The 72,089-nt window shown below is 42.6% G+C and overlaps 1 protein-coding gene and 1 long non-coding RNA gene across 2 annotated transcripts; both read right to left on the bottom strand.

Annotated features, from left to right (window-relative positions):
- Positions 1 to 2,077: 2,077 nt before the first annotated feature.
- Positions 2,078 to 9,986, bottom strand: LOC130679813 (uncharacterized). The gene is made up of 3 exons (XR_008992757.1): positions 6,896 to 9,986; positions 4,006 to 4,198; positions 2,078 to 3,416 (listed from the first exon to the last, which is right to left on the bottom strand). It is a non-coding gene; the product is annotated as an uncharacterized LOC130679813 (long non-coding RNA).
- A 31,451-nt stretch (positions 9,987 to 41,437) lies between these two features.
- On the bottom strand, positions 41,438 to 66,567 carry ALDH8A1 (aldehyde dehydrogenase 8 family member A1). Its single transcript, XM_036903733.2, has 7 exons — positions 66,055 to 66,567; positions 61,836 to 61,983; positions 60,311 to 60,466; positions 58,659 to 58,808; positions 54,553 to 54,809; positions 50,484 to 50,645; positions 41,438 to 42,625 (listed from the first exon to the last, which is right to left on the bottom strand). Exons 1-7 carry the CDS (start codon positions 66,190 to 66,192, stop codon positions 42,173 to 42,175), a joined length of 1,464 nt encoding a protein of 487 aa, XP_036759628.2. The 5' UTR covers positions 66,193 to 66,567; the 3' UTR covers positions 41,438 to 42,172.
- Positions 66,568 to 72,089: the final 5,522 nt, after the last annotated feature.

The raw sequence follows: 72,089 nt of genomic DNA, 5'->3' as shown, positions 1-72,089 counted from the left end.
TTCAGGCTGGCCCCCCAAATTACCTGCTGAAAAGGCACCACCCCTTTCCCTTCCCTCCTGCAGGCATGGACATAAAGGGAATGCATTTTAAGATCATGAAGTTGTTACAATGTCCTAGCCTAAGAACACTCAGTAAGTTTATAACAGCAACAAACTCAGGCCCAGACTCATAACAAGTGACATAATAAGTGACCCTTCCGCTTCCGCTCATGCTTTCAGTTACTGTGAGTGTGTTAGGGCTGCTTTAACAAAATACCACAGACCAGGTGGCTTAAACAGCAGAAGTCAGTTTCCTCACAGTTCTGGAGGGTTGAAGTCCAAGGTCAAGTGTCAGCGGGGTCGGTTTCCTCTGCGGCCTCTCCCTGGTTTGCAGGTGCCTCCTTCCCCGTGTCCTCACACATCATCCCTCTGTGGTCATCTGGGTCCTCATCTCCTCTTCCTAAAAGGTCACCAGCCATATTGGATTATGGCCACTCTGATGTCCTCATTTTTTGCCTCTTAAAAGACCCTGTCTTTAAATACCATCATTGTCTGAGGTACTGTGGGGTAGGACTTCCATATGTAAATCTGCAGGGGGACACAACTCAGCCCCTGACAGTTAATGTTTACTGCTTTTCGCCCACATTACTCATGCCATAGCTTCCTCCAGGGAGAGTATTTCTGGCCTGGTCATCCTTACTTCACCCACTCAAAATGCATGATTCCACAGTCCCCGTCTTGAAGTCCATGCTTTCCAACTTCAAGTATTACAGGCAAATTATCTGACAAATTAAAAATCATCAGTGTTGATTCCTTCAATTTGTTAAGTATATCATCTCTCAGGTAACAGGAATCTTTGGGAGATAATGCCTGAAAAACAGGACTAGAATGGCAAGAATTTCAGGACTCTTTAAAGCTGGAATATGACTGTTTGAAGGAGAGTGGAGATTTGCACTTGGCTTCATTTAAAGAGCTGGAAGGTCCTAGCGCAGGACCTGGTACACAGTGGGGTCTGAATCCTTATGCGTTCTCTTTTGTGCCGAGGCAGATGTCCTTAGATCCAAGAGCCACCTTCATCCAGCCCACCCTGGTCCTTCTGGACCACCGCTCCAGCCTAATATGCCTCTCCATGTTCACTCATGGCCACCTATAACCACTCTCCAAATATACTCCAAAGTAGTCCTGGAATGAAACATTGCCATAAACACCTCCCCACACCCCTTTAAACCCTCAACAAATTCCTATTGCTTGGAGGAAAAACTTGACTTCTCATCACGATATTCAAGCAGGGATCAACAAACGAAAGCCCACAGGCCAGAGCTGGCTCACCGCCTGTTTCCACACAGCCCGTGACACGAGATGAATTTTCCATTTTTGAGTGGTTGGAAAAACTCAAAAGATTTCATGACCAAGAAAATTAAATGAAATTCGAATTACAGAGCTGAGAACCAAAGTTTATTGAAACAAAACCACACTCGTTTATTTACATATTGTCTGTGGCTGCTTCTTATATGTACAATGGCAGAGTTGAATAGTTACCATGAGATCATCTGGCCTGCAAAGCCTAAAATGTTAGTATCTTGCCCTTCACAGAAAAATTTTGCTGACCCCATCTTAGAAAAAAGATGATCTGACATCTTCTGCTTTCCCTCCTCATCTCTGATGCTCCTCCAGGACTCACTGTGTTTCAGCCACAGGAACCACCTGCCTGATTCTCAGACAAGCCGAGCACATTTTCAACTCCAGAGCCTTTGAACTCCTAGTTTCCTTTGCCTGGAATCTTCTGGCTCAGCTCTTTATTGACTGGTTTCTCTTTCTGTAGGACTTGGTAAAAAAATATCATTTCTTCCTAGAGGTTTTCCCTGAAGACACTATCTAAAGTAACTCCTCAAACCATCTTCCATGTTCTATTTGAAATTAAATAATTTACCTCCTTTTATACCAAGGCATTAAAGTAAGTTTTAACTTTTCAGAGGTTGAAATATACAATAGCATATTGGCTCTAAGTTTTAAACAAAAATTCAAGGAAAATTAAAGTCAGAGCATCATAATGGTTTGTTATTTTCTCAAAGTGATAAGTGCCTATTGAGATGATTTGGGAAACTAGAAAAGTGTAAAGAAGGAAATTAAAAAAATCACTCCAGAATACCAGATTATTACCTTTATTATTTGATACATATCCTTTGATTTCACCATGTAGTTTTGTTATTTAAACTAAGGCAACATAACTACCCTGGGATTAGATTTGCCTAAGTCTAGAATATGCATGTTTATTTGGTGCTGTAGTACATATTAGAGAATAACGTTTTATCAATACAGGAATTAAGATAGTTTATGTGTATTGTAAGTAAGGATTATGACTAGACACATATAAAGCATCTGAACTTGATTCTGTATTATGAAATGCTTCTACTACATGCTTAGGGATTCCAAAGTGGGAAGGAGGGAGGAAAGGAAGGAAAGATGGAAGGGACGGGGAGAGGGAAAGGAGAAAAAGAAAAAAGAATAGAGGAAGAGGGAGTTATTTTTCCTGAGTTTAATTTTATCTCTACAGGAAATTACATGCATTCTCATTTCTGTGTATTCTCTTTAAGATTTGTACTAATTAGCCTTTGAACAAACATTGTGGAACACACAAATTGCAAGTGCCCTTGACCTGGCGTTTGCAGCAGCCTCGCATTATACTTCCCCTCCCGCACCAGCACTATTGGTTTTTGCCTGGCGTGGCCCCTGCAGGAGGCGTCTGCTGGGAGGCGTGGCCACCTGCCTTGCCGTCACTCTGAGCAGGCTCATGACGGCTCCAACCAACAACGCTGGGCAGAAACCTACTATATGATTTCTGAGGCAAGGCCAGAAAAGGCCAGGAAGCTTCCTTCTAGTGCTCAGGGTGTGTGCTGGGCAGGGATGTAGTCAACCACATGTGGAAAGTGCAGCTACTCCCAGGCCACCACATGAGGCACTCGGGTCAACAATTCAGCTGATACCGCCAGCCATGTGAGTGAGCCATCCTACACATTCAGCCTTGACTAGCTATTTATGTGTTGAAGCTTGTCCCCCAGAAAGATATGTTCAAGTCCTAACTTCTGGAACCTGTGAATCTGACTTTACCTGGAAATCGGGTCTTTGTGGATATAATCAAATTAAGGTGAAGTCATCCTAGATTAGAGTGGTCCTTAATCTAATGACTGGAGTCTTTGTAAAAAGAGGACAGTTTGGACGCAATGACACACAAAGCAAGAAGATGATCCTGTGAAGAGGCAGACAGGGAAGAAAGCCACGTGACAACAAAGGCAGAGACTGATGGAGTCCATCTGAGAGCCAAGGATTGCAGGCAACCCCCAGAAGCTGGACGGATGCAAAGAGTGATTCTCCCCTAGACTCTTCAGAGAGAGCATGGCCTTCATGACACCTTGATTTTAGATTTCTCCTTGCCAGATCTGTGACAAAATAAAGGTCTGTTGTTTTAAACCACTCAGTTTGTGGTACTTTGTGATGGCAGCCCTAGAAAACACACACACACACACACATAGACACACTGGCCCTCAGGAGACAGCAGTCCATCACCATCTGGCTGCCAACATGAGAGACCCCAAATGCGAACTGCCCAGCCAAGGGCCTCTTAGTTTCCTGGTCCCCCAGATTGTGAGCAAAATGAAGTGGTTGTTCTAAGACTCTAAGCTTTGGGTAATTTGTTACAGAGCAATAATATCTGCAATACCCGGATAAGTTGCATTCATTCTTCTTCAGGTTTCTACTTAGCTGTCATTTCTAGGAGGACTTCCCTGATGTACTCAAACCCTCTCTGTCTCTTCAATGTCCGTAGAACCCATATGTCAGCTGTCCGCCCAGGACAGCTTTTCCTTTTGCCATATCCCAACAGCTCTTCACACACACCCCAACACACTGATCTACCCTCTTTACCTCAAAGCATGTGAGAGCATAGTTGATTTTACTACTGCTTTTGCAGAGGAGTAGAAGAGAAAGATTATAATACACACTCACAAAGCAGATAGCTGAAATACTCACCAGTAGACATTTTTTGGTTTAGCCTGAAGTCCTCCAAGGGGTTCTTTACTGCAGAAATTCTGAGGACCCTTCAGATATCAATGATGCTCCATAAAGAGAGGAAACTAAAGGTTTCTCCATGAAGAGAGCTTCCCAAGCTGATTAAATCACTGAATTCATTTTCATGGAATAGCTTCAAAGGCATGGGAATTTCCTAAATTTGATGCAATCATAAATGCCAATCAGTATTATTAATTCCTTCTAACTAATATATTGCATTATTTCCCCCAAAGCTATGGACTCTCTGAAGAAGGGGCAGGACCCCGGGCATTTTACCTTGGCCTCTCTATTATCATTAATAAGTTCTGCAGTGCATTTCCAGAGAGACCCTTGAAGAGTCTTATTCTGACTCACATTTGATGCTTCCCATACTGAGAGCATTAGAGAAAAGCCAGAAAACTCCCACAGTCCCTCTCCACCACCTAGAGCAAGTATTCAGTTTTCCTGCCCACTATTTTTTTTTAGATTGAGGCATAATTCTAGTAGACTATTAGAAAGTTGATGGCTCCTAGACACATTGCACAGGGAAGGCTAAATCAAAACAGAAGGAGTTTCTGCTGGTGCACCAGCATTTTTAAGCACAGTTCTGTCACCTCCCGAATGACCATCAGCACTGAGGAAATGTTTGGCCAGGAATGCTGCAGGGTCTTGCAAATAAGTTTTGTTTGTAGCTAATAAAGCAAGTGATGCCATTTTCTAGCCCCTGGAAAGCTTGTACCATGTGGGCACCTCAACAACCCATTTGTGAGCCCTGGCCCTGCACTGGCTGATGCCCACGGCGACGAAGCCTCCCACAGGACCTGTCTCAGGGTTCCTGTTACTCTGTGGGCTCTGTGTGGGCTAGTTGTCCTCAGTCCCAGTATGTGCGGTTTTCCTTAATTATAAGAGCTTGAAATGCAAAAACCGTGCATATTTGGCCTCCTATAGGATGAAGAGAAAACCAAGCATGGCCTTTTAATAATTGAAATCTTATGACTATGATAAAGATTGCGATGTGTACCATATTCCTGGTTGCTAACAGTGAGAGCTCTTGAGGCTTTCCTTTCTTCAGGCTCAAAGTCATTAATTCCCTGTACTGAAAATATACCATCCCCAGTTCCCAACGCACTCACAGTTTCTCATACACACACACACACTTTTGTGTTCCCCCTATAACTAAACTCCCTGGTACTCTTCATTCCACCTGCCTGGTTTCCAAAAGAAAACAGAAGCCACCCTTGGTTCTTTTCTTTCCCTGTCATCGGCAGTAGTCAGCTCCTACTTGCTGCACTCTGCCTCTTTAGGGACCCTGAAGTCTATCCCCCTTCTCTCCACCTGCAGCACCCTGAACAATACATTATAATCACCAGAACTCTTGCCTGTCTTTTTCTTAAAGGCACAGACCCACCTTCACATAGTATTTGAGCCTTAGGCCCTGACAACACAGTGCCTGGCAGTAGCAGGTCCTCAATCATATTTGCTACACGAATGATTTTCTCATGCCACCTCTTCACACATTTGCCAGAACATAGGGGCTGCCCAAGTGGTGTGACCGGCAGGCAACCAAATGGAAGTGCAATAGCAATTCAAACCCAGCTCCCTCCCAACAAGATGTAATGCCAGAAATCGCCACTGGCCAAATAGATGTTAACTCCTAGGCTAGAGCCATGTGGTTCCAAGAGGTCTGTGTTAGAAAATCAAACACGTCCTCCAAGATAAGAATGACCCCTTCAGGTCAATGAATTTGGCCAGTTAGCAAGGTTCTGAATGAGATACAGGACGGGTGAATTCTGGTAGGTGACTAAGTCAAATCTGATCCATGGTGTGAGACTTTGCCCCATGGAGGGACAGGGTCTGAAGGGAAATCACAGAACTAAAACTCAGGGCACTTGGGCTTGCCTCTAGAAAAAAAAAGCCAGTAATTCACGTTTGAGTCAGAAATAGGGGAGTGGTACTTCCTGTCTTGGGCCACAGCCTCTATGCTTGGCTTCCACTTAGAGCGATTATTCTCACTCTAGACATGAATCTAATAAAACCAGGTGTTTGGATATCCCAGAAATTTTCCGACTCTGCATATGGACTTGTTGCCCAAACTTCCATGTTCTGTCTGCCTCAGGAGTGGGCGCTTTCCACGATGACACACAGGCAGCTGCCTGATGCCTGATGGCTGCTGCCAGACTTGACACAAGTGGCAGGTCAAGATTTATCTTCACAGAGATAAACTAGCTGCTGAATTCACCTTTTTATTTATTGCATGTGCCAAAACAGGATGAAATGAGAGCTAATAAAAAAGCAGAAAGTGGTGTACATCTTATTTCTACAGTGCTCCAAACTAGGTTGAATCATCTCACGATCTACCAGATGTCACTGGTGATTAGAGCTGTGATGAGCTCATAGGCTTCCTCCTTCCTTCTCTCCTCCCCTGCTCCTCCTCCATGTTTTCTTTCCCTTCCTTCCCTTCTGTTCCTCCTTCCCTCGATTCCTTCTTTCCTTCCTTCCTCTCTCCCTATCCTTCCATCCTTCGTTCATACTTGCTGATGGCTTACCTCAAGCCAGATGCTACAAAGAGGAATGAGACAGATACATGTACAAATCCCTATTACACACACACACACACACACACACACACACACACACACACACACACTCCTGCTTTGGGACTCCCCAGGACATCTTCTCATTCTGAGACAGACACTGGCTTTTGTCCCACCGCAGTTAGTCGCACAGCACATCTGATGCTAACAGGCACGCCGAAGGCCAACACGGGATGAGACAATGCAGGCGACTGACAGGAGATTGGAGTTTGACTCCTGGCTCTGCCTTTGATTTCATGAATGACCTTAACCAGGGATCTTGGCTCTAAGATCCTCACCTGAAGGAAGGAAGGGTGGGCCTCGATTCCTACTCAGGTTCTCTCGGTCCCAGCTGACTGTAAGATCTGAAAAAGCCTCTCAATGTGTGAAGGGCTCAGGGATGACAGAGATGAACCTGGTCTTCTAAAGTCAGAAATGTGAAAATGAAAGGCATAAAGAAAGAAAAAATAAAAACCTGACTCTATAAAAACCTTGTCTGTCAAGGAATATATATAATAATTATAAGCACCTCTTATTTCCACTAATGTAAGATACTCAGATTGCTCTTCAGCGTCTGGCCTTTGTAGAAGCAATGGGAAGGAGAGTCAGGGTGGCTGCAGAGCAGAGCAAGAACAATTTCTTCGAGAAGCAGCGCCACCTGCTGGAATGCAGTAGTGCTACATGTTGTAAATATAAACCGTGATGAATCGCCAGTCTGGGGTTTCACTGAATACCCATTAAGGAGCATTAGTCTCAAGAAGACGCTGAGCCTTTAAATTTTGACAAGACCATTAAACTGTGGAAAGATTTCTCCACAGGTTAATTTTAGCCACGCTTTAGATTTATTTTTGCATCAAATTGCTCATCCATGCTATGCATCTTTCTTTATAAATCAACTTCAATAATAAGTACTAATAAAAACCACTTAGTCAAAATCTGTTATTTCGAGTACATAGCTAGACACAAAGTTCTCAGTAGTCTTTTGGTTCAGCTTCTATTAATCAATCAACCAGCTCTCCAGATCTCCAATCTCCTTTCAGGTCTAGAACTCGGCCATCTGGAGAATACATATATTTGTTGAGTTCTGTTAAACACGAGGCATTTTATATACTGAGGGGTAGAGACAGAGAAGATGCATTCTTGATCTCTCATTGTGGAGAACTAGCATGAAATCATACAAACATAAATTGTATTTATAAAGAGTAATCTTGCCGATCAACAAATAGAATACATCCCAGGGTGGAATGGACCATACCTGCTTTGAGAACCAGTGCTTCAGGCAGGGGGCCAGAAGGGGCTTTATAAAAGGAAGGGCTTCTTGAGCTGCACTGGGCAAGATTATTAGGATTTCAACATCCTTCAGGGATGATGGACACAATGGAGGAAGCACCAAAAATGAATGCAGAAAACATGTTGAAAGTTTTTGACTTAAAAAAAAAGAAATGAAATGTGCTTGAGAAACACCAGGAAAATCAACTTAACTTGAGTCAGACTTTTTAAGAGAATGGAATGAGATAAGGCAGGAAAAGGAAATTGAGACACGATTAGGTGATTCTGTAAATCTGAGGATAAGGAGTTTGAGCTTGTTCCCGTAAGCAATTGAAAAGTATTAGAGATTTCTGGGAAAGAAAATCAAACAGTCAGAACTGTGTTTTAAGAAGACTCACCTGGCAAGCAGATATGGGGTGAAATGATTCTCAGATGTAAAAAATGCCCTATGTAAAAGACACAGAGGTAAAAAAAAAAAAAAGAGGGCTTTCATGGTCACAAATGTGTAGGTAAAAGCAGAAAAGGAATCTGACTCCATGATGCTTTTCTGTATCAAGGAACATGTAACTTAAATTATTCGGGATGTTAACTCACAATACAGGAAAGAAAAAGGAAAGAAGCCACACAAACGCACACACACAGCAAGTCAAAAAGGAGCTACTATAAAGGGAAAAGGATCCTGACCAAAGGCTGAGAGAGGTCATAACAGTATTAAGGCCCCAGAGATGAGTAAAAATAGGAACTGGGAATTGAAATAGAGATGGTTACACATTGCAGCTATTGCATAAATAATGAATAACTAACGGATTGGTTAACTGTTAATATTTTTTCATGATAAGAGGTTTGGACAGGAAAGGGAATTTAGAAATCATCTCCCTCTCAATGCAAAAACAGGTCATGCAACATCCTTATAAGCAGCCTTCCAGTATCAGGGTTGTACCCAATGACATGAGCTCACTCCTGTTCTAGGTGGACCATCAAGAAATCTGCGAGCTCTCAGAGGCAGACATCAGACCTCACCCCCACATTTCCCAACACCTGTTCTTTTCCCTAAGGCTAGATAGATCATGACAGTCATTCCAGATAGCCTCTTTTGCCAATGTCCTTCTAAAAATGACAGGCCAGCCTTGAGCACATTGCTCTAGAAATGTCCTAAAAATCAGAGTGTTGGACAGAACATCTTCCTGCTTTGGTTCACAGAGCAGAGCCTGTGATTATACTCAGTGTGGGTCTGTACTGGGCTCAAAATGGCTGGGACTCTTTTTATTAGGTACTTGAATGAGCCAGGTCATATCAGTCCTATCCTTCTATACTTGGTTGTGTTGAACCTTGTGGAGTATTTTTTGTTACTCTCTATACAGTTTTATTTTTCTGACAGCATTTCAACCCAGACCTGGCACTGGATCTGGTAAATATGTAGTGTTCCCATTTAAAACTTTAAATTTGGTCACTTTGGCATTCCACATCATTTCATTTCTCCCCCTTTTCATTTCTCCTCCTTGTGTCTAGGCCTATTCCCCCCTCTAAAAATATGAATTGGTTTAGGGCAATGATCATGTCCTATGCATGCCCATTTCACCAAAACCTAGCACAACACTTAGCGTGAGCAAATGAATTTCTTTTTTAAAATGATATAAGTTATACCTTTTTTATTACTGGATATATTATAAAAGGACTATTATTACTGGATAGAATATAAGTCATATGGATTAGAGAGAGTATTATAAAATAAAGGTTCAATTTTGATTAGAAGGATTATCTAGGAAATACATTTTTATGGTGCCACTAAAATTTCAGCAGGTTGATTTTATTCTTGTGTGTACCATTTATTGAAACTATATGCATTAGAGTCAATTTACCTATCAACCATAAGTGGAATATGATTCAGCAATTAGGAAAAAAGAACAAACTACAGATATGGGCTGTGACATGAATGAACTTCAAAAATATGCTCAGAGAAAGAAGCCAGACACAAGACGCTGCATGTTAGGTGATTCTATTTATATGCAATATCCATAAAAGGCAAAGCTAGGAAGACAAAAAGTAGATTCATGGTAGCTAGGAGTAGGGGGTGGAGGGAGCAATGGAGATTAGCAATAATTGTGCATGTTGGGAGAGACGAAAATGCTCTAAAACAGATTTATGGTGAGGGTCACACAACTTGGTATATTTATTAAAATATAACTTATCCGAGATGAATTACAGGATATGCAAAATAAGCCCTGATAATATTTTTTTAAGTCAATTTAGGTGTCTGGAAGGTTTCCAGCATTCTTGAGAAGGACCAGCAGCCATCTGCGAGGTTCCAGGTAGACATGCACACCTCTAGGGGCAGGGCAGTTTTGAATGCAGAGAGCACAGGGGCATCGGAGGAGCACATCGCCCCTCACATCATCCTGAATGGACCCTTGGTCATACCTAGATTGAAGTTTCCAACACCAACCTTGGCAAAACTATAAAGACTGATTGTCTCCATGAGACCCACAAAAACTGTGCTCTGGGTTTCTGCACCCTCCCCGACTTCAGACCCTCCTGTGCTGACATACTGGACCCTCTCCCCCCACAACCCCTGCCACCCCGTGTCAGAGTCACCACTTAACACTGTGGGCCCTGAGGGAACGAGAGATGTAAAGTTCTGCCTAGTTTTGATTAATGGTAATCAACATCTACACACACACGCGCACGCACTGTAAAAAGAGAACTCTTACTCTGTCCAGTGTGACCACCTCTCAGCATGATTCTTACCTGTCACTTGTCAGTGTGCTTGTCCTGTCTGGTCTCCATCTCCCCCTCCCCCTCCTTCCTTTCTCTCTTCCTACTTTGAGTTAAGGACTCCCTTCTATTAATCTTTGTAGGTGCCCAGCCCGTCAGGGGAGAGAGAAGTACTTTCAGGAAGGGAAAATGGGAGGAAAAACCGAAACCATCATGCCACTTACGGTGTTCACACTGCTTCATTGCATTTTTTTTTAATTTTTCCACATTATACCACAAACATTCCTTGAATTAAAATTCATGTTTTGTTTTGGCAGGAGCTCTGCATCTAGAATTCACCCATTGGCTCGTCGGCTTGGAGAAGGGTGTGAGATGCTTGGGCCCCCCACCCTCAGCCTCCCTGAGATGGTTGCATGAGACCCCTGGGCTGTAGGCAACACCGTTGGAGAGGTGGCGATCACAACATCCATTTTAATGACTGATCGGCATTCTATTTATGGATGATCCATGATTTTCCAAACATATTTCTTTTGTGGACATACAGCTTATATCCAAGTTTTCATTATGTTAAATAAGACTGTAGTAAGCAACTTGCAGCTAACTCATTATGCATGTTTAGGATATTGTCTGGAATAAACTCCTGAAAGTGTTACTGCTGGTTCAAATTTTTGCATATATGTACACAGATGGAAAAATTAAACTCTAAAAACTGTTCTGATGAACTCTTTAGTGGCAGTATTTTAAAGTGTTTGATTCCTTGGTCATCAGATATCAGATGTCTTTTACTTGTCAGTCTGATAGGTGGAAAATTATATTCATTGTTTAAATTTACAATTCTTTGCATAGTCATGAGGTTGGATGTCTTTTCTCTGCTTATTAGCTCTGTATGCTGTTATGTTTGTTCTGCTCTCATTAGCTCTTGTTTTTAATTGACAGTTCAGTTAAATTTTTTGAGAAGAAAGCTTTAGTTCACCTTCAGCATTCCCAGAGCACAAAGTAACATTTGGAAAGCAAGTACCAGCCAGCAAAACAGGCTCCAGGGTTTTATTTCAGGTCAGAAGCCATGTAGATCTGGATCACTGTCCCTCACTTTCAAGCACTTGACCAACTCTTGAAGCACAATCAAATTTCTTCTGCACAGATTGCCCTTGGACATGTAATTTAAAAGAAAAATTTCAAAGAGTTCTCTCTGGGCCACCTTTGAGGAGCAAGAACCAGAGGAGGCAGTAATCAGATAAGTACCTCCTTGTGGAACTGAGTATCCCACTTGCAATAGAATCTTTGCGAGATAAATTTACCCAACAATGAACTCTTTTGTGTGAAGTTGAAGAGGAGTCTTGGGAACACGACAGCCCAGCTCACCTCTGTGCCATCCTGTGGCAATGGTGGGTCTATTCCCTTCCTCATATGCTTCCCTCCCTCCCTTCTTTCCTCGCTTCCCTCCTTCCTTTCCTTCTGCCTTTAGCACGTCCTATGTGGGAAGACCTATACAAAGTACTGTAGGATTTCATGAAAAAAAGTAAGATAATAGAGTCTATTCCAAGTGCACAGGAAAGGCATTCAGAAAATAATTTTGAAATTAGCCCTTTCCTTTTGAAAGAAAAATTTTTCAATGTTTTGATGCTTTTACTTTGTACAATCTCCTAAAAAGGAGATTCCCAAAGGTGAATTTTTCACAATTAAATTTTTGTATATACTAAAGTAACAAATGCTTGCTTAAAAATATAAGCAATAGAAAGCTGCATAAAGCCAAGAATAAAAATAACCCCATGCATGCACAATGCAGGGACAAAGGCGCGGATGGTCTATCCCCCAGCGGAAGAACAAGAGTGTTCCCTTGCCCTTATGGACATTCTCCCAAAGACACATGCAGCATATGTGCAGCAAAGTGCTGCATGGGTCTCTTCTTTACTCTTGAGATCCCGGCAAAGCTCCAAAGCAGAGGCCAGTAGTCTTAACAAAGCCACATGTAAATACAGGGTCAAGGAGCTGCCCCAACTCCCTTCAGTTTTATAAAGAGTTGGCCAAACTGGCCCTTCTACCCTCACCCTACCACCCCACCCATTCCCCAGAAAAAGAGGTTAGCCTACGGAAAGAGAGAAGGAGTCACCCAGATAGTGAGGTGCAAGCCTCGGGGCACATGCTTCCACAAGAGCAGGCATGCTCCCCTCAGAACCCCCAGCCCACTCCATTTGGAGGGCTTCAAGAGCAGCAATCTAGAGAAGGAGGGAATAAACCTGCATGTTTCCTCAGTCATGGAACTTTGTAAAATAGCCTGCAATGTGTCCCTTAGCATGTGAGCACATAGAGACTGGGCCCTGCTTTACACGCAGAGCTTTAGAAGGCACTGGTTGTGATGCCAGAGCCAAGAGAGAGGCAGCAGCCAGACAAGAGGGACAGCCCCCATTCAGCATAGCAATACTGAGTGATCTGAGTCCCTGGTGACTAGAAAACACTCAAGGAGGCATTGAAACACCATTATTTGATGGGTAGGCAAAAATTTTTAAGACTGACAAAATCTTGTGTTAGCAAGAATAGGTGGGCGAGGGCACTTTCAGACATTATATATAGGACTAAAAATTTTAATATTTTTAGAGGAAAATTGGCAGTATCTATCAAATAGTAAAGACATATGCCTCTTCACTGAATAACACCACTTCCAGTGCTTTATTGTATGGAAAAACAAAAACAAAAAACCATAATCTCCCAAGGTTTTGGGGAGATGGGAGCAGAACTGTTGGGAGGCTTTGAACACCCCCAGATAAGGACTTGAGCTGAGAGAATGGCAGTGAGGATGAAGAGGAGGAGGACTTGAGAGATAGTTAATAGGTAGCATTAACAGGAGACTGTCATGCACTGAGTTTTGTCCCTCAGAAAGGTATATGATATCTCAATACCTGGTACCCAGGAATGTGACCCTCATTGGAAATAAGGTCTTTGCGGATGTAATCAACTTGAGATAAGGTCACACCCAGGGTGAGTCCTAAATCCAATATGACTGGTGTCCATAGAAGAGGAAAGAAGACACAGAAACACAGGGGACAGTGTCACATGGTGGCACAGAAATTGGAGTCTTGAACTACAAACCAAGGAATACCAAGATTACCGGAAACTAAGAGAAAGACATGGAACAGATTCTCCCTTAGAGCCTTGAGAGAGAGCACGACCCTGCCAACATCTTGATTTGGGACCTCCAGCAGATCTGTTAGAGAATAAATTCATGTTTCTTTAAGCCACACTGTTTGTGGTACTTGAAGAAAGCCCTAGGAAGCTGATAGGGGGGCTAACTGGTGTTAGTGGTCAATGAAGGCAAATGCTGGCACGCTAAGACCCCCACCCCTAAGATCCAATCACCAACGACCAGAAGGCCACCCACCCCCCAAGATCCAATCACCAACGCAGGACACACCCTACTCCTACTCCTTAAAAGCATGCTTCCTTACCCACGAGTTGCTGCTCCCGCTCTCTGGGGGCAGCCATTTTCTCTTTCAGATAATAAAGTCTCTTGCGTGGGCCCATGTCTCCTGAGTCATTCTGGGTAAGGAGGGTCGTGGAGAGATACCCTTTCATTGGTGCAGTGACTTCGGATGAGGTTCCCCCACTGACTTTGCTCTTCCTCCAGGAACCTGAGCTGCTTTGGGAACCCTCACTGCCTGACCCTCCTCCATGGCCTCACCGTCCACTTCCCTTGTTGCTCGTCTTCTCACCCAACACCGGCCTTCAATTTGGTGAGTCTCCCCTTCATGGTCGACTTAAATGTCCCTTTGGAACCTGGGAAGTGACCATTGAGTATCCGGCACCCCCAAGGGCTCCTCCTGGAGAGGGGCACCCCCAACCATGACTTTCAGAGTCACGATTAATCCTCATAGTCGACCCTTCTCTGCCTCCCCACAGTGAGAATCCTCATTCACTGAGGCCCAGTCTCCCTTTACTCTTAAACTCCTGGTACCAGGTACAGAGCCTCCTCAGCATTTTTGCCTTGACTGCTTGGTTAGAGGCAGTGACGACCCCCTAACTGTGCCTGACCTTCTCCATGACCTTCTCAATCGCTCTGGGACACCTCGGCGACTTGTGAACGGTCTCGTTCTCACCATGGGATCTGGCCCCTCCATTCCCACAGATTCACCGCTAGGGTGCTTACTCAATAATCTAAAACCCCTCCACCTCACTCCAGACCTCTGGCCTTTTAAGTTTATTCACTACTGTAATGAGATCTGGCCACAATATCCCTTGGACAATCAATCTAAATGGCTTCCCAGTGGCTCTTAAGATCCTAAAATTCTCCGCGACTTATACAACTTCTGTAAGTGCACGGGCAAATGGAAAGAGATCCCATATATCCAGGCTTTCTCCTACCTCCGAACCAAGCTCTCTCTCTGTCTCCCTTGCAATCCTAAACATCTTCTCCTCGCTCTAGAAAACTTCACCCCACAACCCACCAATTCCCACCACGACCTCTGACTTTGACCCTGCTGATGAACTTCCTCCCTACTGATCTCAAACCCCTACAGTTCCCCCTCAACCACCAGTTCCTCTCCCGCCCCAACCTCCTTCTCCGCAACATCAAAATCCCAACCCTCCCAGCTCCCCTAGTGCCGTTGCAGGAGCCACAGCACCTCCTCCTCCTCCACAACCAGCTCCCCTTCCCTCACCCAGTCCCGCACCAAGCCCTCCAGTCACTCGCTCTCAAACCCAGATCCTAGCCCCACTATGGGAAGTAGCCAGTACAGAGGGCGTCATCTGGGTTCATGTCCCTTTCTCTCTCTCCAACCTATCTCAAATTGAGAAAAGATTAGGCTCTTTCACCTCCAACCCTGCTACTTACATAAAAGAGTTCCAGTACCTAACTCAGTCATATGATCTTACCTTTCATGATATTCACATGATCCTATCCAACACACTTTTGCCCAAGGAGCATAGGTGAGTCTGGGAACAGGCTAGAACTCATCTGATGAGGTTCACCAAACTACTCCAGCTCATCCAATTGGTGCTGAGGCGGTTCCTGACCGAGAACCTAACTGGGACTATAATACGGCAGGGGGAGTCACCAGTCAAGATCAATTCATCACCTGCTTCATGACAGGTCTCAGGAAGGCAGCCAATAAAGCCATTAACTATGAAAAACTCCAAGAGGTTATTCAGGATAAAAATGAGAATCCTTCTATGTTCCTAGACCGCCTCACCAAAGCTCTTTTACAATATACAAACTTAGACCCTGAGACCCCAGATGGGAGACAATTATTAATGACCTACTTCTTCACCCAGAGTTTCCCCGACATTAAGGCTAAACTTAGAGGTCTAGAGAAGGGACCCCTAACTCCTCAGGCAGAAGTCCTGGCAGTGGCCCTCAAAGTATATAATGGAAGAGATGAAAAGGCCCATAAACAAAAATATCAAACACTGGCTAAGGCCTCTCAACCTACCCCAACCACTGGTGCTCAGGTATCCTCACTTCCTAAGAAGCAGCCAGGAGGACCTCCTGGTCCATGCTTCAAATGTGGTCAAATGGGTCATTGGGCTAGAGGCTGCCCAAATCCCTGGAAGCACCCTGGTCCATGCCCTAAGTGCCATCAGGAGGGACACTGGGTTGTTGACTGTCCTCGCACACCAAGAGGTGCCAGGCCATCCAGCTCTAACACTCCACACATGGACTTTCTGGGTCAGGCAACTGATGATTGAGGGGGCCCGGGACTCCTCCACCCGACCACTACCATCACTGTACAGGATCCCAGGGTAACCACTGTGGTAGCAGGTAGGCCCATCTCTTTCCTTTTGGACACCGGGGCCACCTACTCAATCCTGCAAGAGTTTTAGGGACCTACCTCCCTTCCACAGTCCTCTATAGTCGGGTAGAGAGCACATCTTATCAACCTTTACAAACTCCCATGTTTCACTGCATCCTTAGAGGCATTGCCCTCTCTCACTCCTTTTTGGTGATCCCCCATTGTCCCATCCCCCTTACGGGAAGAGACCTATTACACAAGGTTGGAGCTTCCATTACTTTCACTCCCGGACCGCGCCTCAACCCCGACTCGCCTTCAATTCCACTTTTACTCGTCCTCTAACCCGCTGTAAACCCACCTACCTCTCCCTTTCCTCTGCCACCCCATCTGGTCAGCCCTGTGGTCTTGGATGCCCTCAGCCCCTCTATCACCACCTGTCCCCCAGTAATTATCAGACTTAAAAGATCCCACCTCTTTTCCCTCTCAACCTCAGTACCTGCTGCCCCTCAAGAGTTTATTGGGCCTGCAGCCAATTATCTGGGAACTTTTATACAAACGGCTGCTATGACCAGCCAATGCCGCTTACAACACCCTGATACTGGCTGTCAAAAAACCTAATGGCTCTTATAGGCTAGTTCAAGATTTAAGAATTATCAGTGCAGCTGTTATTCCAATCCGTCCAGTAGTCCCTAACCCCTATACTTTATTATCCACTATCCCCACCTCTTCTACTTACTGCTCCATCCTTGACCTCAAAAATACATTCTTCACAATTCTCCTCCATCCCAATGAGACCACTTACACCTTCCACTCCACAGAGTACAAATCCTCCAGTAACCTACTCTACAACCCAAACAGGACCTCCTTACAGCTGCATAAGGTGGTATGTGCCCTACTCCAAGAACAGTGCTGCTTCTACACCAACAAATCCGGTCTCGTCCAGGGTGGTGCAAAATACCTCCATGAACAAGCCTCCAAACCCCTAGAAAACTCCCCTAACAATCCATTCCCTTACCCCTTTCTATTGGCTCCTGCCCCTCCTAGCCCCTATTACCTTTATTATTCTTCTTTTCCTTCCCTGCTTCATTAACCTATTCAAAAATTCATTCAAAATCAAATTTTGAAAATTTCTAACCATACTGTCAATCAGTTACTCCTCCAGGGCTATCAAGGCCTTCTCACGAATAATAACAAAACCACCTAGATGACATCACGAATCATCTCAGGATGCCCGCCGTTCCCCAACTCTACAGCAATGGCCTCGCTGTATGGCAGGAAGTAGCTAGAGAATGAGATTCTACCCCCAGCTCCCCAGAGGCCCAATTAAGAAAAGAAAAAGATGGGAATGAAGGCAAATTCTGGCGGGCTAAGAACCCCACCCCTTAAGATTCAATCACCACTGACCAGATGGTTGCCCACCCCTTAAGATCCAATCACCAACGCAGAACACACCCTACCCCTACTCCTTAAAAACGCGCTTCCTCACCCACGAGCTGCTGCTCCCTCTCTCCTGGGGCAGCCACTTTCTCTTTCAGATAATAATATCTCTTGCATGGGCCCATGTCTCCTGAGTCGTTCTGGGGTAAGGAGGGTCACGGCGAGATACCCTTTCAGTCAAGAACAGGGAGGAATCAAAAATAAACTGGATATGACTGGCTTGGGCCACTGGTTATAAGCTAGTGCCAGGAACTATGATAATGGATATATAAAACATACAAGGAGGAGGACTTGGGTTGGGACATGGCATGAGTAACAGCAATGCCTGACATGGTGAATCACTGCCCAGTGGCTTGCCTATTTGAATATGTCCAGTCGGCATTTAGAAGGAGAAACTGAGGGGATAAAAAACAGCCTGGAGGTGTAAATGAGATGTCAAATTTCTTTGAGAAGTGTCCGGATTAGAATGAAAAGCCTTCCTTCTCTCCAAAGTGAGAGGGACTCTACTCTGGCAGAGACATTAGTCTCCTGGTAGAAATAGAGAACCACCATGGCAAGCTCTAGCATAAGGTCCATTTCCCACCCAATCTTGAGTTGACTCTCTAGAGCTGATGTGGGTCTGCTCTGGCTCTCTGGGCCCCCATGTGAGCACGTCAGCATGACACCCCAAAGTATGTGAACATACTACAGGAAAAGCAGGAGGTGGGGACTGGATTGGACCTTTCACCAACTAAGGGGACAGCCCTGGCCAGGACACTTATCCTTCAGAGCCCATGTGAAACAACAGTAGGACGATACAAAAAGGAGTGTGAGAACTGAAGTAACCTCAGTCAGTTCAAGTATTTTATTTCACAGAGGAGGAAAATCAGATGCCGAGAAGTTACGTGGTTTATTCAAGGTCAAGAACAATCGGGTTTCAGAGCTGGAACTGGAAAGAGCTCCTCTCATTACAGCATTTCTAAGGTCTCTTTCAGCCTTTATATCCTATGCTTATAAAAGCAGTTTATAAATAGAATGGGTGCTGAAAGTGTCTAAATAGCACCACACACCAAACATTGCTATTTAAAGAGAGAACTAATTGGGATTCATCAATCTCACAATTCAGAGGTCCCACTTTAATTTTGTGCTCTGGAGCAAAACCTTTTTGGCAGATCATTTGAATGCAGGAGGTCAGACAGATATTTTCTTCAGATCTTCAAGAACATTCAAGAATGTTGTCAAAATCCTTTCATTTATAAATGTTCCCATGTGGGATTTTCACTGATGTTCCCTACTTCACAGCAAAGGGGTTGGCTGAAAATTTTCCTCAGCATGCCACCACCCCATGTCAAAAAGGAAATCAGATGTGCTGATAGCAGCCTTGTCCTAAAGTCAGTATGGAGAGCCTGAGAAGAATAGCACCTGGCTGCTTTCCCAGGTGACGTATTCACTGAAAATGAGCTTCCCTCAGGCCAAACTAGAGCAGGCTCCAAGGCCAGGCTTGGACTCTGAGCAGCTGACAAATGAAGGGAGCGGTTCAGAGAGGACATGCCTGAGGGCGCATCCGCCTGCCAGCTGCCACCTCCAGATGCCATCACGGACCAAGGCCCTGCTGCTGCTGCTGCTGAAATCTGCCAGCTGTGGGACAGGAGGCTTATTCCTGGCAGAGGGAGCGGAAGACGGGAAGGCAGCATGCTCACCACCCCACCCCCACCTCTTTTCCACTTACTCTTTTTTTCCTCTTGGGCATCCAGTTTCCCCCTCCTTTCCCTTTTGTCTTCATTCCTACTTGTCCCTCTCTGCCCTTCTTTCTGTATCTTTCATATTTTCCACTTTACCATGCTTCTCCTCCTGAACCTTAATCCCGACCCTGGTTTGTCTATTACTGGATATATGGATACTTTAAGTCAGTGCACATCAATTGTTTCAATGCCTTAAAAATGACTAGTCCTATGGTAATGATGTCCTTTCCTGCTAAAAGGCTGCCCTGAGGAAAAACGGTGATGGGCTGGCCCCCTGTGAGATCGTCAGCCCCAGGAGGACACACCAAGCTCTGTAAAGGCAGCCCCATCACGGTTCCCTGGTCCCCTGGATGTCCAAGCATCAAAATCACAATTTAACAATACCTATTCCAAATTCCATTCTCAGGCTCATGGTACATTGACTATATATAAAAAGTACCCCTTCGGCTCCCAACCTACAGAATGTATTTAGTATTTAGTAAAAATACTAAATAAAATACATAAATGTATATCATAACCAAATTCAAGAGAAAGAAATAAAATCTTGAGAATAAGACCTTCGAGGACATACCTGTGAGAAGGTATTTGAAGCCAGGTGGCCATCAAGTGTGTTGGGAGGACATATGTGCTTTAGAACCTAGAGTTCAGAAGTTCCAGAGTTGAAGCCCCAAACCCCTGCTCAGGAGGAGGTTGGAACCCGGCTCCCTGTGTGTGGCCAAGTGCCATCCTGATGAGTGAATAGAGAACTCTACCCAAAAGCTGTAAAGCTATTAGCATTGCTTCTAATAGCCTTTGAAGTTGAACAAACTATACTGCATTATAATGGATCCTCTCTAAGGGTTTAATCTAGGCAGATGACAACTAGGGTAGTCTTGCATTCAAATCAGCTTTCATCCTGTAATTGTGCATCTCACATTAGCAAATAGGCAGTTAGCAGGGACATAGACCATTGGTTTCTAAAGCCAAATCTTTGGAATTCTGCCTGAAATCAATCAATTTTGTATTTGCCCAAACCCCATACCAGAAACAGATCATATGTATCCAACAGGCACTCCCTATTGGTAATTAACCACTCCATTGTTGGCAGGCCATTTAAAGACATTCACCTAGAAATACAGACTGCTTCACTGAAGTTATAGATATTTCTGTGCCTTCCCCTGAGGCACAGAAGTGCTTCCCCTGAGGCACTGAGGGTTATAAAAACTTCATGGAGTAGCAGCTCAGGAGGACACGTCAGGCCCATTTCAATTTTGTAACATGTGTATGACCATCTCCTATCCTGCTCTTGTTTTTAGTCTGCCCCTTTCCATCTGCCTGAGTCAGCCACCTGCAGAATACTAACCTAAGAAAGTGCCAGTCTCCACATATCATCCAGATTACTGAAATAACGATTTACATAGGGCTTCTTCATTCCTTCATTTGTAGCATTACTGAATTTTACAGTTTACAAAATACTTTCACAGATAACCCAGTTCTTATGAGGTAGATAATGGGACCAGGGTGTCTTTTCACACATGAGGAAAAGAAGTTCAGGGAAGTTTGGTAATTTACTCAAGATTACACAGAAGAACTGTGGCCTGAGGACAGGTTTCTTGTCTCTACACATGCCCAGGTGGCCTCTCCTTTCAATGACCGTGACTTTTCATTATCTCTATCATGACACTGATTGAGTTTGGTTATTCTGCATTCTTTTTTTCTATTGTGGTAAAATACACATAACATAGATTGCCATTTTAACCATTACTAAATGTATAATTCCGTGGCATTAACTATATACACCTTGTTGTGCAGCAGTCAATGCCATCCATCTCTGGAATTTTTTTCCCATCCCAGACTGCACCTCTGTACCCATAAACAATAACTCCCATTTCCCCTGCCCCCAGCCCGTAGTGACCACTAACCGACTTTCTGTGTCTATAAAGTTGATTACTCTCACTGCCTTATATAAGTGGAATCATGCAATATTTGCCCTTTTGCATCTGGCTTATTTCACATAGCATAGTGTTTTCAAGGTTCCAGAATTTCAATCATTTTTAAGATTTTTTTTTTAATCTGAATAATTTTTTGAGACTGAATAATATTCCGTTATATGTATACACTACATTTTATTGACTCATTCATCTGTTGACAGTTCCCAGAACACTTACTTCCTTTTTGGGGAAATAACACTTCAATTTCCCTTCAAAAACATTACATCTTCCCCTTGGGAAGTCTGGTGGAGGTATTAATGAAGATGCTCTGGACTGGGAGCAACCCAAGCACTTGCTTTCTCCTAGACTTTGAAACCTGAACAACATGACAAATACAATAAAAATGAAACAGGCTTCTAAAAACACAGCTACAAGAAAGCAGAACTGAGTAGTAGCTTTGGCTACATAGAGATGTTCCAGTTCTTATTAATTGTCAAGCCTGGTCTTGAGCCTTCCGTTGATTATGTGACTTACATCACAGCCAATACTAGATTTTGCTGCTGGAAGCCAAAGAGGGCTAATGTTCATGGAAACCAACTGAGGGATATCCTATGGGCATGACTTATTTCCCCCTAAAGAATCTGTTCGATGTTTATTTTTATTATATTTATCTACATAGATGTATGGGGACAGGATTCAGAGTGTAGGGGGTAAGAAGAAGGAAAAATCAGGTAGGAGTTTGTACCATGTACTTGCCCTATAAATTTCCTTAAAGAACCTACTTATCTTCATTTTTGCATATTTTTAATTGCTAGAATTTGGAGATCCTTTATAACTCCCTCCAATCTGGTTTCCTAAGTCCCTTGAGAGTCTTTAAAATGTGTTTACAAAATGACTGATCTTCATAAGGGCTCTACAATACTGAGTATGACCATCATGCTCCCAGTCACACCTACAAAAAAGTCCAATTTCTCTCAAAATATTCAGTCATTCAACAAATCATTATTGGACCCCTGAAATATATACCAGGCACTGGGCTAGGTTCTAGGGATCCAGCAGCAAACAGGACAGACATGTTCTCTCCTTTGTGAAGTCTACCCTCCAGTGGGAGGGATCAAAGATAATTAATTGATCAGGCAAAACCGTGTGTCATTCTAACTCAGCTGAGTGCTCTGAGAAACTCTGAAGGAGGGTGTCACCCGATCAGGAATGCAGAAAAGGTTTCCCAGGAGAGGGGGATTGGAATGAGTTTTGAAAGATAATTAGAATACATAGGGGTTACCTAAAGGAATCGTGGGCGGGGAGCAGGGGTGTTTGTGTTTTGGCCGAAGAACAGACAGCACAGGAAAAGGTTCCAAGGTTGAAGACAGCCCCGCATCTCTCTCACGAAATTTTAGTTCTCCCATTCTTATTTTACCTAATTGTTTTCATTTGTATTTTCTTCTTGAAAATGCTTGAATCTATCATGTCTAATGCTGAACTCACAATAGCCCTGTTAGACTAAGAATTATCAGGTTAGGTTGAGGTCCCATCTTCTGCAGCCCAGTTCTCACTCCATCGCCTCCCCTTCCTCCCCACGCACACCATCTGCTTGAACTCAGTGAACAGGTCCAGCCCCACTGGGCTGAGCACCTTGGGCTGAGGAAAAAGAGGTTAAAGGAGCTCCAGGCTCAAATCAGTGTGGTGACTTGTTTAACCCTGATTTTGTGCCTCAGTTGAGAAACGCAGATCACTATGATAAGACTCTATTTTGCCTCCAGGCCTGCTGACAGCACCTTCCTGGTTCTCCAGCACTGCCTACCATTAGGATTCTATCTTGCTTTTTCCTATCTCCCTGCTGGGAATCAGAGCCCCACTTCTTAATTCCAGCAGAGCCCTTCTGTCAACAACCACGTGTCCTAAGGCTACCCTCTGCTTGCCATAATTTGGGAACCTCTTTTGTTTGGTATTTCCAGTTGTAGTATCTGCAGCTGCCAGAAAAATGCCCTTCTGCTTCCAGCTGTTTGCAGTGACCAACCCCTGGTGACCAGTGGCACAGGCAAGCTCTCAGTTCCTAGCCCAGCTCTACTGGGCATCTGGCCCTTCAGCACCTTCCCACTCCTTGGGGAATATCTAGTGCAGGGTCCTGGCTCTTTCTAGCCAACAATTAATCAAACCATGCTCCAGTCATAACAGACCCTACAAGCAGAACCACCTCTCCTAACCCCCGGGCCAGGGCTTTTCACACCCCATCCGAGTCCTGTAACTAGTAAATAAAACTAGCTATGTTAACCAGGATTTGTGAGCTCCAATTCAAATAGAAAAAATAATTAGCGGTTAGAGGGATATTTTATTTTCACTACTTGAGGAGACTGTCATCCTTAGTATGTATTTCCTTGGCTGATCAAGAAACATTTGTAATTTCTAAGCCATCTCCGACCCGATGAAATTATCACTGTCCACAGATTGAGAGAGACCAGGAGCCATCAGCCAGAAGGCCAGGATGCACGATGATTAGATCAGGGTGCACAGATAGATCTCACCAGGTCTCATCCATCTTCCCTCCCTGAAGTCAGCCAGGATTCCTGTGAGAACAGCTTCCCATGGCTACATCTCTGCCCAGCAACCAGGGTACCTCTCTGCAGCCCAAAGCTCTCCCACCCCAGGGCACTCAAGGCAGCAGGGGAAGAAAAAGCATCAATTCTTCCCAATACTGAGCAGCCCTGCGTATGGAAACACCTGGCCGCAAAGAGACCCCCGTGTCCCCACCCCTCTTAGCAATTATGCTAACAGGAGACCTTTCCGTCTACATTAGCTCATGTGCCAGGCCAATGCTAAGGCTGGCTAGCCAGGCTGGACTTCTCTTTTTCTCTGTTCCTGCTCTTGGCACCAATTGAAGAGGAGATAAGGTGACTGTCCCCTAATATGTCCCCCTTCCCTGTCACTTGACCAGAACAAAACCACTCAGCCATTTCTTTGAAAATTGCACAGGTTGCAGAAAGGCCAAGCTTGGAAAACTGTGCCAGGGAACATCAGCTGTCACGCCACCTCACTTAATGTCCCAGAATCTGTAACCTAATATAAATCCCCATAATCTTAACACTTCATCTTACTTAGCAATACTCAGTGACATAAATGCGTGCACGGATTGCCACAGAGCCCATGAGGTGGGTTCTGAGGACAGGCTGTTCCGACGGTATCTGAGGAACACCTAAGGGACACGGAGTGGGTAAAGAATGTTTGAGGATGCAGATTTTTTTTTTAAACCCAGAGATCAGCACACTAATAAAGTTACTGTGCAAAACGTGCCAAAAAATAAAAAGAAGGAGCAGGACAGAAAAGGAAAAAGACAAGGAGGTGGAGGGAAAGGAATGCAAAATGGGAGAAGGCAACAAGGCCTACCCCATCCCCACGTGCAGACGAGGGGCCCACGCAGGCATCACACACCATGACAGCTACTACTGCAGGCCACCTGTCAGCTTCTAGAGAGTTTAATAATGTTTTTTAAAGTATCCACCTCCACCCACTCAACTCTGGTAAGCAGATGTCACCAGGATTTTCTGCCATCACAATGAAGCTCTGGATGCAAAGCTCAGGGGAGCTGCTCGCATGGCCCCAGAGTTGCAGAACGCATTTCATGAATGTCATTCCGACTGAGCAAGATTTGGACTTGGGAATAACTAGTTCAGCTCAGGCTTCTATTTCCCATTGGCTAAAGCTGCTTGCCAGTCGCTTCAGCACTGCCCAGACCTTGGTCAACCAACTCCGTCTGAGCCTGCCAAGGCTACTATCTGGCAGCCTCTCAGGGTCAGTATTTTCCATCTGCAGAGACAGCGCTGGGAGCCTAGTGAGTCTGCAGTGAGTCAGGTCAAACAGGATTCAGGCTTGGGGTGTCCCTAAATCTGGCTAGTTCAGAGACATCATTTCACAGCTTGAATAGTGGGTGGTAGCTATGGAAATATTTGCATTTTAAAATCCTATGCTGACATTTTTAAGGTAAACCCTGCTAGATAAATTTAACAGTTTGCAAATTTAAACGATCAAAGACTTGAGAAGTTGTTAAATGAAAGTAAGTTTTTCCTATTAAGCTTGCTTTCAAGGATGTGATTGCTTAATCCAGGAAAGTTATGTTCATTTAAAAATCAGGTCAAGAATAATACCAAAACGGGGAAACTCCACACAATAAAATAAATCTCTAACAGGAGAAGCAAAAGTTAACAGGAGATTAGAAATTCCTGGAGCAAAGAAAATGAAGCTGCGAAATTCGCCATGAACCACGGCTCCACAGAAGAGAGCGAGAGTCCCCAAATTAAACACGAAACTCCAGGACCTGCTTCAGTCACCCTGCCTCAGTGTGCTTGGCTTAAGGAAACACACTGGACACAATTCACTCACAACTACCTCAGGCTGGGCAAAGAGATACATCTGTTTAGAAGCAATTGTCTTCTTTAAGCGCCAGAAAATACACCTATTCCTTACAACTGGAATCACCCTCCAAAAAAGGGTAACATAATCACAAAAACATTTTAGTAAAATTGTTTCCATGCTTATAAATGCATACATGTCTCCATAAATGCAATTCTTTTTCTAGAATTCCAGTCTGCCTGTTTCTCAGCAGTCAACTAAACCCTGTGCTTCTTCAGATCTTCCTGACATTTTCCCATAAAGGAAATAACAAACCAAGATAATTTCCACCTTGCTTGATAGTTTGTTTATTCATATGAGTTTACATTATTTAATTTTGCTTCTATTTCTTAGTCATTTTTCCTTCATTTTCCCTAATTTAGCTCTATCCAGTGTCTGCTTTTCTTCTGGGTTCCATTGTAAAATCCTGTAAATGTAATGAACATTCACAATGTTCTTATTGAATATAGAAAGTATATCATTTAAAAGTAAACATTTGATGAAATCTTTGTTCTGTCATTGTTGAAAAGACTCCTTTCAGATATAACGTCTTGAGAAAAACTGAAAAACGTCGCGTTCCAATTCTACACTCATGGCTTGAGCTTCCTGTCCACTTTATCATGATAGACTAATGAAAGTTAGAGTTGTGTCAGCCCTTGCGGGTGAGTTCAGCTCCTTAACTCATAGACCTTCTTAAAATGAGGACTCTACCTGCTAAAACCCACTTCTTCATTTCTGTTCTAGAATAAGCATGGAACCCAAAAGTGAGGAATTTATACTCCCACTTGCATTTTATCCTTGTAACAGGCTGCTTTCTGAGCACATAGGCTCTTGAGGGTCTCCCTGTGGTTTAGAATCCTCAAATACCTACAGCATCCACACTATTCACCCTCCAACTGGGTTTCTCCTAGAGTATGCTCACCCAAACACAGCATCCAAATATGTCTTCACTTAGACTGTAGTGGTTTTATTTTCTTTAAGAGGTGGAAAATATATGAAAAGAAGAGGATCAGAATATGCCACCCCACAATAGATCATTTTGGCATAAGGATTATTTTGAACTGAAAGCAACCGGGAAGAGTAGATGCAGGAAGATCTCCCTCTGCCCTCCTCCTATCTACTAAAAGCAGAGCCTAAGTTCCCCTTTGAAAGTGTCCCCCATTCTCTCCCACACCAGGAAGAGGAGAGCAACCCTCATCACTGGGAATGGAGACAGCATCTAGATGATTCTGCATTACAAACCTTACTACATAACCCTTACCTGCCCATATGTTTACCTTCCCACAATTTACCATTCCTAGAGCCCTAAACCCCCTTTCCTTCCTTTAATTATACTTCCACAATTGATTACCCTCTGTTAAAATGGTACCTAAGCATCCCTTTCTCAAGTCTAACTGCTACTTTGGGTTTTCATTCTTTTCTGTGGAGTCCCCATGCTTATAAAATTTAAAAATAAAAAATTTGTGCTTTTTCTCTTGTTAAATTGTCTTTTGTCGGTTTAATTTACAGGCCACAGGCACAGAAAATTCAGGAAGGTAGAGCAAAGGTTTTTCTCCCCTACATAAACAAGATTAAAGATGTTTTTCACTTAATTTTTTGTTTCTCAGGCCGAGATCAAATTCAAAACTCTGCATTTTCCATATTAACAAAACTAACACAGGAATCAAGATAAAATGGCTTTGGGTCTTTAGGTACTAAAAGTAGAAGTTGTAGATGATATGTCCAACACTGACCCCAGAGAATTTTCTGGACATGATGTCACCTCTTTATTAAATGGCCAGATCATCTCCTTAGAAGGCAGCATTTTATATGATATGAATTTGTTTTAGTGAGTTTAATTCAAAACATTTGAGTGAGTACATTTCTGATTTTAAATTCCCATGAAAATGCTAGTTTGTGATCCCAATTTGACTTTATTCTTATTAGATTAATTCATTGGTACCTACTCTTTCTGCTAAGTGTTCAACTGCAGTGTTTTACACTCTTTCAGATCACAGTGTATACTTTGGAGAACATTCCAGAAATTCTAAGATTCATTCCAGGAGTTATAAGGCAGTGGCGACACCACCACAGCCTTTCAGTCACACATGGAGCATAGGTCCCCAGGAAGTGGTGCTAAGGAGTTACATTTATGAGCTCTGAATACAATGCACTTGAACAACGGACTGGGCCAGACCACACCTGTCTGAGTGGTGATCTGAGGGCCCTGTATCTGGTCCCCACTACTTGGGCCATGTCCCTTGGCTAAGAAACAAGAACCTGGCATCAGATTTGCATGACACCTGGCTTCTGTATTCTTCCAAGTGGGATGAGCAGGCTTACTCAGGAATCAGTAGAGACTAACATTATTATTATCACAATTTGGTTTTAGCTTCATCATAAACAAGGGTGTTATTTCTCCAAGACGTAAGACAATTCATAGTCATATAATGATTTTAATTTTTATTAAATTCAGTACAGCAAACTTACTCAGTCTCCACTATTAAGCACTGATCTAGGATCTATAGGGATAAAGATATCTTGGCATGTGGCTAATATGAAACACAGCCCCTGACTTCAAGGAGCTTGCACTCCATGGAGAATGGAAGAGTGTTGGAAATATTTCCAGAGCACTTTATGTGAAATGGAGAGATGATGACTATGTATGTCTCAAAGTACATACATCACTAAAAAAAAAAAATTGCTGGGCCACCTTAAGATCCTTCACAGCTTGAAAATTAAGTATTTCTTTCATAGATTGCCTTCTTAAGGCAATCAAAATAGGATATAAAAATCTACCTATTGCTGCCAAGATTTAAATCATTTTTTTTCAAAATGGGTTTGCCAAGACAAAAGAGGTGTTGTCTGCAGTAAAGGAGAGGTGAATAAGAGGGTGAGCATGTTGACTAGTTCCAAGAAATCATTGCATTTTTTTTAGGTTTCTGTAGCTATCTGGCCCTTTGCTTATGATAATAGCAAAGAAAAATGAACAGTCCAAAGGCAGAAATAGCAACACTCACCTTATCATACCATGGGATGTTACATTCTTTCTATGAACAATATGGTGCAAAGGTTCAGGAAGAGTGAGAAGTCTGACCTGAAGCAATTTTTCCACCACTCATCATTTTGGATAGTTACAAGAAATCAAGAAAAGGGATTTTCTTATCTAATTATTTCTAACCTTAAAGTTCAAGGAGTTAGTCTTTCTCAAGATTAGAATGCACTGAATACATCCTCAGGAAAGGGTGCAGTACATTTTTTGTGACTACTATCCTGGAGATGTGAACTCTCTCCCTTTATTTAGGATGTCAGCGGGAGGGGAAGGGAACTCAGACATCTCAGCTCAGAATAAGTGCTTCAGTAATCAGTTTAGATCACTTCCACAGGGAAGCAGGCAGCATCCATGCTGATGATGGGACTCAGTCTGCCCTCAGAACACTAACTCACTCCATCCAAGTCCGAGCCAGTGGCCCACAGGATCCCAGAGTTATAAATAACCCCTCGGAACTGCTTTCTGGTGATTTATTGCTGCTAAGTGGGAGAGTGCATTTCCCGAAGACACCTAAAATGAATGAGAAAAAGCATGTATCTTGCTGCACTTCCTCAAGGCTGCTGTATAAAAATCAGATTTCTCCTATTTAGAAATCTGTGCGCTTCTGCTGCACATATCTCAGTGGCACACCTTGGGATCTGATACGCCAATACCTTGACGAAATGCAGTAGCAAGAGCATTTGATGCCACACAGAAATCTGCTCCCACGCAGGCAATCTGCAGCTGGTGCAGGAGGGCCCCCCCGCCTCATGCTGTCACAGAAACTACACAGCCTCGGAGATTGGTCCCCCACCCTGTCCGCAGCAGCTCCAGCACCCTGATCGGAGCACCACCTGTGCTTAGAGAGCCCCCGAAAAGTCCACCCTCTTCCACCACTCACTCTTTCTGAGCTCAGAACATTAAAATAAAGTACTTCTAATTTTATTATAGAAACTCAAACTGTAATTAAGAACCTTTTTTCTCCCATATCTTGTCCTCAGTGGAGACAGAGGCCAGCTGCTTACCATATGTGGGAGGGAACTACAAAATACCAGAATTTGCAATTATTTTTCATTGTCCTCAGAATACCTCTACTCCTTGATTCTTGTATATTTCTGTCCCTCCAGTTCCAGTTAGAAGGGCTATTTACTATAAGGCCTTTGGTAAGTCACTTAACCTCTTTGTGACTCAGTTGTCCTTCTGAGGATGGGAAGCTACCCAGGGTGATCCCAAGATCCCTGGCAAATGTATCTCACTATGATTCAGTGACTCCACCAGTCATCGATTTTTTTTTTTTTGTAACAAAGAGTACATTTTGATGCTTTGCTGAAAATTGAGTCACAGTGGAATGGCAATTATAAGATGAGGTCGTAGTATCATGCTATCTCCTGAAGTAAGGTGGGACCAAGGAATGTGATGAGGATCACGAGGAGGTGTGGGATGGGGAAGTGCAATCAGAGTGGGGATGGCACATCCTCGGCCAACAGACAAGACAGGGCAAATTCCCGAGGCCTGAAGGACGGCCAGCTGCAATTGAAAATCTGACTCTTCCCAGAAGGGCTGTTTATCATTTGTTTGGCAGGAACTACAGAGTGGTGACTCTGATGGTTGGTGAGGCCCTGGGGTGAGTCAGCACTGACTCCGGTTCTGACGAGAGTGGCAGCGAGGTTGCCAACGTGAACACTTCGGACTGTTAGGCAGATGAACACGGGGCACCCTCAGAACATTGCCTTAGAGACCCACGAACAAAATGGGTTCTTACAGTTGCCCTCTGAAAGCCCAACTGCAAAGCCCGAAGTGACTAGTCCCTGAAATACCCTAGGGTGGACCCAGCGGCGCTAATGGAGTCACAGGCAACCGCAGGCACTTCCAAGAAAAGGACACCAGAAATTCCCAGGAGATAAGCAAATCCAAAGCAAAGAAGGAACCTAAGCTGGGCTTCGGAGTTTTCTTTTGAAAGACTTAACTCAGGTTTAGGAGACCCAGTATGGGTGGCCGGAAGCAGGTGAATTACACTGGACCATCATCCTCCATGTGTGGGCTGCAGAGAAAGAGCAGGTGCAGTGGGAGGAGGTGTCCTGGGATCTGCCTCCCTACGGCCCACTGCTGAGCAGACTGGCAGTGCAAGGGGCACTAGAGAAGTCTTCCTCCTTTGACTTCACCTGCAGCAGGTTTCAGGTTCTGTCCAATCAGCTTGAGTTCCCCAAGACACCAGGGGACCTCAGCTTTCTTAAGGCAACCAGAGGTCCCTGGAATAACCCTGGATAACACGGAGCACATCCTTTCCAATTCCCACACATGTGAAAAGGCATCACTAAGAGAGCTTTAAAATACATATGTAATTATAAAAGGCTGTTCACAACATGTTAGAAAAATAGTGAACTCCAAGAGGACCAAATAATTCAGATGAGAGTGTGCTATACTAAAAACCTCCTCTGCATCTTTAGTTCTGCTTCTCAGAAGTAACCTTTTTAAAATACTTCTCATTTTAATTCTTCTATACCATTGAACTAACCCGTACGTGTGTGCGCCTGCGTTTCTGGCCTTATCAACTTCAAATAATATTTATCGGTTTCCTACAATGAAAGCTGTATGAATTCAGTACATTTTGTACTCTCAGCCCATCTGCATTTCACTTTCCAATTTCTACCAGTCACATTAACATTTTAAGATCTTCAATAGCTACAAGCGTAACTTTAAATAATACACATAAATCCCTATTTTTAATTCATCAGCTTCTGACGTTATGGCCCTACTCTCTGTTCCATAAGATAAGTGTAGTAGTTCACTGGATCCCCATCCTCTCGTCTTCCTAACTTGTCAGCCAATTAACATCATTCTCCAGGCTTGAAACCTTTGCACTCTGTTCTGAATTTTAATTTTCTGTACTTTGTCTATAGCTTGACTTTTAAAATTGAAAACCAATAAGAGACATTCATAATATTAAGATTATATAAATACTAATTGCTACATCAAGTAGTATGTAAGGCCCATAAAGATGGAAATGGGATTTTATCTTACCCAACATATCCATCCAAAAAATAATGGAAAAGTAGATTCTTCTTACTTACACCTCTTCTTTTTTTTTGAATTACATCACAGTTTTGTTTGCTTCCTCTTATCATGACTTCTGAATACTATATTTTGTTTCCTTTTTTTAATGGATAGGTTATTTTTACATATCTAAGATCTCTCATATTATTAAACATTTTTTCTAATTATTGTTCTTCAATCACTACCTCCTGTTTTCCTTCCAACTTCTTTTTCAGCCTGTTTTACAGTTGACAATTTGAAATTTCTTCTCCTTTCATTCCTTGTGCAGTTCTGTTTGTTGGACTAATTTTTCCTTGTTCTGCATTATATCCCCAAGTCACACCAAGAAGAGTAGATAGGAGAAATTTTCATTAGACTGTTTACTTTGCCTTACTTCTTAAATAAAAGTTAGGCTACCTATAAAATTTAGGTTCAAAATAATCTTCTCTGAGAACTTTGAAGTCTTGTTCTATTATCTTCCAGCATCAATATTATGAATGCAAAACAAAGTATGATGACAATCTTAGGCTCGTTTTTTGTAGACATCTGGGTAATTCTTTCTGCAAGCATTATACCAGGAATTTTTAAATTTCAACAGATTAGTTCTTCCCATATGGTGACTATTTTCCATCTGTAAATCTTTTTTATTAGTTTGGGCAAATCACTTTTATTATTTATTTGATTATTCATCTTTGTTCCCTCATCTTAGATGAGTTACATATTAATATCTTCCTAGATCTATCCTCCATGTCAACTCGTATTTGATATTTTCCTTCTCTGTCATTCCATATATTCTCAACTATTTTCTCAGCTTTATCTTCCAATGACTAATTTAGTTCACAGTCATCCAATAATTCAATTCTACAGATTTTTTAGTTTGATTTGGGGAACCAGTGTTGAATCTTTCAAGGACTCTTTCATATTCCTTTCTTGCTCCTTCTTCAAAGTAGTTAATTCTTAGGTATGACCACTCTCTCCTCCCAAAGCTCTCTGAGAAGAGTCATTCAATTTTTTTTAAGTCTTTTTTTTAAATTTATTTTGTTGTCATTAATTTACAATTACATGAAGAACATTATGTTTACTAGGGTCTCCCCTACCCCAAGCCCCCCCCACAAACCCCATTACAGTCACTGTCCATCAGCATAGTAAGATGTTGTAGAATCACTACTTGTCTTCTTTGTGTTGCACAGCCCTCCCCTTTCCCCCATCCATCACATTATACATGCTAATCATAGTACCCCCTTTCTTCTTCCCCCCCCTTATCCCTCCCTACCCTCCCATTCTCCCCAGTCTCTTTCTCTTTGGTAACTGTTAGTCCATTCTTGGGTTCTGTGATTCTGCTGCTGTTTTGTTCCTTCAGTTTTTCTTTTGTTCTTATACTCCACAGATGAGTGAATCATTTGGTATTTCTCTTTCTCTGCTTGGCTTATTTCACTCAGCATAATACCCTCTAGCTCCATCCATGTTGTTGCAAATTGTATGATTTGTTTTCTTCTTATGGCTGAATAATATTCCATTGTGTATATGTACCACTCTTCTTTATCCATTCATCTACTAATGGACACTTAGGTTGCTTCCATTTCTTGGCTATTGTAAATAGTGCTGCAATAAACACAGGGGTGCATCTGTCTTTTTCAAACTGGAGTGCTGCATCCTTAGGGTAAATTCCTAGAAGTGGAATTCCTGGGTCAAATGGTAAGTCTATTTTAAGCATTTTGAGAAACCTCCATACTGCTTTACACAATGGTTGAACTAATTTACATTCCCACCAGCAGTATAGGAGGGTTCCCCTTTCTCCACAACCTCACCAACATTTGTTGTTGTTTGTCTTTTGACTGGTAGCCATCCTTACTGGTGTAAGGTGATATCTCATTGTGGTTTTAATTTACATTTCTCTGATGATTAGCGATGCAGGGCATCTTTTCATGTGTCTGTTGGTCATCTGAATTTCTTCTTTGGAGAACTGTCTGTTCAGCTCCTCTGCCCATTTTTTAATAGGATTATTTGCTTTTTGTTTGTTGAGGTGCATGAGCTCTTTATATATTTTGCATGTCAAGCCTTTATCGGATCTGTCATTTACGAATATATTCTCCCATACTGTAGGATGCCTTTTTGTTCTGTTGATGGTGTCCTTTGCTGTACAGAAGCTTTTCAGCTTGATATAGTCTCACTTGTTCATTTTTGCTTTTGTTTTCCTTGCCTGGGGAGATATATTCATGAAGAAGTCACTCATGTTTATGTCCAAGAGATTTTTGCCTATGTTTTTTTCTAAGAGTTTTATGGTTTCATGACTTACATTCAGGTCTTTGATCCATTTTGAATTTACTTTAGTGTATGGGGTTAGACAGTGATCCAGTTTCATTCTCTTACATGTAGCTGTCCAGTTTTTCCAGCACCATCTGTGGAAGAGACTGTCATTTCCCCATTGCATGTCCATGGCTCCTTTATCAAATATTAATTGACCATATATGTTTGGGTTAATGTCTGGAATCTCTATTCTGTTCCACTGGCCTGTGGCTCTGTTCTTGTGCCAGCACCACAATTGTCTTGATTACTGTGGCTTTGTAGTAGAGCTTGAAGTTGGGGAGCGAGATCCCCCTCCACTTTATTCTTCTTTCTCAGGATTGCTTTGGCTATTCGGGATCTTTGGTGTTTCCATATGAATTTTTGAACTATTTGTTCCAGTTCGTTGTTGGTAATTTGATAGGGATTGCATTAAATCTGCATATTGCTTTGGACAGGATGGCCATTTTGACAATATTAATTCTTTCTAGCCAAGAGCATGGGATGAGTTTCCATTTGTTAGCGTTCTCTTTAATTTCTCTTAAGAGTGTCTTATAGTTTTCAGGGTATAGATCTTTCACTTCTTTGGTTAGGTTTATTCCTAGGTATTTTATTCTTTTTGATGCAATTGTGAATGGAATTGTTTTCCTGATTTCTCTTTCTATTGGTTCATTGTTAATGTATAGGAAAGCTACAGATTTCTGTGTGTTAATTTTGTATCCTGCAACTTTGCTGTATTCCGATATCAGTTCTCGTAGTTTTGGAGTGGAGTCTTTAGGGTTTTTTATGTACAATATCATGTCATCTGCAAATAGTGACAGTTTAACTTCTTCTTTACCAATCTGGATTCCTTGTATTTCTTTGTTTTGTCTAATTGCCATGGCTAGGACCTCCAGTACCACGTTGAATAACAGTGGGGAGAGTGGGCATCCGTCTTGTTCCCGATCTCAGAGGAAAAGCTTTCAGCTTCTCGCTGTTCAGTATGATGTTGGCTGTGGGTTTATCATATATGGCCTTTATTATGTTGAGGTACTTGCCCTCTATGCCCATTTTGCTGAGAGTTTTTATCATGAATGGATGTTGAATTTTGTCGAATGCTTATTCAGCATCTATGGAGATGATCATGTGGGTTTTGTCTTTCTTTTTATTTATGTGTTGGATGATGTTGGATTTTCGAATGTTGTACCATCCTTGCATCCCTGGAATGAATCCCACTTGGTCGTGGTGTATGATCCTTTTGATATATTTTTGAATTCGGTTTGCTAATATTTTATTGAGTATTTTTGCATCTACGTTCATCAGGGATATTGGTCTGTAGTTTTCTTTTTTGGTGGGGTCTTTGCCTGGTTTTGGTATTAGGGTGATGTTGGCTTCATAGAATGAGTTTGGGAGTATTCCCTCCTCTTCTATTTTTTGGAAAACTTTAAGGAGAATGGGTATTATATTTTCTCTGTACATCTGATAAAATTCTGAGGTAAATAGACCTGGCCCAGGGTTTTTTTTCTTGGGTAGTTTTTTGATTACCACTTCAATTTCTTTGCTGGTAATTGGTTTGTTTAGATTTTGTCTTTCTTCCTTGGTCAATCTTGGAAGGTTGTATTTTTCTAGGAAGTTGTCCGTTTCTTCTAGGTTTTCCAGCTTCTTAGCATATAGGGTTTCATAGTAGTCTCTAATAATTCTTTGTATTTCTGTTGGGTCCGTCATGATGTTTCCTTTCTCATTTCTGATTCTGTTGATGTGTGTTGATTCTCTTTTTCTCCTAAGAAGTCTGGCTAGAGGCTTATCTATTTTGTTTATTTTCTCATAGAACCAGCTCTTGGTTTCATTGATTTTTTTCTATTGTTTTATTCTTCTCAATTTTATTTATTTCTTCTCTGATCTTTATTATGTCCCTCCTTCTGCTGACCTTAGGCATCATTTGTTCTTCTTTTTCCAATTTTGATAATTGTGACATTAGACTATTCATTTGGGTTTGTTCTTCCTTCTTTAAATATGCCTGAATTGCTATATACTTTCCTCTTAGGACTGCTTTCACTGCGTCCCACAGAAGTTGGGGCTTTTATTGTTGTTGTCACTTATTTCCATATATTGCTGGATCTCCATTTTAATTTGGTCGTTGATCCACTGACTATTTAGAAGCGTGTTGTTAAGCCTCCATGTGTTTGTGAGCCTTTTTGCTTTCTTTGTACAATTTATTTCTAGTTTTATACCTTTGTGGTCTGAAAAGTTGGTTGGTAGGATTTCAATCTTTTTGAATTTATTGAGGCTCTTTTTGTGGCCTAGTAAGTGGTCTATTCTGGAGAATGTTCCATGTGCACTTGAGAAGAATGTGTATCCTGTTGCTTTTGAGTGTAGAGTTCCATAGATGTCTGTTAGGTCCATCTGTTCTAGTGTGTTGTTCAGTGCCTCTGTGTCCTTATTTATTTTCTGTCTGGTGGATCTGTCCTTTGGAGTGAATGATGTGTTGAAGTCTCCTAAAATGAATGCATTGCATTCTATTTCCTCCTTTAGTCCTGTTAGTATTTCTTTCACATATGCTGGTGCTCCTGCGTTGGGTGCATATATATTTATAATGGTTATATCCTCTTGTTGGACTGAGCCCTTTATCATTATGTAATGTCCTTCTTTATCTCTTGTTACTTTCTTTGTTTTGAAGTCTATTTCGTCTGATACTAGTACTGCAACACCTGCTTTTTTCTCCCTATTGTTTGTATGAAATATGTTTTTCCATCCGTTGACTTTTAGTCTCTGCATGTCTTTGGGTTTGAGGTGAGTCTCTTGTAAGCAGAATATAGATGGGTCTTGTTTTTTTATCCATTCAGTGACTCTACATCTTTTGATCGGTGCATTCAGTCCATTTATATTTAGGGTGATTATTGATAGGTATGTACTTATTGCCATTTCAGGCTTTAGATTCGTGGTTACCAAAGGTTCCAGGTTACTTTCCTTACTATCTAAGAGTCTAACTTAAATCACTTAGTATGCTGTTACAAACACAATCTAAGGGTTCTTTTCTATTTCTCCTCCTTTTTCTTCCTCCTTCATTCTTTATATATTAGGTATCAAATTCTGTACTTTTTGTCTATCCCTTGATTGACTTTGGGGATAGTCAATTTAATTTTGCATTTGCCTTGCAATCAGCTGCTCCACCCTCCCTACCATGGTTTTACTACCACTGGTGACAGGTCTCCAACCCTAGGAACACTTCCATCTATAGCAGTCCCTCCAAAATAGACTGCAGAGATGGTTTGTGGGAGGTAAACTCTCTCAGCTTTTGCTTATCTGGAAATTGTTTAATCCCTCCTTCAAATTTAAATGATAATCACATCAGATAAAGTAATCTTGGTTCCAGGCCCTTCTGCTTCATGGCATTAAGTACATCATGCCACTCCCTTCTGGCCTGTAAAGTTTCTGCTGAGAAGTCTGATGTTAGCCTGCTGGGCTTTCCTTTGTATGTGATCTTATTTCTGCCTCTGGCTGCTTTTAACAGTCTGTCCTTATCCTTGATCTTTCCCATTTTAATTACTATGTTTCTTGGTGTTGTCTCCCTTGGGTCCCTTGTGTAGGGGGATCTGTGGATCTCCATGGCCTGAGAGATTATCTCCTTCCCCAGATTGGGGAATTTTTCAGCAACTACCACCTCAAAGACACTTTCCATCCCTTTCTCTCTCTTCTTCTTCTGGTATCCCTATAATGCGAATATTGTTTCACTTGGATTGGTCACACAGTTCTCTCAATATTCTTTCATTTTTAGAGATCCTTTTTTCTCTCTGTGCCTCAGCTTCTTTGTATTCCTCTTCTGTAGTTTCTATTTCATTTATTGTCTCCTCCACCGTATCCAACCTGCTTTTAATACCCTCCATTGTGTTCTTCAACAATTGGATCTCTGACCTGAATTCATTCCTGAGTTCTTGGATCTCTTTCCATACCTCCATTAGAATGTTGATTATTTTTATTTTGAACTCCCTTTCAGGAAGAATCACGAGGTCCATATCATTTAAATCTTTCTCGGGAGTTGTATTAACAATTTTACTCTGGACAAGGTTCCTTTGGCGTTTCATGTTTGTATATGGCGCCCTCTAGTGTCCAGAAGCTCTATTCTGAGCTGCTGAGCCCCTGAAGCAATGTCGGGGGTCGCAGGGGTGCGGTACTGAGGGTAGGAAAGAGCTGTTCCCCACCTCCATGCTGCTGTGTCTGTCTCCACTGCCTGAGCCAGCGGGCCAGTCACACAGGTATAAGTTTTTATGCCAGAGCAGCCAGCTATGGATCCCTGCTTTCCACAAGCAGCTGGAATCCCAGTCTCCCCAGGAACTCTGCCTGTATTAACTTTCCAACCCGGTAGTCATGCGAGTCTCATGAAAGCACCATGAAATGTAAGTTTGTGCTCCCAGCACAGATCTCTGGAGCTAGGTATTCAGCAGTCCCAGGCCTTCCACTCCCTCCCTGCTCCGTTTCTCTTCCTCCCACCGGTGAGCTGGGGTTGGGGAGGGGCTCGGGTCCCACGGAGCCACAGCTCTGGTACGTTACCCCGTTTACTGAGGTCTGCTCTTTTCTCCAGGTGTGTGCAGTCTGATGCTGTCCTCTTTCCTGTTGCTCTCTCAGGATTAGTTGCGCCAATTAAATTTTCTAATTGTATCCAGTTTTAGGAGGAAGCCTCTGTCTTTCCTCTCACGTCACCATCTTTAATCCCATCTGAATCATTCAATTTTGAAAGTTTTCTTTCTTTCTCTTACCTGTTTCTCCCATGGTTAGATGCTCTTTCATACATCTTAGTATTCCTCTTTTACCAAATATTTGATGATCCTTGATTGATCATTAATTTTTTAATAAAGACCATATTGACTAATTATTATAGGTAGTTAGCAAATCATTTTTTATGGTTTGGAAGAACAGTTTACCCGTGAGACCCATCACTGAATGGGGGACTAACTCTACATTTCTGTGTGTGAATAGATCACAGACAGGCTTCTTTTTAGGATAGGTGGACAGTTCATAACTATCAAAGGAAAGAGGTCTTTACCTTGGGTGGTGAAAATTTTTAGTGGATTTCTAAAGGTGGAGTTGCCTTTCCATCCATCTCCTCTGAATTGCATGTGAAGATCCTGAGTTATCTCAGGCTTTGTGCCAACTACAACACTGGAGTGTGGTATATAAATAACACACTGGCCCAAACCAGCTAGTTTCAACATAGGGGAGAAATTGACCCAAACTTCACCCCACTCCATTAGCATAGTAAAAATCACACCACCCCATGCCTTGACAGTTCCGATGGGGACTGAATATAGTCATATCCCTCCACCCCACGTGAGGGTGGAGAAAGCCCAAACTCCAGGAATAGTCCACCTGTCCCCTGTGAAGCCTGATCTCATTTGCTAAATATTTATCTCCCTTCATATAAAAAAAAAAGCTCCCTATTGTTCTCTGCACAACCCCCTCTGAGTCTGCCCTCTCCCCAGCTGTGGATTGTACTCTCTTCTTTCTTTTCAACTCTGAATCCCCAAATAGAATCTTAATGCTCAACAGCTTTTCTGCATCTGGTTTTGAATTCCTTCTCGCAGTGAGACCAGGACCCATCTCCAGTAACATTTCCACTCATGAAGTAGTATCATGAACACACAAGTGCCCATCATTCAGCTTAGAAATAAAACTTTACAAATTTCAAATTCTAATTGTAATACTGTCCTTTCCCACCCTACACAATCCCATTGCTCAGCTGGTAGAATCAGTAGCTATAATGTCTTAGCACCCAGTTGGACCTTTCCTCATTTGTTATAGCCTAACCAAGTAGGTGAGTATAGTTACAAGAAGTCACCCCTCCAAGGCCATCCTAGACTGTCTCAGGCCCCAAATCAATTTACAATTGTAAATTGTAATACTTGTGACCATTCCCCCTGATTTTCTTCATCATCAGTTCTAAACACAGAATGCGTGGCTGGGGCCCCAGCAGCCCTGGAGCTGCGGAGACACTGCCCTGGTGGGACTCTGTCATGATGCAGGCACAAACCCAAATGGCACCCTTAGCTGATGTGGGGCCTGAGACAGTCTGGGATGGTCTGGGAGCGGTGACTTCTTTGAACTAAACTCACCTGCTTGGATAGGCTATAATAAATGAGGAAAGGTACAACTGGGTGCTGAGACATTATAGCCACTGATTCTACCAGATGAGCAATGGGATTGTGCTAGGGTGAGAAAGGATGGTATTTGGCCAAATATGCATTAATGAAACTGCCTTGTGAGCCCAGGAGGAGCTTTTAGAGACCCAGAGAAATGGCAACAGGAAGCAGGCCCCTCCCCAAGTCAGGAGCCCAGACAAGAAGTGACAGAGTAGGGCTGGCTCCAAGTCCTAGAGAGAAAAATCTCCCAGGCAAGCAAGTAGGGAGGGAGATGGGTATTCAGGCATAGGCAGCAAAGACATTCAGTAGCCAGAATTTGGTATCAAATCTGGTTTAGGTCTCAGAAGTGAGGATGAACTTGGGCCTGGATTCTTAGAATCTGGAGCTGCTGACATTTCTCCTACTGACACTCAGAACTGGTCTGAGCTTAACTGATCAAGTTCCAGGGGCCTTGGTGAGGAAAGAGGGAAGATGAGAAAAGGAGAGAGAAGGGGAGATAGAAGCTAGGAACCAGATATGATCTGACACCATCACTTGACCTCAAATGGGCTTATATTTTTCAGCATTTGTGATCAAGCCAATACAGCCAAAACCCTGAACAAAGTGATAAAGATTATTTTGTGTGCCTCAACCCAATCCCTCCGTATACTATGCAACAAATATCCCAGGACACCGGGAAAACCTCACTCTATTCCTAGGAATCATTTTTGAGCACCTTCTGTGTGCTGTGAATCAAGACTTCAGAGGGGAGTAACACCTGCCTTGACCAGCAGCAATTCCTGTCCAGTCACAGAGTCAGACCTGCAATCAGATCCCTGTGGTCACTGTGGAAAGGGCCATACCAGAGTTCCTGGGTTGCATGGCTGAGTGGAGTGGGGCAGGAGTGAGGAGGGGAGAGGCAAAGCAGGAGGGAGACACAGAGGGGACCCAACATGATGTGTTCCATGAGCCGTAAGTACATGGCTGCTTCCGGAGCACAACCCAAAGCACGGATGAAGTGATCAGAGATCATGGCTCTGGAGTCTGACAGTCCTGGGTTTGAATCCTATCCCTGCTGCATAGCATTTGTGTGACAGTGATCATGCCACTTAATCTCTATAAACTTCAGTTCTCTCCTCTAATCACTGGGGGAATCCAGAGAAAAGGGTGCTGGAAATACCTTTGTTGCATTGTATAAAGACCATAGTCCTAAAAGAATGGGGATAAGGAGGAATAAAAGACAATTCAAGAAGAAGGTGTATATCATACTGGTTACTAAAACTGCTTAACATTTATTCATTCAGGATTAGGAAATTGTACACCTGCTGGGAAACATACACTAAAAATTTGAATTGCTTAGATTCCACAATAGGAATGGATCAAACTATTTCCTCTTCTTGTTCCAAGTTTCCTCCAGTAGTAGTTATTTTATTTTTCTTTGTCCTTATACAGATACATTTAGTTAACTGATCAAGTTATGCCTTCTCACGACAAATTCCATATTATGTTTGTCCATAGCATTTATGGCCCTCTTACAAATGAGGTACAATTAATTACCAATTAGCCATGCTAGTGGCTGGTAATGGGAAAGCCATCTCAACAACCCACCAAAGGAAAGAAACTATGATTATTTGTTCCTCTTTGGCTTTGTAGATATTTTTTTTCTATAAACTCACAAATTAAAAAAACAAAGTATCTCTGAATTCAATCACAATGATGAAAAAAACAACATACTATGAAGACACAACATAGTTGGAACCTGATCATTATCCTGCTTCCTTTGTGCCTTCCTTTTCACAAGTCCTCTCTTCCTTGATTCCACATTTTAAATAGAATCTCTTCCACAGCAGGTGAAAGTACGAACTACTGAGGATAAGCTAGAGATAACCTTCAGCTGAGTCAAGATGTGGCTGGAAATTATGCCAGGATTTCTGTTCACTACTTTGGACGACCAATTCTCTGCAGCTGGACAGCGACCACAACAGCTTCTCCTTCAGCCAAGGTCAGTGCTTAACAGTGATGGTTTTGATTTCAGTGAAGAACCTGTAAGAGTCCTTGGCTCCTTCCCTACCTACCCCAGAACTCTTCATCCCCCCGAAAGGAAGGTTCAGCTCTCTAATAAGCCAGCAGTTGGTCCAGACCAAGCCTGACTGCAACTTCTTAGCCACCCGGTGAACACGGCCCACGCTGCTTGACCACACTGTGGCTGCCAGCCCGTATTTAACACTGTTGGCTCTTTGAATCACTTCCTCTTCACTATCAAAGGGGACAACACACGTCACCGGACCAAATATCTCTTCCTTCATGCAACAAGATTCATCCTTAATATCTGTTATCACTGTGGGAAGCATAAAGTAGCCTGCCTGATTCCTGAGGGGAAGATTTAACTTATCCACCCCCTCACCACACAGAATTTGAGCCCCTTCAGTTCGAGCTTTCTTGATGTAACTTCTGACCTGCGTGGATGAAAACCTTGATTAGCAACATCTTGCCATTTGGTTTCACACAAAGCAGAGAAATTCAGTATTTTCAAATCATCTAGGAAAGCTGTAAGGTCATTGTTAAAAATCTACACACAAAGCAGAGAAAATTCAGTATTTTCAGATCATCTAGGAAAGCTGTATAAGGTCATTGCTAAAAAGCCTAAGGTTGATTATTTTATCACTCAGCTGCTAAGGCTAGGGGCACAAGTGCACTCACCATCATTTGGACATTCAGCCCTCCTACATAAGAAGGGAGCGATTTATTTAATGTCTAAGTGCCAGGCACTTCAGATACATGCTTTTCATACAGTCTCACTTAATTCTCTCAAAACTCTATTAGCGCTGTACTGTTTTCCCCTATTTGCTGATGACATAATGGAACCTCAGAAAGAATAAATGTCTCATACAATTAACAAACAGTGAAGCTAGAATTCACACTCAGTATATTCAGTAGTTAAATATACAAAATAATATTTTCTCACTTTTCAGGAGAGCCGTGTCTATTGCAGGAAATGGGAAGTTGAATGTTGTATGAGATTCAGTTAAAGGCCATGAAGCCTGTCAATAGCTGAGCTTCCAGAACAAATCATTTCTAATTTCTAGTATCATTGCTGATTACATTCTGAGGATATATGTAGCTAATATAGTATAGCCAACTAAAATGGGAAGTAAATTATATAATAAGTTAACCCAGTGACTTGGAGATAATGCAGAGACTTATTAATAATAGTTGTAGAAGGGACTCATTATGATATATATATTTACATATGGAAATGTTGAGGTCACAATGATGCATTATTCTACCCCCTATTATAAGCATAAGAGAAATAGAAAAATAATTCCCAAAATTAAAAGTATGGAACAACAGTCACGTAGTAATCAAAAGCAGGGTAAAACTTTGATGACATTTTGGATTCCTACTTATCATTTATCTATCTGAATACTCTTCTGTCCCGGTATTAGATTGGTATTTGACTGTAAAACTATATTCAATGTAGATCTATATGCTTGCCATGTAAAATAAAGGTAATGTTATTTTATTATTAAATCTGCTATATTTAACTAAGCCAAAGATTTTTAAAAGTCAAAGATTTTTTTTTAAATAGAACATTTGGTACAGCTTTATATTCCCCTCTGTTACACTTCCTCCCCCAGCATGCACAAGGCTCTCAGAAGTTTCCCTAGTCTAGGTTGTGGGCAAAAGCTAAACTGGGTCTGGACCCCTCTTCCATCTACTCTCTGGCTCTTTTTTGAAGAACCCACCCAGATTAACTAAAAGATGCCAAAGGCAGCGTCCAGTGTGAACAGAAGTCAAGGTCAGGGGAAATCCAGAGGTCCCTTCGGAGGCAGCACCAGAACTTCACCAGTGATTCAGACAGTGTAAGGAGTGCCCTGGCTTTAGATTATCACTTCGAAACAGAATTACATGATTATCTCTCAGAAGCTCTCAGGATAATAAAATATGAAGGGACATGTCAGTTTTCAAATCGTTAAGTTATCAAAATATTGGCTGTGCAGGTGACTCACACTAAACTGAATTTATTTTCCAGAGAAGGTATCACTGGATGAGAGAATGATATCTACACTACTAGCTCAGGAACTGAGATTTTTAGTAAACTCTGAAAAGAAAATAAAAGCCCTTGTGACTGGTAACATGTTATAAAGTGTAATGGAAAAAAAATTTTTTGAGAGGATAGAGCTGTAGGTAGTTAGAAGCTTTGCCCATAAAATCAGAGCAAAGAGGTTAGAAGAGTGGGCCAAAGAGCCCAATTGTGTTCAAATCCCAGTAACTCTGCTTACTAGCTGAGGGATTTTAAATGCTCTGTGCCCGTTTCCTCATCTGAAGAATACGATTAACACTGCCACCTTTTCATAGGATTAAATAAAATACTGTGTGTGAAATATTCAGTGTAACGCTTGCTGTGTAGTAAGTCTTTGGAATGTCAGCTGCTCTTGTGACTGTTGCTGAAGATGATGATACAATCCATGATCCATTACTTACTGCCCAGGACACTTCAGGGAGGCCCCCTACTCTGCATGTCAGCTTTTTTATCTGACAAAAGAGGCCAGGAAACCGCAAAAGTGGACCTTGGTCAGACCCAAAGCCTGGCCCTTTTGGGGGATGCACCTGCGGGCTTCCTCGGCATTTCCCCCAGACTCATTGTAAATACCCAAGAAGTCTCTCTCTTCAATGACTTGGATCTTTGGGAAGGCTGGCATTGAGCCAGATTCTCCAGACAGTTGGGTGGGGAAGGACTCAGGAGGGTAAAGAAAAACAAAAATAAAAAACACAAGCACCCCATAAAACAGGTGAGCCGTCTTTTCGTCATTCCCTGAGGACAGAATCGTCCGCAGTTCACTGCGTGACCCCCGCCACCCCAGGGAACCTGGGAAGTCACGTGTCCACCGAGGACCCTGCCATATCTCCTTGCCTTCTCTCTGAGCCCCTTGTCAGTACAGAATAACGCTCACCTATCCTACTAAGATTCTTCTGGCAACCACATTGCCATCTGTTGTGACAACCACACAGAAGTAAGATGGAGGCCAGGGCTCAGGCTCTGCAGGGGCTCGTGTGACGGGGGAAGAGGACTGATGCGGATGGCCAGGATGGCAGCCGCACCTTCCCGGGCACGCAGCCCCCAGGCGCTCTGCTGAAAGGCGAGCAAAGATGACCAGCAGTGGAGCTGCCCGCTGCCTCTGTGAGCCCAGGCGGTTGGGCACTGAACTAAAAACAGTCGCCATCCGAAAAGGCCCACATACCCTTCCCTAGCTACCTCCATTAGCTCTCTCCGAAGGGCAGCGATGCCCAGGCTTCCTCCCAAGAACGGAGATGAAAGCCTCCCTCCCACCGAGGGCCCCCTGGTGGGAGCCTCCTACGGAGGCGCTGTGAGCGCTTACATCCGGGCACACACGCTCCGGGCTGGGGGGTGAGGCTGGCAATTGCCCAGCGACCCTGGAAGCCTCAACAGGATCGTTCTGAGAATTTCCAGGGGGGAGGAAATGGGAGAGGGCCGAGGGCAGCTACTCCAGGTAGGTGGGACCCAAGCCACGGGGCCACCCACGTAAAAGGGAGGCCTCACGGACGCCTGCAGTTCTGCATGTAGTGGGATAACGAAGTGCCATGGTTACGGCTCTTCCCTAGAAAAATACTAATTAAAAAATCTGCCCATGATAGAAAACTAATTTTAAGCTTGTAACTGTGAAAAACTGTTTTTAAGTGTGTGTGCAGCACCTTTCCCCTTAAAAGCAGTAGGCTCTGGAGCTTTCTGAGATGAATGCTAAGTAATGAGCTGTATTTTATTTTAATAAGGAAAATGGCTGAAAAATTATTTTCTGTAAGGATCAAATAGAAAATCAAGAGAAGTTGATTGAAAAGTCTGCAGTTTAATTCATAGTAATATGCCCTTGCTGGTTTCTTAGTACGGACAATTAATTGTACCATGGGATGTAAGATGTTAACAAAAGGGAAAACCAGGCAAGTGGATATGGAAACTCTCTGCCTTATCTTGGAGATTTTTCTATAAATCTTAAGTTACTCCAAAACAGAAAGTTTTTAAGTATTTGACTAAGATAGAAAATGATGGTTAAAATGTATGGGAGCTTTAAAAACTTATGTTTGAAAGATAACTACATGCTTATGTTTGAATGTGGTGGGAAAAAATTGATAACTGTAAGTTTCATCATTTTCAGAGTGATCTATGTTACCTAAGGACACTAAAGTGAAATGATATTAAGATAATGCCATCCACATATTAAATCTATGCTTGCTTTTAGGCATAATCTGGTTTGGTAAAAGATAGCATTTCTGAACTGTCACACATCAGGGAAAGGTTGACAGCGTGCCTGAAACCTTGCCAATGTTTCAAGCATTAAAAAACATCATATGTGGTTTAAATCTATTGGGAATCTTGGCTTTTGTCCAAAGCTTCTGTGGTTATAATGTTAGAAATAATGGGGGAATGGACAGCCTCCTCCATTTCCCCTTCCTTTAGGGAAAGATGGGGTGGTAAAAATATGGTGTGAAAGACGGGCTGATGTCAGTGCTAATTTGAGGCAAATTTATTATGCTGGGGACATGCAAGGGATGAATAGTTGGCAAAATATTAGGAGCTCTGGTATGATAATCTTCTCCCTGAGAGTCAATGTGGCCAAGAACAATAAAGAAAGCTAGCTTCCCTGCTTTCCTGGACCTGGCCAAGATGAAGGAATGAGGGGGAAAGCAGGCTCTCCCTTCCTACCTTAGTCTGCACTCAGATGAGAATGTGCTCATTTGGTGAACCTCACATGGGGAGCTGGGCTGAGGCAGAAGGAGACGGACCTGGGGATGGGGCCACCAAGAACCTCCCAGGGGAGCATTCCCCCTGCCTGTGTGCAGGTGCTGAGGGGACACACCCATGCTAATGGAGGCCTTGGCTCCCAACTGCCTCAGACACATTCTTAGTCTAAAGTAAGTCAGTCCTGGGAATCCACCAGGATGTCCCCCTGCCTGCCTGGGACCAGTGTCCTTGGACCCCTACTACCAACCGACTGAAAAGAAGGTAATTTGGATCTTCTCTGTGGAGTCACTCAAAGATGCAAAGTTTAGGGTGTATTTTTACTCTAGAGAAAAATTAGGATATTTTATACTGAAATATTCTGATACTGCAACTTGCTAAATTCTGTGTGTTCATTTTAGGGGTAAATTAAAACTACTGGGAGTCACCAAGAATGAAAAAGAAATAAAAGTTTGATAATTCGGAGGGCATCTAAAGGTGATGTGAATATGGTGTTTTCAACTAAAATATGTTGTAATTGAAATGTTGGGGTGCCTTTTTTTAAGTTGCTTCTTGAGAAAGCAAGAGCATTGGAGAAAGGTAGACGTGCAGAAAATGTTCCACTTGCACATCTGTAGTAATGCTGTAAAATCTCAAATGACTTTAGGAAAAAACAGCCATATATTTTGGAAATTCTACACTGGCATTTAAAAAGTTGAATTTGTATAATATTGAGGTAGTGAACACCCATATTTATCCAAAGATTTTTAAGAACCTAGGATTCAATACTCAAGTTGCCTGTGACATAGCTGAAATAGCCAATGAAGAAGAAAAGACAATGAGTTAAAGGAGAGTTGTAAGCAAAACCTCAAAGGCTTGTACGTGTCTATATGGTCCCTTTATTGTTATGGTTTAATGATCAGTGCTACCGGATGCTCTGTGCTCCATGCTTGTGTTCAAGAGTTCAAAGAAAATGGACACTTTAAGCTTGGGGGTTACACTGTAACTGGAATAGGTGATGCAGTGTTAATTCAGTCATTTGTCCATCAAATACTGTGTACCTACTATGTTCTGGGCACTCTTCTAGGGTCTGAGAATACAGCAGTGCATAAAATTGACCATGAAGCTTACATTTCAGTCAAGGGAAGAGAGTCAATGAAGTAATAAATAATGTTATATATCAGATGGTGTTAAGAGTCATGGAGAAAAATAAAGCAGGAAAGAGGGACAAGAAGTTCTGGGGGATACGATTTTACACAGGGGAAGAAGGAAAGAGCTCATTCAGAGGGTAGCATTTGAGCAAAGCCAAGCAAATACCTGAAGGAAGAGCAATCCAGGCAGTGTGGGCATCAAGAATAAAGGCCAAGAAGAAAGAGTGTGACTCATATTTTCAATGAAGAACAGGGTGGCCAGTATATACAGCAGCAGAATGAAAGAGAGGAAGACAGAAGGGGATGGCCGCCTGCATCATTCTAAAGACTTAGGCTTGACTGTGAGCAAGATGGGTTGAGCAAGACACATCACAGCCAGTGAGGAAATAACTATGATACTAGAACAAAACTCAAACAGGAATGTGGAAATACCAGTATGGATGCAGGGTCCTCTTAAAATGGCAACATGTGAGCTCAGCACAGCCAGGTTTTAAGTGGCCTCCCCTTGGATGTCATCAGACTACTTCTCATTGCCATGGGGTGTAATCTCATGGGCACCTTCAGGTCCAATACTGGCCTTGATGATTATTCTCCACAGAAAGAACCAGGGCTCAATAGAGAGGTCCTACTGCCCATGTGGGGCAGAGCAACTCAGATGGCTGAGGCTACTTAACGTCAGAGAGTGGAGAAGTCTACAGGAGGACCTGGGGTTCAGGCTAAAGTGAGGGCCCCTGTGTGTAAGCTGGGACAAGCTGAACATCAAAAATATTGTATAAAACTCACAGGAATTACAGTACATTGAAAGCTGGTGAGCCTATACCAATATGAGTCAATGTGTGGCATCAATTTGTCACACACAAAATACCGTGTGTATGTGTGTGTGTGTGTGTGTGTGTGTGTGTGTGTGTGTGTGTGTGAGATAATGTGTGTGCAGGGGGCCACAAATCATTCAGTTGATACAGAAAAGTCAACTTTTTTTGATTTGCTTCATTAACAAATTCCCCTCATTGAGTAAATTAAATAGTTATTATGGCCTACAATAGAAAAAATAGTTTTTTTGCTGAGTTGACATGCAATAAACTTTGAATCTCAAGTGAGTGGTGAATTACAAAGGGGACCTTAGACCTCACCACAGACTGAGCGCCCTAGAAAATGTACCTGGAATTTTAACTTTTGCTCCACAGGAGGCATTCAGGAATGTGCTGAAGTTGGTTTTCACTGTTATTTACATGTTGAGTGAATAGGCCTGGAGTCCTGATGTCCAGAATAGCTGAACAAGAGAGAAGACCGGGGAGCCTCTTGCACCTGTAACTCCTTGCTCTGCGAGGACGGGAACATCCACACCTGTGGGTCCCCATGCGCACAGCTGGGGACTACTGCTTATGTACCTGCAATCTTGCAGATGAACGTAACTGGAGAAACACAGCTAGCTATGCTAGCTGGCCTCACTTTAAATAAATGGCCACAAGTCTCAAGTGAGCTCCTGGAGTTGTTCAGCGAACAGCAGTTATTTCAAGGTCCCTTCTCTTTCCTGATCTCCTGCAGGACTATTTCACACCTTCTTCTCCCTCCTGGAACTTCAACACCTTCTCCCCTTCTTACCCTGCTTTTCTAGTTTGTAGAAAACAGAAGAAATAAGAAGCACCCATCAAGCTACTACACTTTCCCACCTATGAACATCTGTGCTTCATAATATTGTGAAGGTCAAAATTAAAATGTAAGTCTAACAGATCTGTGTAGTGTCAGAGGTTTCTACAAACTGAAGCAAAGGCTCTGTCCCTCATTTGCTAACTGATGGCATATTTCCCTTGGTGAGCCTTACTTACTGCAGCTGAGAACAATGTCCTTCTAGCTGCAAAATTCTATGACTTATGCTGGGAATCACATTAGGTAACAAATTAAAATGATCTTAAAAACCTAAATTCCATAAACCATCCAGAGACCATAAATGACTTCTCCCATGTAGGCTGCCACTAGCCCCCCCATCAATTAAGAGCATAATTTGGATACTGCGTATGGCACTTTGGGATCAAATCTGCTGTCAGCCAGAGGCAGAACCCCTTCCACTGGGAACATTAACCTATGGAAATCCTGGCCACCCTTACTCCATATCATTCTTATTAGCTGACCATTATGTTTTGAAATATGCCTTCCTCAGTCTGCTTGTGGTATCTCCATGCTGAATTCTCAAGTTCATTCATTTTTATGTAGATACTACTTTAACCTGGACAACATCTGCATATTCAAATCTAACATTTTAGACATTTTTAGATTGTATCTGGAAACCATTTTCCATGGGTCACAATTTTTCAAAAATAGGGTAGCAATTAATAATATTTCAAAACATGGATGTGTGCAATACCCAGCACTGAGCTTCTCTCCAAATAGGAACTCTTCCTATAACTTACTTTGCAGAGATTTACTTACTTTCTCCAAATGAGCTTTACTTATCAGAGCTCCCATGCTGGCCAATGGATCAGAGGGAATGCCGACTTTCCACATTCTGGTAGCTTCTACAAACTTCTTTAAAAACTCACTATAGATGCTCTTCTGAACAAAGATCCTGCTGGTACAGAGGCAGATCTCACCCTGCAAGGATGACACATGAGAACAATGTCAAGACTGAGGGCACCCTCCTTCATGGATAGAGCACCTGCCATGTGTCTCACGGTGGTCTAGGCAATGGGAGACAGTGGAAAACAAGACCAAGTCCCACCACATGAAACACGCAGTCTTGTGCAGAAGACAGACAATAGCGCAAGTAAATAAGCTCAATAAATAACAGAACTTCAGGTCATGACCAACACAAAAAAAAATTAAGCAGAGGATCAGAATAGAAATTAGTGGAGGGGGCCGGCCTTTACTCCCTTTCATTAAAAGGATACTGAAGGCACTTGTGAAGGGGGAATTTTGAATTGACATTTGATTGATGTGAAGGACCTGGATGGGTGAAGATCTGGAGGAAGGGAGTTATCAGCTGTAAGTAGAAGGCCTTCTGCAAGAACAAGCTTAGAGTGTGAGGAAAGGCAAGGAAGTGACTGGGACAGAGGGTGGGAGTGGAGACAGAGAGAAGGTGGCAGGGCCAGAGGGAGGAGCGAGGCAGCACCACACAGAGTCTCCTAGGCTCACAAGGAGCTTGCATTTTATTCTCAGTATCATAAAAAAGATCACAGACAGTTTTAAGCAGAAGAATGATGGATCAGATTTACATTTTTAAATGATTGCTCTGGGAGCTGTGTGAACAGAATGGCAGGGAATGAGAGTGGGAACACCATGGAGGCTTAAAAGAGTATTCCAGAACCCCAGATAAGGGGAAGTAGCTTGGACCAGAACAGGACCAATGGAGAAGAGAAACGTGATAGGAGCCTACCAAGATCAACAGGTCCTTAGAGGGGCATGTGACCCCAACAGGGTAAGAAAACTGGCATAGATGCCTGGAGAAGTTACAAGATTCGGGATATATGTTTTCAAGATAGAACCAACAAGACTGGTTGCTGGGTTAGTAAGGCATAAGGAAAAGAGAAGGTAAGAACAAGGATGAGTCTGAGATTATGGAGGGAACTTGAAAATACTAGTGCTCTTCCTGGGAAGACAACCCAAGGCAGGGAGAGGAGAAGGAGGAAAATCTAGAGGTCTGCTTGGTACAAGTTAAGTTTCAGATGCCTAGCAGACATCCAAACAGAGATACTGAGTGTCCCATGAAGAGGTGCTCACATGTTTCTGGGTGAAAAATCAACCTTACTATCATTTGAATATAGCATGTAATAGTTTACCAACCACATCCTAGATATGTCAAAGCATCATGTACGAATGACAAGTATGCATGTGCATAAATATTTTCATCAAATTTACATTTGATCTTCACAACAATTTTACATTTGAGCTACACAAGGATCCTTCCAATTATCTGATAGTTGTTCAAAGGTGCATTGTCCAAATTAAACACTCAATGTTGTGAAACAATAAATTCTTTCTGCAAACCAGGCTCATGTTAGAACCATCTGCATATCTGGCTTAGGAAATCAAACACACAAGAGCCCTATACCATTGTGGGGAGGGAAGGCATGTAAAGAGGCACGAGGGTTTAGCCAATCAGGGGTTTCCAGATTACCCAGTGCTAGGAAAACATAGGTAATACTAGGATCTTTAGTCACATGCCTTTAGAGGAAATGAGAAATAGACAATATCACCTATTGAGCACCTATTGTATGCTGGGCACCCTGCAGAATTCTTTCCCCATAGTAATTCTGTAGTGTGTTAGCTTTCTCAGTTTACAACTAGGAAATGGACTTTTTCAGCACAAACCCAAGGCCACCTGCCACAGGAAGTTTCAACCTCAGTCTGCGTGATGCTGAGGTCCAAGGTTCATATCTTCTGTCTCACAGCGTCTCTTAGCTGTGCGTGTGCTCAGAGCCAAAGGAGACCATGCATGACAGAAATGCCTCTATAGAGCCTGTTAGGTTCAACTAAGGAAGAAGTATGCACTACGTGGAGCTTGTCACTCAGCTAAGTAAAAAGAAATCAGCCACTTTTTATTTCCTTTGCGTAAAATTCATTTACTGTCTTGAATTAGCCAATCATTCAGGCTCAGATCCTCTTTCCCATGGACATTTTTAAAATGTGCCCAAGAGGAAGGATCTCTGGGCAATTTTAAATTCTTAACACCACTCTGGTAGCCAAGAAGCCTCAGTTCCTGTCCCCATTCAGATTTGTTTACTTTAACACAGGGTTCACCTAACTTCCTCTAGTCTCTCCTCTCTGTTTCAGTCCAAAATTTGTACCTTTCTTATCACTTGACCACAAAACACCTGATTCTATTGTTCACTTTGATATTTAATGGTATTTGTTTAACCATAAAATTGCAAACCTATTTTCTAAAATCTAAAATTTAAATGTACCGATTCAGACAAATTCTCTCATATAATATATATATATATATATATATATATATATATATGGTTGGCCCTTTAAACAACATGGGTTTGAACTGTGAGAGTCCACTTATACGCAGATTTTTTTCAATAAACATAGGGGAAAACTTGGGGGAGATCTGTAACAATTTGAAAAAACTTGCAAATGAAACATGTAGCTTAGAAATATCAAAAAATTTAAGAAAAAGACATGTCATGAATCATAAAATACATGAAGATACCAGTTTATTTTATCATTAACTACAATAAAATCAACAGTAGGTTATTAGTATGTACATTTTTGAAGAGTTGAAAGTTAAATGCAGATTCGCAACTGCACAGAGGGCTGGTGCCCCTAACCCCATGTTGTTCAAGGGTCCACTGTATATATATTGATCAGCAACTTTCTCTAGGAATTACTGTGAGAGGAATAATTACAATTATAATGATCATGAAAATAATCATTGTCATTCAAGAATGTTTTTCACTCTGTGCCCACAAAAGCCCTATTGGAAGGCATTATTTTTGCTTCCATGATTAATTTTACAGGTAAAGAAATGAAGGTTCAAAAAGTCACTTATTCAAGTTAGGTAAATAAAGATATTTCTCATTTCACGCATCTTTCCTTCTATGGACATTCTCTTTCGCTTAAGTCTTTATTCCTGCTAAAAATTTTTTAAAACATAACTTTGGAGAAAATCATTCAGTACTTATGCACACCTGCTCCATCCTAGGCATGTCCTGGGCATTGAAGAGAAAATGCCGCACAAAAGCGGATGTGGCTTCCTTCCTGAAGCGTGCAGTCCCGTATTCCTGAACCAGTGTTCTTAACCCCCTGGGATGCCATAGATCTGAAGAATCTGATGAAAACTCTGGACTCCAGAGAAACATCTGCTACACAATTTCAGGAGACACAAAGTTGCCCTGAAGCTCGCCCATGACTCTAAGGTCAGAAACCTACCCTCGATTGGTTCAAGTATTTAATTCTAAAATTTGTGAGTGCATTTGGGGTGATTTTGGGGGGAGAATAAGATTACCTAGAGATAAGACAGTCAGCAAGAAGAGACAGGGCCAACTCTATAAATAAAGGGATAGAAAAGCAAAAAAAATAAATCATTTGCCCAAGCCTAGTACTTGATAAAAGTTGTGTAATCAATAGCATGTATAGTGGGGGTGGGGGGCACAGGGAGGGCTGTGCAACACAGAGAAGACAAGTAGTGATTTTACAGCATCTTACTATGTTGATGGACAGTGACTGTGAACGGGGATGTGGGGGGGACTTGGTGAAGGGGGGAGCCTAGTAAACATAATGTCCTTCATGTAATTGTAGATTAATGATACCAAAATAAAATTTTTTTTTAAAGTTGTATAATCAAGAAGGGGAGCTTTCTAAACAGAAGCTGTGACTCTACACAGCCACTAAATAGACATTAAGACTGAAGAGATTGTCAGTGGAATAATGCAATATAATGATGCTCCATTCACTGAAATAGCCCTGGACTGACCTACTATGCCAGCTTTGCACTAGGATGAAACGGATCCAGCTTGACAGGACCGCAAAGTTAAAACAAAACAAAACAGCCTACCTGGTTGGCAAAGCTGGACCTGACGGTCATTGGCACACACTCCTCCAGGTCGGCATCCTCAAAGATGATGGCAGGATTCTTGCCCCCCAGCTCCAGGGAGAGCTTCTTGCAGTGGGGAGCACTCAGCTGTGTGATCCGCTCGGCCGTGGGCTGGCTCCCAGTGAAGGAGATGAGGGGCACCTCTGGATGGGATGCCAGGGCCTCGCCTGCCCTGGGCCCCGTTCCGAACACAATATTCACCACACCTGGTGGAACACCTGGATGGAAAGAGCATCAGTTACAGGAAGTCTTCTCCATATTTTGAGGACTTAGGTTATATGGAGATGGTCCATTAGTTTGGATGGCGGTTCGAGTAACTTCTACAGCTGTCTCCAGTTTAGCAAAACAAAGACTATAGCATTTTGTCTGCCTATAAGACACCCTAGGTGGGATTTCTCTGGGTGCTTTGTCCTAGAAAAATGCAGGGTAGAACATTCTACATAATTCATTCCATAATATTGACTAGGCTTCAGGGGCTGAGGATGCAGAATGTCTTCAGGCAGGTCAGGGCCCATGAGGGAGAAGAATGCCCCCAAATAGGTGCCCCGATCTTTTCTATCATGAGACCCTGCTGCCCTATATCTGCATTATTTATTTATGCATTTTATGGATTTACTTTTATTACCTATCCACCCCAGCAGGTACACTCGCTGAGGGCAGAAGTGGTATCTGCTCCTTGCTCCCCATCGTCTCCTCCATGCCACGGCCTAGTTTGCCACATGGAATTCATAGCAGCAAATGCTTGCATTTTCTGAGTGTTCACTGTGCAGCAGCCGTTGTGTTAAGTGATTTGCTCCCTTTAGATCTCCCAAAAACCCTATGAGGTGAGAAGTACTAGTTCCCTCACTTCACCCTTGAGAAAACTGAGGCAGAGTGAGGCTAATAACAACTAGTAAGGGGCAAAACTGGGTGTAGAAAGTTAATAAATAATTGTTAAGTAAATGAATAGATGAATGCTTCATGTACATTATGCACCTTAGAAATGTTGACTTTGGGAGGCTTTAAGTATCCAGAAAGAATATCTGTATGCAACTGTGTTGGGTTTGTTTGGTGGCAGCTTAGTTTATTTCCTCTGGTTTTTCAGGCTTGAACTACAGTAGTGGCAGAAATCCCCCAATGTGCAAGGTTTGTGAACTACTTCCCTGCCCGTTATCTTTCTCTTGCTCCAGGGAAAACAGTCTTTCCTCCATGGAAACATACTCTTTGATTAAAACTATCTCTTCAAGAATACGATTTTAAAGTATCAATAACAAGTTCTCACTGACGATCATTATCATTCAGAACTCATTCCCAAAGAACTGGAGCCTTAGCCCACCACCTTGAGGGGCCTGTGTGAGTGAGCCCCTAAGGAGACAGAGGGGAAGAGGCAATGCCTCCTGACGGTGTCTGGCAGACCCTCTCCGCTAATGGTTCCACCTCTACGCTCCACAAGCATAGTCATTGGAATCTAGCTTAGGTCAGTCCTGGATCATAGGTCACTGCCCGAGGAGGGCAGGCCTAGGGCCAGGCGCCATGTGACAGCAGCTAAGCCCTGGGTTAGGGCAAAGAACGGGCACAGGGGAGAGGCCCTCCTGGCAGTTGATGATGGGGAAAGAAGGACTAGTTTCCCACTATTTGCAGGATGGCGCCCTGAATCTCCATCAAATACTGGGCATGTGCATATCTGCCCCTTATTTGGTTGGGAATTTGGGGGCCGATGAAGGTGGATTACTGGGCTTTATAAATCCTGAAAGCACAGAAAATGGATCAAATCACTTCTAATGTCCACAGTAGCTTTTTAACAAAGGGTGAAAGAAAACACAGAAACTCCACTAATGAGCTCATTTCATCGGCTGATTGTCTTCTACACAACAGCATTTACATTCTGATTACGTTTCCCTGAGCTCTGATGTTAATCTGTTAAGAGTTATCTACTGGCCAGTAGTTCTCAGTACCAATTTGCCATTTGATCCAAACATTGATGAAATTTTTCTAGAGACATCTGCCCTCTACCCTTAAGAAAGTCTGATTATAAGAGAAGGGAGGCAGCTTAATTGACAACTAACAATTCAGTAAAACTCAGAGTAGACTGCTAACAGACAGCGATGAGAATGAAGTCCCCCTAAAGCCAGGATGTGGCAGGGTGACAACACAAAGAACCTGAAGCTTAAATAGAACAGAACAAAAACAAAAGGAAGGGCCAGAAATCCGTCATCAGTGGGCTCTCCGGGATAAGGGCAAATGTTTGGTGCCTCCAAGAAGAAAATGAATATTCTCGGACTCTCAAAGAGGTATTCACAGTGTACTTTCTCAAACAATTTTATTTCAAAGTTACGTCTGTTCAAATGTTCAGTACCAGAGGAGCCAGCTCTTTAAATATCAGTTCCTTTCCTTACACAGCTTAAGGTTTCTCCTACAGTGCAGGAGTGGGTAGATGTGACTCACACCTCCTCCCAATTCCAGTGAAGAACCTGAGGACTGAAGGCCCGTGCAATCTGAGAGTCCCACTCTCAGTGTTTGTCAGAGGAGGAAGTTTGGCAAAGCCAGCCCTGGGTCAGAGGGAGGGACCAACAAAGCTTATTTGTTCACAAGAAATAAGATCAATACTGTGCAAATATATGGAAACATAAAACTCTCAGGCAGGGGCAGGTTCTGAATATATGAAAGGAGAGAGTGCTTTGGACAGAGAAACCATCATAGATCAAGATGTGGTGGATGTTAGGAGAGAATGGTTTTTGGGAAAATGGCTCTGTGGCACTACCCCACCTCCGGGTGTGCCCTCCCCTAAAGGGATGGAAGCAAAGAGCAGACCCCATGTCTATCCTACTCAGGGAAACTTACAGGCAACAGGCAGGAAAGAAATGCCTTGGACCTTTGAAGGCACTCTGAAGACTCATTTTTGCAAAGAAAGGGATTAGAATGTGATCCCTCATAAAAAGGAAGGATGACACATTTGGGACATGAGACAGGTAAGCGCACTCCTATCAGACACCCTCCAGAGGTCTCACCTCCATTCCAAAGACCTGGGCTGGGGGGCCTTACTTCTCGGTAGGACACAAGGGAGCTGGCCAGCCACCCTGGAGTCCTAAGGCCCAGTGTGCTTCCCTGAAAAGGCACAGAGTGAAAACCTGGCTCAACTTGCCTGGAAGACAATGTGCATAGCTTTGCTTAAAGAGAAAAGATATCCAGAAGAGGGAGAGATGGGATCTGCCCAACCACCCCCACTGGGGACGCAGACAGGCGAGGCCGGCAGCACTGCCCTATGGCCTTGCAGGAAGTGGCACTGCAGAGTGAAAGAACCACAAAAACAGGCTGGTCCCTGCCACCCACCCATCATCCCTACCCAGGAGGTGTGGAGACCTGAGCTGAGGAACCTCATAGTGAGGGGCTTTCCTGCTGTTACCTCCCACCCTGGTGCAGTTCCAGGCTGTGCCCAGGCCAAGTTACTAACTGACTACTAGTCCTGCCCAGAATTAAGCCAGGAACACACCCTGAACGTGGCCATTGCAGTACTGGCAGGAAGAGGACAAGGAGCCGTATTCTATCAGCTTCCGAGTAGCGGCTCCAAATGCATAGAAGGCTGAGGGACAGACGTATACTCCCATCTCTTGAAAATGGACTATTATTATCAGGTATTCTGCAGCCATATGAACCAGAGACATACCTAGCAACATTCTTATTTTTATCAACATTAACTTGCAGTTCAAACATAAGACTTAAATGGGCTGTCGAGGGCTCCCTGGAGCAGGATGGTGTCTGATTTGATCGGGCTCTCTGCGCCTGTGGTTGCATTACTCTTGTGTACCCCTCCTGCTGCCAGCCAACCCCCCACAGGGAGGAACCCTTCCTGCAGCAGCACCTTCTAGGGTAGAATAGAGGAAGCACTGTGAGCCAAGCTTGCAGATGAAGGGGATTTTGCAAAAAGAATCAGAAAGACAAAAAACAATATCAATGGGATTGATTTTGCTGCTGAACACATTTCTATCCAAGTACTTTTCAAATGTCAGTGACCCTAAAGTAGCTGAAGCCCACAGAACTGACAAGCCAGAGCCAACCCTGTGCCTCCCCTTAGCCCCATGCCTTATTACCTGCTCTCTCCAGGAGTTTGCACATCATCCACGCGGTCACTGAAGTCAGCTCGCTGGGCTTGGCTATCACAGTGTTGCCAGCGGCTATCGCTGGAGCTATCTTCCAGGTCAGCAAGTAGAGTGGCAAATTCCAGGGACTGATTAGACCAGCTGGAAGAGGAGAGCAGACACACTGCCACCAATGGCCTGCCCCTCAAAACAGACTGGCCCAGCAGGGCTCATGAGTGTACAACTCCTTCATGCTGCAGGAAACTACGCTTATTCTTCTCAAACCTCAAACTCTTGCTTCTTTGTAGCAAACTTCAGGAAAATACTTCTAAAATGTATTATAAGGCCAATACACTTTACTCTTTTCCTGATGACTTACAATTGTATTTATGAACACCAGCAATATAAATTCCAGGGCTAAAGGCTGTCACTTTTCACTAACCAATTCTAGAATGTGATGCTTTTTGAGATTTAAAGACTGACCTTCACTGTTTTTTAAACTTCTCCCTCCTTCCTCATCATTATACTGTCTACTATTTCTTCAGAGCTTCTCCATCACTGCTTCTAGTCTGTTGTGGCCTGAGACATAAAATCTCAAGAATTTTAGAATTATTTGTAAAATAAGAGTAAATGTGGAGGCCCTCCTATTAGCAAAGCCAAGGAACTTTAATGCATAGACTGCGAAATCCATTTTGGTGAGCCAACGAGTGTTTGATAAAAATCTCTCTCTAGGTTCTCACCTGTATCCTGACCAAATAGCTTCTCCTGGATAAGTAATAGAACCAACATCTTGAAGCTTCCAACCAAATAAAAACACAAAAATAAATTTTACCTTATGAATAAGTAGATTCACCTTATTTTCTACTCTCCCCTCAAGCCTGTGTTGTGAAAGTAAGCATATATTTTATGTTATTAAATTTGTCATTGGAAACTCAGCTCTTTAGAGAGTAACAAGATTTTTTTAGCATAATGTATTAGCAGAGCTCTTAGGGGGAGGCTTGAGCTTTTTATAATGCCTTGACTATATGATTTCTGAAGGGTTCAAATAATCAAGGTGGTAAAATGTCCCATTTTCTTTCCTTTTAGCTTCTACATTCTTTTATTGATTCATAAAATGTAATTAATAAAATTGGGGGTTTCTGAGGAAACAGTGACATCTAGTGGGTATTTTGAGTCATTGGAATAAGTACATGTCCTTCATAGGAAGGAAGCAGCTAATTAAGTCGTTTATTCACCAAGTACCTGGCACTCTTCTTAGTTCCCTACACTTATTAATTTGTTTAACTCACATAAAAATATATAAATTTAAGATTAAATTATTCTCCCAATATCTCAGGTAAGAATATTGCAGCACGCAAAGTTATGAACTTACCCTGCACACATTCAAAATCCATTTCTTAATCACTCTGCAAATTGACTTCTTTTTCTTTTAATGTTAAGGGCAAAAAAATCCTGGCATGTGAATTTACTCTCTGCTGAGAATAAGGGAATTTGACAGAAGGAAAATAAAATAGAAAGTGATTTTTGAGGCCAATTACTTTTCAATCAAAGTAGAAATCGACTCTCCCTTGTCTTAGTCTGTCATTTAGATCAATTCTACAGGACTGATGACTGAAAGTCCCTGTGCACCAGTGTGGCCCAGGCTCTCACTGGACAGCACCTACCAATGCCCACAGGGGCCCGCACAGTGTAATGCAGACAGCCCAGGGGGTCCATCTGTGTGCACTCCGACGTGTGGTGCAGGATGGAGGAGGCAAAGAACCGGAAGTTCTGTACAGCCCGGGGGATGTCCATGGTTCTTGCCAGCGTAATGGTTTTCCCTGTAAGAAGGCAACCACAGAAAGCACTGTTACTTTAGTGGCCATGGAAACAGAATATCATCACAGACACATCCCAACTCACACTAAAGTAGCCTGGTTCCCTCCAGCCTGGGATGGACATCCCTTGGCTACACGGACAGTTGATCACGGTTTGATAAAACTATAAAGTAATGAGGTAGGACATTATACTATGAGGTGGAGGGGGTTAAAGTTGAGTCAAATCATCTTTACTTTGTGGGCTGAACAATCATTGCTGACATCGTGAATTTGCCAGATGCTACCACTTCACCCACACTAGCTCTTCCAATTCAAAAGCAGCAAGCTTTGTATATGCTACAAAGGGGCTGGAATAATGGGTGTTAGGACAGCTATATTTGCACATCACAAAAAAAAACTCTGATAAACACATGATATATATTAAACGTGCTCCCAACACATGGAGTCTTTAAGATGGACAGGTGGCAGAACCACTGAGGGGAAGCCCTGGTGCAGAATGTTGTGTGGCACTTGGTCACCGGTTGCATGCCCCGTGACTGAACTAGATCCTGGATTGAACAAAAAGAGAAACATATGCTTACCTCAATTGCTCCTTAGGTATCTTTAGTGATGCAGGGAAGACTGCACGATTCAGGAGCACCAGCAACAAACATTTTCATCTAAAGGGTTTGGAGTCAGGTTGCTTCCCAATTTTAGGCTGGTTTAGGTACAATTTTTTAAAACATTGGTTTTTTCTAACAGATATTACTGCAAAGACTTTCAGACATGTATTCCATTATCCTGACCTCTGGGAAGTTTAAAACATTGGGAGATTGTGTTGGGTAGGGGAATAGTGCCTGACGTGTCGGAAATCTTTCTAAGTAGCTTGACCCTTAAGTGCTTTTGAAAGTCTCTTTGCTCTGAAATGCCCCTCATAGAACTGGGGGAGGATCGCTAGCTCTTCCTCTTTCTCCATATCCATCCCCTGGGCAGCTCCTTCCACCGAAGGGACAGTGTTTATTTCCCTACCCCTTGAACTTGGGTTCAGCCTGACTAGTTCTGGCTGTGGGAGTGATGCAAGCGCCGGCCTTCAAAGGCCCGGGACGGCTTTGCTCTCCACCTCTGCCGTGAGGAGCCCAGGTGTGGGCTAGCCTGATGGCCCAGGAGGGGGCGACATGAAGAGAGTGCCCTGAGTGCCCCTCCTCCTTTAGAGGCAAGAGATCATGTGACAGACTGGAATGCGGGTAGGAATCGCCCGCTGCGCAATGCTTTGCACTTTCCTGGGAGCTGTTCCCAAGAGCCAGCTGCGCTCCAACCGCGGCTGCTCACGAGAGCGCGCGGGGAAGACGGAGAGGCCGCAGGGACGGCTCTGCCCAGGGCCCGCGCGGCTCACCTTGGTCTTTAGATTCCGCCTGGGCGAACTCCTCCAGGGACCCCTCCAGCAGGTCGGCCAGCCGCCGCAGCACCTGCGAGCGCTCCTGGGGGCTGCGGGACGCCCAGCCGGGAAAGGCTGCCTTGGCCGCCTCCACCGCCGCTTCGATCTTCCAGGAGCAAGCGGAGAGAGGCTGTGAGACTGTCGTCCCCAGAGGGTGGATGAATCCAGAATCCGCAGGTCCATACCTAACTTTTTTCTGCCTAATTGCAAATACCCAACACTTTCCAGAGATGAGTTCCCCCCCAAAGTAGTGTTTACGCGACCAGCAAAGCAGGGGCACCACAAAAATAAAGAAAAATGCTCTATTTCGACCGAGGTATCCGAAATGTGGCCATCAGAGCATTAAAAATATGAATTTTAACAGATGTGTGCATTTTCGACCATTTCAAAACACAGATATTTTTTTAAATCGTATGAGAGGAAACGTAGTCTAGGTGTGCGGAATCAACTCAATACAGCTCTGACATATCTGATAAGGTCTACAAGTCTGTTTGAAATCATATCCTTAGACTGTTGCTCTTGCTTGGGATGATTAACCATAATATTCATTTATTACCTAATTCTTATATATAAAGGACTATGCTAAATATTTTACACGAATTATTTCACTTAACCTCTTTTAAAATTCTCTAACATGAGCATTGCTGTGCCCATTTTACAGATGATGAAACAAGCACAGAACTTGCCAGAGTTCACACAGCTAATAAGTGGCAGAATTAGGATTCAAACCCAGATCCTCGCGGCTCCCGAGACCACACGCTGGCCTGCTATGATGTGACCACTGCCCCTGCTCCCTGTCTGGCTCCACCCGATGAAAGAGGCTCTGTGGGAGAGGAGGGCACTTGTGGCTGACCAGACAGCTTGGGACCCTGGCTTTAGAGCTAAGTCCAAAAGGAAACAATATATGGGAAGGTTTGGGCATGGCCAATTCATGCACGTAACATGAATTTTCGGGTTCTCTGCTGCCTTTCTTCTCTCTTAGGCAATGTCTCAGCAGTGCCTTGACCTGAGATAGCAAATCCACAGCCTGGGGCTTCTCTCTCTGCCTTCTCACATGCATGACAAACATTTATAATCACTCACAGCTTTCTTGAATAACTGGGCCCAGGCCCACCCAGTCTCAGACTCCTTTTTCACAGGCTTTAGGCAACCATGAGCACTTTTCTTGTAACACGTGATCTGACAACTCAGCCACCTGAGCTATGCTAGCTCTCTTGTCCAAAATCTGATCGACACACCTCCCTTGTGTTCTTTATGCATTTTCAGCTCAGCTGATGTAAAGTATAAAATGATTCTTATTTTGATTATAAATTTCTGGAAAGACGGAGATTTCACCTTTAAAAACTGAATCTCTAATACAGACCTGCAGACAGGGTGAGGGAAGAGACATGGGCTTTGGTGGGTTCCTCCACAAGCTGCAGCCTCACGGGTGCCCCACGGCCAGCCCACAAGAGGAGGGGTCATTCCTACAGCCATCCACGTAAAATCTAATCTGCCTACAGTTGTTAATGTAAAAGCTAATCGTTTTGTACAGTCATGTTTCTAAGTTGTCTTATGTCACATCATATGTCTATTAATATAGAATACATGATGATCGAATATATACAATAATATTAGCAAAAGCTAATACTAAGTAAAAAGCATTTACTATATGCCAGACACACTAAGGGCTTTACATGCTATTAGTCTGTTTAATCCTCAGAACAGCACTGTAAAGAAATTATTATCCACCTTTTATACCTAAGGAGACAGAGGCACAAGGAAGTTCAGCTCTAAGTCATGCGAATAGATGCTAAGTAGTACTGCTGGTTTTTGAAGCTAGACAGTCTTACTTGAGCCTGTGCTTATGACAACAATGCTACCATGTAAATACCACCACAGGTGTGTGTGTGTGTGTGTGTGTGTGTGTGTGTGCACACGCACATGTCATTGATCAAAGCATCAGAGATGAGAGTTTTAGCACACTGTCGTCTGTAAAATAAGCATGAAGACAGTCTTATCTGTAGGTTGTTACAACTTGTATTTGAAACAAATCATGTTAAAGGGCTTAGTGAATACAAAGCACAGAGCAAAAGCTGAGTTAGTGGAGCCATTGTTAGCAGCCCCAGCAGCATTGCCTGAGAGTGTACTTGTGGGGAAACTGGGCATGTAGTTCACATGGTGACCATAGTTTTCAAGCCAGATGAAAGCTTGGGACTTGTGGGATCAGATCACATTTGCAAGTTGGACTGGGGGAAACTCGAAAAATCTATTCCTCTGCTAGCTGGGGCATCCATACTTCATTCTGCCTTCTGAAAGGAATGAGCCAGTAGTTGAAGAAAACATTTCAGCTGAATTTGGCATTTTTGTCCTTTTGAACTTCACTTTGAAAAACACTCTCAGACAAGGAGGATTAGAAAACACAGAGCTGGACTTCGCACTTCTATCCTAGGTCTTTTGAAGCAAACAACATTACAGGTTACAGTTTAGCCAACAAATTAGCCAATATTTGCCAACTCTGATCCACAAGTCTAAAGGTTTTCTCTAATGCAAGACAGACTTAAAATATTAACAATAGAGAAATAGCCCAGTTCCTTTAAAAAAAAAGTTGCATATAATATTTATGTATGAAGGCTACACTTATCTTTTAATAATCTAGTTCCTTATGCTTTAAAAAATAAATTAAAATCCACTAGGCATTAGATGAGTACATTAGCCACATTTATCACCCCACGTGTATTTACATTCTTGGTGCAATAATTGATAAGCAAATTTATCTCAAATCTTTTACAAAATGCCTCAAATAAAGATAATTCTATGTCACTAAAAAAATTTAATATGTGCATCATTAAGCACTTCAAGTAAGAGAAAGGATGGTGTTAAATTTTGTACAAAAAAATGGAATTTGACTTTGCATTTCATCATTCAAATGATCAATTTCACTTTATTAGAAATTTTGAAGACATGAAGAATTATTAAAGGATAACCTAAAATACCTAGATTTTTCAATTTACTTATTGTAGAGAAATAACACACTTTTTACAAATCCATTAATATAGTGGCAAATTTAGGCAACTCTTGGTAGAGAAAAGTGAGCACTTACTAATATTGATAATTCTTACAAACAATCCTTTTTACTAGATACCTACAAAGGAATGTCTGAGAATAGCAACTGTGTGTTAGGCTGCCTAGATTAATGACTGACTTCTGTGTATAGTAAGCTGAAACTTGTTCTGGTTACAGATATCCCCTCCTTTCAGAAAGTTCGTATTACACCACTTCACCTGTACAAAATATCTACATTAGAAGTTTTGGTAACGTACATTACCTACATTAGGTAATGGCTTTTCTTGGAAAAGTGAAAACCCTTTGGATTTCTTTCAGTTAACAAAAACAGGTACTAAGGTAGTATCATAACTTTACAACATTTTGACTTAAAAAAGACTTGTAGAGTTTTCAAGACCTCATTAGTTTTTCATTAATGTCATTAAGAGAAGGAATTGGCCTCTTTCAGGAAGTCCTTAAAAAAAAAAACCTATGATTTAGAGTAATTTCTGCACATCAACTCTGAGATTTTTTTTGAAATGAGTTCGTTATTTTTGTGTAGCTATGCCAAATTTTTCAGAGTAATTAACTAGGAGGAAATTGGACATAATTTGATATCCTCTCATATGGCTTTGACGTGGAATAACAAATGGCACAAGTAGGAAAGAGGAGGGAAGAAGACATAGAAAGCACAGAGTGAATTATGACGGGTAAAAGAGTTTTTGAAAAGTAGGAGTGAAAACTTGAAACCATAAGAACAAAGAATCAAGCTGCATACATAGATACAAGAATTTTCTGTCTCAAAAAGATAAAACTGGGATGTTGCTTAAAATGTACAGCATGCAAAATACTCTGGTAAGGGTAAAAATATGTACACCAATATAAGTTTCCACAACTTTCCAATAACTGACATTTCTGGAACAAAAAAAAAAAAGGCTTGTAGGAAGGCTCTACTTTCAGATATCGGGGGGAAACCTGCGTCATTTATGTCCAGTTACAAAGTAGATCTTCCTAGACCTAAAATCTTCCTTCTGCTAATGTTTAATCATTCTACACCTATTCCCAACCCACTTTGCTCCTAGAAAGTAAAATTATGCATAATTCACCAACAATTTAAGACCATTTCAGTCTTCTCTAAATGAATATTACTCACCTCTTCTTTTCCACTATCTGGCACTCTGCAGTACACTTCCCCTGTAGATGGATCATAAGAATCTATATATGAGTTACAAGGCACAAATTTTCCATCTATGAAGTTTTCCAGCATCAAAAGTGCCTTTGTTCCAGCCATGTTAAAGGAAACTGCCTGTCCCCATGAGAGCTGTCAGTGAGGTATCCCCACTGCTTTCCCCTGACTCCAGTCAGTCTCCTCCTCACATCCTGCCCCAACGTCCTTGTTTGCCAATCAGTGAAAATGGGAAGTGACTGCCCATCTCAGTGGGTTTTCCAATCTCCAAACTCTGATCAAGAGTTTCTCAAATGTTTCACAGACTGCCAGTACATTAAGAGAAATGGATAATAATATATTAAACCAACATCAGCGTATTTTCATGGCCCTTTAAAACTGACAAAAGGCATTTGTATCATTTTACTGAGTTCACAGTGGAAACTGTTCAATGTTCAACAACACTGATTAAATGCCAGTTCCTGAAGCAAGTCCTTCACATGAATTTGTTCACAACCATCCTATATAAAGTAAATGTCATTACTTCCTCTCTTTTGTAGAAGAAACTGAGCCTTAGAGAAGTCAATTTGTCTAAAATCACATGGTTAGTAAGGGATGAACTTTAATCCTTTTGTCTCCAAATCACGTGCTTCTCCTAAACACATCACTGCCCTGGCCCGCAGTGACTGAAGGCGGGTCCTTTCTCTCCGTTTGCTCATCTGTTTCTCTTTACAGCGCTGTCTCCTCCCTGAACTCTCTCTCCATCTGGAAACCAGGGCTGCCAGCCGCAGTTCACATAGTCCCAGATATGCCATGAGATGAAGATACAAGCAAAAATATGTATGATACACAACACACAAGGGATCCATATCATCATGTATGTAAGAATTCCTGCAAATTGGTAAGAGAAATAAACAGTCCAATAGAAAAACTAGGCAAAGGCCTTAAAGAAAAAGCAATTCATAGCAAAAGGAATACAATTGGCTAATGAATGTATGCAAGGATGCTCCGCCTCGTTGTTGCTCAAAGAATGTGCAACACAAGGAGGCGCCCTGTTTTGCCAGACTGGAAAACATTTTTAAAGATCAGTGACATCTGCTGTGTGAGGGATGTGCAAAACATGTGCTCTCCCACTCCACTGCTGCCCGCCCTGCTTCCAGTTGAATCGTCTCTCTCTAAATAATCTCCAAAGTCCTTGCTGATCACCACATCAAAAGCAGTGACTCAAAAAAAAAAAAAAAATTCCCTGTGCAACTAAGCTTAAGTTCTCCCTCTGTGGATCTAAAAATGACCTATGATGCTCTGCTGAACAAGGCCACTTTCCTGGTCTTTTCTCCTTTGCACCTCAATGCCCCTGCCAAAACTTTGAAGTTGTAACTCATTTTATTTAACACAGTTAAATTCTTGAGGCTCCCTCTCCATAGCCAGTAAGAAGCAGAGAAGCAATATAAAGATGGAATTTTTTTCTCAGCCTAAAATTCTTAGTATTTCCTCTTCCAGGATACTTTTTTTTCCCCTTTGTTCTTTTGTGAATGATTTTGGGTTACGTTGATATATACGACCAGTTTTTCTGTTGAAAACCTGGTCATATATAAATGAATATATATTTACATGGACCAACAAATAGACACTATACACAGCAGCCAGGGGCCATTCAGGAAAACAGAAACCATGGTGGTTATTTCAAAGTTGAATGCAGGGAAATGGCAACATATGTTTTGGAAGGTAGAAAGAGCTACCAGGCTTGCTGAGATATCCCAGATATTAGTAATTGCAAAAAGCAGCTCCCATCTTTGAAATAAGGGAACAAAAAGGAAGAGATGACCTATCAGGGCGTGAAGGAGACCCGCGACCCCTTTTCTCCAGCAGGTGCTAGTTCTCCTGAAGGCCTGTGGTGTGCCTGATGCTGCAGGGCCAAGAGCATCCGGAGGCTGGAGCAGGAGCTGTTGGAGTTGCTGGAGAGAGGCCTACAGGGACTAGAGACAGAAGGTAGTGTCTCCTCCCTCCCACTCTTTCCAAGCTCCTCTTAGTGCCTCCCACAGGCAGAAAGCCAGCTGGCAGGGGACCGGGAGAAATGCGGTTTGCAGATCCCAGGCCTGGCCTCACAGAGCAAAGTACCAAGCCGTGAGCTTGAAGCTGAGAGATGATAAATAAGTACCCAGCCCACACAGACTTTGTAGCCTGTCTTCCTTGTTCTCCCACTCCCAGCTTCTGGTGCCTTCTTTGCCCCTTTAAAACCCCTTAGAAGCCCACTTTCCTCCCAGGCACTCCATGCTCAAAAACAATGTATCACCCCCCTTTTCCCCAACCCACTTAATTGAGATTGCTCTCACCCTAGCTATAGAGAAAAAAGAATCTGATTATATGACTGAAGCAATTGAGACTAATAAGGAGATGAATCAAAATTTTGTCTTTTTATATAGTTCTTCATAATCCAAAAGATTTTAATTAGAGAACTATCTAAGGGAGCTTTTTAAAGAAAGGAACTTTCCAAGGACACTATGGGGAAGGAGTTTTCTATCACATAGTAGCAGATGAGTGTCAGAAACTGGACACAGTAGCTCTAAAGCACAGTTCATACTTCTCAGAACTTCCCCACAGGCGAATAGGCCCAGCTTCTGAGCAGACATAGCAGCATCCTTGTGCCATTTGCTGTTTAAGCTTGACCTTGTCCATTTTGGCATAATGTTGTGGCCCTTCACCTTCCTTCCTTCTCTGTCCTATCAATCCTTTTCTGTCCGCACTACAGGTCAACCACAGACCTGACTCTGGAACCAGAATTCAGTTGAGGTGGAGAAAGTTCCCAAGGACCAGCTTCACTGATTCTGGCCTTGTCCTTCGACACTCCTGTCCTCATACCTGAGCCCTGACATGCCCCCAAGTTCTTCCCTCTCAACTTGGGGCCAATCGTTCTCTTGCCTGTTTCCCTTAAGGGGACACAAAATCCTGTATCTGGACCTAGGTGTGGTTCCATCTGCCTACCTCTGAGTATCACCCGCTCCTGAATGCTCCTAGCTGGTGCACCTGCCCTCCAAAGTGTGTGTCCTGCAGTCTGGGGACCTATTGTTACCGTGCCTCTGGAGTATCACTCCTACCCACAGATGATGCATACGACCATCAGCAGCAACCAGGTCTTCACCCACCATACTCCAGTGGGTGCATTCAGAGCCAGGTCCTACATGGTAAAGATAGAGGACACAGGCCTTAAGCTTAACTGACAGAAATTATCAATGTGACATACTAATTATACTAATGTTCTAAGTATAATAATATTTTAAGCATAGCAACATACTGATATCCTAGTAGTTCTAGAATATTCCAGAAGAGAATAGGTTACTTTCACCTCATGGACAAAAGTTTGGACAGGAGAGAGGCAATCCCTGAGTTAGAGAGCTCTGAATGTTTTGGAGCTCTGAGTCACTCAGGTGGGCTGCAGCCAGCTTGCTAAATGAGCATCTCCTATATGCCCAGAACCATGGGGAAGGAGTAGGTACTTGATCCTGGAATAATGCCCTTCTACTAGGGGACATAAGAGTGGCAAACAAAAATCACAATGAAGAGCTCTACCTGAGTTAAGTGAAGGGATCAGAGGATAGGGCTTGGAGATAGATAAGGAAGGATGGCGAGGAAGTTAAAAGACAGACAAGAAGTAGGTAAGTCCAGGTGAGGAAATAGTTGCACAAGATCCCATCTTTCTTCTGTCCCCACAAGAACCTTGACCACCATATTATCTCCTCTCTGACCCTTTACCCTTCTCCTCTCTCCTGATTCTGCAGCCTTTAAATGAACTCAGATCTCCCCAAGATCATATCACATTATATGACCAGTGTTGAGGAAAATAGGAGCCTGGCAGTGAAGCTACTCCAAGAATCACAAAAATTAAGCCCATTCAAAGAGGTATCGACCTAATTGAAAGTACAAAGGCCCCAATCTGTGGAAGCAGCTACTACTATCTAATCCCACAGGGTCTTGATCAGTATTTGTGACTGGATACTTGGGGAGGATCACCCATTAGAATCAATTAAGGTGCAGTTTTAGTGGCCCCAATGGCCAAGGGTAATCAAAGAACATATGACGCCTTACACTGATGTATTAAGGGCAAGGATTGCTCAGCAAAGTGGACTATTTAGAAATAACTGGCCCACAAAATCGTGTAATGAGTGTGCACTAATACTTTTTTCTTCTCAAAACTATCAGGATATCAGACCCCAATATTCCCCACTTCATGCCAGTGGCAGATCCCAACTCCGTGGTCAGATCCAGTTTGAGTAAGGGTAAGATTTTGAGAATCAATTTCACAAGTACTTTACTTAGCAAAGAACCATTTATCACTATCCAAGAAATTTAACAGAATTTTTTCCAGCATATCTGGAATAGAAGAGGTGCTGACCCTGTAACTGGGCTTCTTGGTCCATGTACACAATTCACCAAGAATGATGTCATGGATTTCTCTACTTCTTCATGTTGGAAAGGAATCTCAGGTGCCCATTGACCACCATCTATGATCAAAAGAGGACAGATGTAGAAATAAAGCTAAACAGAGAGCCCAGCTCCAGGCAGAATAGATACTAGAAATCAACGTGACACTTTTAAGGTGCTAGGAACAACAAACCAGAGGTAGGGTCTCTCTGTGAAATGTGGGATTCAGGGGTGACATAAAGTTTTCCTGAAGGAGAGATTTCATACCTTGGAATGGATTCTTCAAGATTGAAGGTAGGGCTGGAAGCTGAGCCAGGAAAGTTGAAGTAATGCTCTGTAGCAATCCTCCATGCACTGAAGAACTAGGACAGTGGGGAATGGGACTGGGGATGGAATTTCCCCCAAGCCCTAGACAGCAGAGCGCCAAGCAGGTGAATCAGAGAAGAGCCTCTCTCCCATAGCAGGAACAAAGCAGGGTTAGAGGCATTTTTGACTCAATAGATGAAATGTTAATAGGGGCTGACTGGATGGTAGTAATCTATATATGTTAATTTCTTGATTTTGGAGGCTATATTGTGGTTATGCCAAATATCCTTTGCAGGAAATACATAGAATATTCTGAAATAGCAGGGCATCACGCGACAACATAATTTCCAATGGTTCACAAAAGATCTTTGTACTGTGCTTGAACTTTTCCATCCATACATTTGAGATATTTTCCCCAAAAAAATTAATAGAGTAAGTGGAATTGGATTCTTACCTCATACAAAGCACAAATATTCATGCAACACATATATATGTATACGTAGAAAAATTTCTGTAAAGATAGGAAATGTTAAACTCAAGATTAGGTATCTGGTCAGGACTGATGGGATTATGGTAACTTCCATGGTGTTAGTAATGTTCTAATTCATTGCTAGAGGGATGGGTTCATGGGTTTTTATTCTTCTTAATCTACATATTAATTATATGTATTCTTTTGCTTTTATCAGATATTACATTAAAAATATGTAAAATTATTTTTAGGACAGTTTTAGGTTAACAGAAAAGCTGAAAAGACAGTAGAGAATTCTCATATCCTGTGCATGGTTCCCCCCTGAATGTTCAGTCTTGCATTAATATAGTACATTTACTAAAATTAATGAACCAATAGTGATATATTATTATTACCTATAGTCCATAGTTTATTCACATTTCCTTAGTTTTTATCTAATGTCTTTCTGTTGCAGATCCCATTCATACCAAGTTACATTTAGTTGTGCCTCCTTAGGCTTCTTCAGGCAGTGAGTTCCTCGGACTTTCTCTGTTTTTGATGACCTTGACAGCTCGGCTGAGGAGTGGTCAAACGTTTTGTAGGACATCCCTCTAACGGAATTTGTCTATTTTTCTCATGACTAGACAGGCGGTAGGAGTTTGGGGAGGAAGACCACAGAGGTGAAGTGTCATTTTTCACCACGTCATGTTAGGGGTATACCTAATCAATAGGACATAATCACTGTTGGTATTAACCTCGATCACCGGGCTCACATACTATTTATCAGGTTTCTCCACCTGGAAATTCTTCTTTTTCAACTCTTTTCCACACTGTACTCTTTAGAAAGAAG

Source organism: Manis pentadactyla, chromosome 12 (genome assembly GCF_030020395.1).
Source record: "Manis pentadactyla isolate mManPen7 chromosome 12, mManPen7.hap1, whole genome shotgun sequence".
Classification (NCBI taxonomy): Eukaryota; Metazoa; Chordata; class Mammalia; order Pholidota; family Manidae; genus Manis; species Manis pentadactyla.
This window is presented reverse-complemented; position numbering and strand designations above follow the sequence as displayed.

Bases quoted from the DNA above. Each gene is read 5' to 3' on its own strand.
- ALDH8A1 (XM_036903733.2), bottom strand. From the start codon at position 66,192: ATGGCTGGAACAAAGGCACTTTTGATGCTGGAAAACTTCATAGATGGA. The intron at 50,646-54,552 runs GTAGGCTGTTTT...TCATCCTTGCAG, and splicing joins GGTCCAGCTTTGCCAACCAG to GGTGAGATCTGCCTCTGTAC. The intron at 42,626-50,483 runs GTAAGTAAATCT...TCATCCACGCAG, and splicing joins GTAAAGCTCATTTGGAGAAA to GTCAGAAGTTACATCAAGAA.